This window comes from Diadema antillarum, unplaced genomic scaffold, assembly GCF_040938485.1.
Source record: "Diadema antillarum isolate AM-2024a unplaced genomic scaffold, OU_Dant_1.0 seq00000993_RagTag, whole genome shotgun sequence".
NCBI lineage: Eukaryota > Metazoa > Echinodermata > Echinoidea > Diadematoida > Diadematidae > Diadema > Diadema antillarum.
In genome coordinates this window covers 206,902-270,646 of record NW_027271831.1, presented here as the reverse complement: position 1 = coordinate 270,646, position 63,745 = coordinate 206,902, and the positions used below count along the sequence as shown (strand labels likewise).

At 39.2% G+C, this 63,745-nt stretch overlaps 3 protein-coding genes across 3 annotated transcripts; 2 read left to right on the top strand and 1 right to left on the bottom strand.

Moving 5' to 3' along the window:
* Positions 1-3,222: 3,222 nt before the first annotated feature.
* LOC139742276 (ribitol-5-phosphate transferase FKTN-like) lies at positions 3,223-12,384 on the bottom strand. The gene is made up of 9 exons (XM_071652855.1): positions 12,261-12,384; positions 10,509-10,646; positions 9,733-9,771; positions 9,202-9,393; positions 8,248-8,558; positions 7,362-7,621; positions 6,121-6,254; positions 4,812-4,936; positions 3,223-3,842 (listed from the first exon to the last, which is right to left on the bottom strand). The coding sequence occupies exons 2-9, from the start codon at positions 10,638-10,640 to the stop codon at positions 3,620-3,622; spliced, it is 1,416 nt and encodes a 471-aa protein (XP_071508956.1). The 5' UTR covers positions 10,641-10,646; positions 12,261-12,384; the 3' UTR covers positions 3,223-3,619.
* A 3,386-nt stretch (positions 12,385-15,770) lies between these two features.
* LOC139742275 (solute carrier family 35 member E1-like) lies at positions 15,771-36,573 on the top strand. Its single transcript, XM_071652854.1, has 6 exons — positions 15,771-16,114; positions 21,399-21,469; positions 26,399-26,536; positions 33,361-33,486; positions 34,068-34,313; positions 34,899-36,573. The coding sequence occupies exons 1-6, from the start codon at positions 15,778-15,780 to the stop codon at positions 35,025-35,027; spliced, it is 1,047 nt and encodes a 348-aa protein (XP_071508955.1). The 5' UTR covers positions 15,771-15,777; the 3' UTR covers positions 35,028-36,573.
* Positions 36,574-53,579: 17,006 nt separating this feature from the next.
* LOC139742264 (uncharacterized) lies at positions 53,580-55,067 on the top strand. Its single transcript, XM_071652843.1, has one exon. The coding sequence runs from the start codon at positions 53,580-53,582 to the stop codon at positions 55,065-55,067; it is 1,488 nt and encodes a 495-aa protein (XP_071508944.1).
* The last annotated feature ends 8,678 nt before the right edge of the window (positions 55,068-63,745 follow it).

The window sequence follows — 63,745 nt, the reverse complement described above, 5'->3', positions numbered from 1 at the left end:
ATTGATTTCAACCCGGCAAGTAAAGAATTTTTGTCATTATCCTCCACCAAAAAAAAACCCCAAGGCAATCGCCAAATTGTGTCTCGCCCATTCGCGTACAAGGAATTAATATTCTTTATAACTCCCAGAAGTTAATTGACCTGCTTATGACCTTTGACCTTGTGGTGACCTTCAATACCCTGAGGGACATTTACCATCCAAGTTTGGTCACAAACGGACAAAGGGATCAAAAGTAATGAGCCATAATCGAAACGCGCCATAAAAACTTAACATTGGGCCCTAAAAATTTGTTGACCCCTTTCTGTGACCTTTGACCTTGTGATGACCTTTAACTACCCAAGGGACATCTACCGTCCAAGTTTGGTCACAAACGGACTTAGGGATCAAAAGTTATGAGCCACAATCAAAACGCACCCTAAAAACATAACATTGGGCCCTAAAAGTTTGTTGACCCCTGTCTGTGACCTTTGACCTTGTGACGACCTTCACCTCCCCAAGGGACATGTTCCATCCAAGTTTGGTCACAAATGGACAAAGGGATCAAAAGTTATGAGCCATAAACGAAATGCACCCTAAAAACTTAACATTGGGCCCTAACAGTTTGTTGACCCCTGTCTGTAACCTTTGACCTTGTGGTTACCTTCAACTTCCCAAGAGACATCTACCATCACCCAAGTTTGATTGCCATTGTAGCAACATGTGCTGAGTTATGTGTGATAAGAGAGTCTTGCAAGTAAACTTTAACGTATGACCTCAAATGACCTTTGACCTTATCATGTGACCTCTTACGGCACCATAAACATGAAGGTACCCCCAGTGCATCCATCACCCAAGTTTGATTGCTATTGTAGCAACATGTGTCGAGTTACGAGTGATAAGAGAGTCTTGCAAGTAAACTTTAACGTATGACCTCAAATGACCTTTGACCTTATCCTGTGACCTCCAATGGCACCATAACATGAAGGTACCCCCAGTGCATCTATGACCCAAGTTAGGTTGTAATCCAAGCAACTTATGTGAAGTTATTTGTCAAAAGAGAGTCTTGCAGGTAAACTTTATCATAGAAAAGAGGGTCTTGCACATACCCTTTAATATATGACCTCAAATGACCTTTGACCTCATCACATGACCTCTGACAACACCATAACATGAAGATACCCCTAGTGCTTCTATCACCCAAGTGTGGCTGCCATTGCTGTAACAGTTGCCAAGTTATGCATCATAAGAGAGTCTTGCAGGTAACCTTTAACATTTGTGACGGACGACGGACGACGGACGACGGACGGACGACGGACGGACGACGGACGGACGCCATTTGGATCCCTTAGTCTCGCCTTCACCTCCGGTGGGCGAGGCAAAAAGGGAAATAAAAATACATTCAATTGTACATCTTATTTCATAATCATGTATAACGGAATAAAATACACAATACAATGAAGTAAAATGCAAGTTCACTTCTGACAACCTTATTTATCAGAGTGAAAGATGATGATGTGACATTGTTTGGGAAAAAGTCCACATTGTAAAGTCATTTTCTAAGCCTACTTGCTTGTCTTTTAGATACCTACGTGCAAAATACCACTGTAAAATATTGCTTGTTTCCTGGCCAAAGTCTTATACATATCAATCATCTTCTTTTTGGCACAGACTTGTGTGTTTGTTTCGATGCAGCATGCTCATATTTCTATGGGTTTTGGAATGAATTGGGAGTCTATGGAAGATGTAACTCAATTCCGAAACCAACAGTGCTGAAGATTTCATTGCACATACTCGGGAACGCATCTAGATGCTACATGTACGACATAAAGTGTGCCAATCCAACATCATGTCTAATTTGACTTGGATAAACAGAATGGGGGAATTTACAACCCCCATCCCCCCCCCCCCAAAAAAAAAAATGGGAATAGGAGTTGTAATTGCCAAATTATACCTATTTACCAACAAACATCATTTTAATGACAGATTTGTTTAAAAGGCCAATGCAGCTTTGCAGCTAAGAGTGGCTAAAATTAAGCACATTCTCCACATTCTATAGCAACATGAATGCACATGAAAGCTATGCAAACTGTCAATTATGGCAGAAGGTTTAACAATCCATTTGACGCAAAGTCTTCTAACATTTCAAATGGCAACACCTCATACACTCCACTACATTTATCAAGTAGTTCAAGGTTTAAAGGTCTGAATTTATAAAGACAATATGATGTCACTTTATGAATGATAAATCAATAAAGTGTGACCAATCATACCAATCATAGATTTCAGTGACTGTGTGAGACATTTAAAAATTAAGCATATGAATCATAATTCAAGCATTTTAAAGGCCAGCTGTTGGTAACACCTCACACATCAATCAATTCTCAGCATCAAATGTGACATATTTTTTCACCAGCTGTATTTAGGATTAGAATTTCTTTGACTTTTACCCAACTGCTAACTTGGCACAACAGAAGGCAACTCTTCTCCATACCAGTATGACTGCGTAAAAAATAACATTCAAAGGTAGCATGCTTAAAATAAAAAATGGCTGGATGGAATCAATCTAATCAAGAGACCCAATTGTAAGATGAAAATTGACTTATACAAGTATAAGTGTGAATAAATTTAATGTAACATCAGTCTGTCTTATCTCTACTGTTGCCATCATACTGACGGCAAATTTTCTGACATTGCTGCTACAAAACTATTTGACGACTAGTGTCAGTAAAACTCCTTAGTAATATATGCCTAGCAAATGATCAAATTGACATTGGCGATGTCTGCACAAAATGGACGCATCCCAGTTTTGTTTTGTTTTGTTTTGTTTTTCTCAATGCTTATGCCATCTTTAATCAAGAAGTGACTTGATTAGTGGTCACTTTAACCCTCTGCATGCTTCGAGTGCCGATTGGCACAGTAAACCTCCTTGGCTCGAATTCAAGAAGGTGGTACATATGAAACGAAGGTTTAAAACATGGACAAAAACCATGGAGCGCCAAGTTTCGCACGGAATATTTCGTTATGAAATCAGTCTTTTTGTCGATGAAATGATTATTTTGTAACGAAATGACATTTTGTAACTAAATGAACATTTCATCCACAAAATGATAATTTTGTTAACGAAACGGTCATTTTGTCGACGAAATGTCCAATTTTGTAACTAAATATTCCGTGCGACACTTGGCGCTCTATGGTTTTTGTCGATGGTTTAAACCATGGTTTCATTTGTACCACCTTCGTGAATTCTGGCCATAGAGTTGTACACTGTCCAAAGTCCCTGGCACAGAATGGGTTAATACAAATATTTACCCTCCATCAAGACTGACTAACTTTATCTTTTTAGTGAAACATAAATTTGGTCCTTGTTTGACATTTACTGAGTTTGAAGATAGTACAGATTGACAGATGTGCATCTTGTATGATAAAGAGTTGCAAATAATTTCGTTTGATATTTCATTAGCCATTACATTATGCCCACCATGAGTCTTGGGATCCATTCCAGCTCTTCATATGTGGCAATATAGCTCAATCAATCACAATGTTATTGTCATAGCACCAATTGTTTGTTTGTTGTTGTTTTTTTATGAAATTCATTTTCATACCATTGAGAGTGGCAAAAGTTGGTGAGGACGCCCTCGCTCTACATGATCGGAAAAGTCTGCATCACCTTTGGCCACTCTGCCGCGGGCCACCTGCCGTTGGGTCGCACATTGGGCGGGCTCTCCTTCCAGTTCCACTTGGTGACCTTGCGGTTCCACTCACGGCCGTAGTTGGCCTCGATGTAGGGCAGGGTGGGGCACGGGACTCGCACCCTGAGGCCCACCAGCTCCGTCCAGCACAGATCAAACTTGGGGAATATGTACCTTGAGGGGGTATCCAGAGAGTGACAAGATAACATCATAGGTTATCATCAAACCAGAAATTTTCTTGTGCGTGAAACTTTAACGAATTTTGCGATGAGGAAAGATTCGTGAAAGCAAAATGCACACAAAAGGTTTTGTCTACACATTGCATTGAATGCTAGTGGCAATTTGCAAAAGTTTCATGCCATGAAAAAGGCTCTCAGCTCCAATTTACAACAGTTAAGTGCTGCAAATGTTTCTGGTTTTACAGCGTAGTATGTACTTGGATGATAACTATGGTCAACTAAATACTCTTTCTCTGGAACTGATCTGCAGTATTGCCCACCTTCCTTTTCTTCCGAATATGAGTATCTATGAGATTGCTTTATCATTATGAATTCAACCATCTTCATGGTAAGTATGGACATTCCCTCTACTCTTGCCCGTGAAGAGAATCATGACTTTCACTTCGGAATATCGTCCTACCTTTATGCATATTAAGAGGAACTATGGTAGAGTGGAACAAATTTTGACCATTTAATTGTGGTTAAGGCTCTTGACTTTGAAACAGGACCTAAATTCCAGTCCAACCAACTTTTTCCTTAGATGCAATGTATTTGTTGTTATCACCGTGAGAAGCTTACTAACATACTTCTTTTAGGGTTGGAAGAAAATGTCATGCTCGGAAAAGCAGCATGAAAAGACATGCGGGAATTATCTAAAGGAAAGTTTACAGTCATCATGATGCAAAAAAAAAATCATTTAATTGTGCTTTTTAATGCAAAAGGCATGTAACTTCTTGACATTTTCAATATATTTCAAAAATACTATTCCTGGAGAGGCATGTGCTCTTTCCTCCTGAAAGTACCGGTAAAACTGTTGTTGCAGAAAAGAACTTAAAAACAAATGCACACACAATGAAACAACTAAAACCAACCAAATGCTACATACACGGAAGTGATGAGTTAATAAACTATTTTATACACTCACTTGAATTTGTCCCCTGTCTTGTCATCAGTACCTCCATTCCAGATGTAGTCTTCTTCTTCGTAGAAGAAGAAGATGTCCAGCTTGATGCTGTCCCTGGCAAACGACAGCTCAAAACTATCTCCCTCCTGGAAAGGAGACAAGAGACAGTATGGTATGTGAAGGCGCTGCATTGCAAACATCCTTAAGTTTTCCTTTGATCAACATTTACAATTGCATGGTGCCATCAGCTCTCAAGGATAACTGCGTAACCCAAAACACATGAAAAGTTAAAGGGATGGTACAGTATTGGTGGAGATGAGAATTGGGCTTTTAACTTTATGCGAGATACCAAGAAAACACTTATGATATAGTACAGAGCATACCATTTTAAAAGGAATTCAAAGTTTATTCGATGAAAATCGGGTTTGGAATTACTGAAACATCCAAAAACAGAGTAAAACAAAGCGATCGTAATAAAGTGTGGGTCCCATACTTTATTAGAATCGCTCTTTTTTGGATATCTCAGCCATTTCAAACCCAATTTTCATCAAATAAACGTTGAATTCCTCATAGAATTACATGCTCTTTCATATTTCATAAAAAAATTTCTCATTATCTCACCCAAAAAAATGTTAGAAACCTGAAATTAGGTCTCAACCAAAACAGTACTATCCCTTTAACATCTTGCCATTTTACAAATAATGGTAGTGATGAAAAAGGAGACAACAATGATACTATTGCTAGGGATAAAACTGGGTGGACAAATAGCAGTACCTGTCATTAAATATATTAGGGGCAGTCTCAAGAATTGTTGGAGCAGTTTTATAAGTATTGGTGGTGGTAGTAGTGTAGTAGTGGCAGTAACAGTGATCATGTTAATTATGATGCCATTTGTATTATTTTTAATATCATCATTACCAATGATACCTATAGACCAATCAGACTTGGCAGCAAATCTGTAATTACTGTGGTGTCCTATGAGTGCACGCTAATGTGAGTGCATAATTTATTAGCAGCGGGTGCAAGCTGGTCGGCATATATATCATGCATTCATGTTAGCATGCGCACATGGAACACTACAATAATGGCAAATATACTTCCAGGTCGGATTGGCATAGATGCATCATTCATTTCTTTCTCAGCTTGACTGCCCAGTTGCTATGAGTATGAGAAATGTAACAATCTTTTGGTCCAATAATTACAAACCCTTCAATGAGATGGGGCCAATTTTTATGTAATTTCCTCCTCTTTTTTTTTTGAACGTGTGGGGGTCAATGTCAGGGGTTCTATCATAAAACTCATGAGAAAAATATCTGCAAACTGAACTCACTTTTCCAAAAAGATGTAGTAACTGCAGTCCTTGGCTCTCCATGGCAGGTACGACATGATTGTTATAATCCCTGATCCTCATCCCAAAATCCACGTCCATGCTGTGGGCAATAATATTGCACTCTCGAAACCAACCTGCCAACAAAAACAAAAATATCCGAATAAAATGCGTGAACAAATAAATTCTTACCCTAAAATGCTATTGTATACAAATGATGCACAGGATAACGCCACGAAATAATCCTGTGCATCATTTGTTTTATAAAATGGGTCAAAAACTAACAGCATTTTTCACATACCTTTGTGGGTCAATGCCAGTCAGCTACCTGTAGCACTCGTCAATGTTCGTCCCAAACATTTACGCACGTCGCACTCGGAAATCCTGCACATATAAGTACTGTACGTATAAGAGTATACGTACGCCACACATGTTATGCACACAAGAAAGGCCGGCCGGCAGCCCGAACTAGAAGTTGTTTACAGGATTGACAGCGCGTATAGTAGCGCGCAACGCACTTGTAACAACTGATTGAGTGCGCACTGCTAGTGTAAATATTGTGACGTCGGGCTGAGCATGTTAGTGAGAAATTGATGCACGCACACGTGACTCATTTCAGCGCTTCTAATTAGCTACATTCTTGAACCCATTTTATAATATATCATAATATATCTACTATCCTGGTGACTGGAAATGAATGTACATCTCATTAGTGAATTCAGTACGCTCTGCTACTTGAGGAATCTTCAAACCATGCAACTACTGTCTCCTGCAAACATATCTCGATCATGAATATGAAATGTTTTCATAAAATGAAACTAATTCTAAACTTTTAACTCACAATATGTTTGCGACATACCAGTATTGTGTCTGCAGACTTTTTAAAGCACTGAAACAGAAGATTTGCTCATGAAAACAACAAACAAATAAAAACACAGTATGATCCATTCATGCCAGCCTAAACAGAATTTCATAGCATTCATTTCTCTTGAAAATTTCTTCATGAACCATGTTTACTCATAAAATTAGTGGTGAAACGTAAGCATATAATGCACTACAGTATACAAATCATATGACACCATCAACAAAGTACAATGGTTTGAAAATGCAATGCAATGGCTTATCCTCATAGTAAAACTTGGAATAGAACTCTCTAGCAAGTGTGAATAAACCCATCTATCCACTGACTCCTGTGGCATAGAACACAGGGGCTGTTCTTGTGGCACAAAAGAGGTTTGACTTACCCAAGCATGTTCCGCTACTGATCCAGAATGGAACCCCCAGCTTGTCCAGGGCTCTTGCGCCCCGCTCCAGGATGTCACGGGCCCTTGCACGAAAATCAGCTGCCTCAGCGGTATCGTCCATGCCATACTCTGACAAGAATTCCCTAGCCTGCTGGATATTGCACTCGAGGTGGGGTGATGGCAGCTGCTGCAGGAACTGCATGGGGTACTTTGGCACAGTGAGCGAGACCTCGTCAATCCTGATGTCTGCAAACTCCATCCTGGAAGACATTTTTTTTTTAAGACAATCACTTCAGCATTTTTTCTTTCAGTATACAATCAGTTAGCCATGGTTTTACACCAACTACATTTTGAATTATATATGCCTAATATAATGGTATCAAAGAGAATGTGCAGATCTTGCAATACACTCCCATTTGGACAATCCCCATATTGGAAGTTTACAGTTCAATGGTTTACTTCTACTGTATTCGAAACCTTCTTTAAACTTTTGCATAATTTGAAGACAGGTAATTTTCTGCTCAGAATAATTTTGACATTTTTTTCCTCTTTGATCAACTAATAAACCTCAAATAGAAACATATTCTTTGAGACATACACCTAAACAACAAACTGTTGGAAACTTTTGTTACATTTTTCTTGACTGCAGCAAAACTGTCAAGACAAATCACAGTAAAGTAGAACAAGTGGAGCTTGAATAACCACTACACATCACACCTGAAAATATGATGAACACAAAGATACGGAGCTCGCCTCTTGCATATATTATAGCAGACATACAGAATATTTCCATAGCAAGTGAAATACTAGTTACGATTCTCCTCATAAATGTTTCCTCAATCGTATTCGATTAGATTTGATTGAATGTCATTCCAACATTTCTTACAGGCGATACGATCCTGAGTGTTTGCCGCCAAACGGCAGATCTCTGAATTTGTAATCCCGGAGAATCCTGAAATCTCCTTTATTGCCATCACCATGATTGGCTTCTACTGGTGGTGAGATGCTACCGTGCCACAGATAGGAGCCCGCCCTCACGTAGAAACAGACAAGGTGCACCATGTGACCGTGAAGCACAAAGAAGTGGTGCTGCTGGATTGCTGGAGGCGAGGGATCGTCCAGCGATGCCAGCCTCGGATCTGGGCCCTGGAGGGACACCGACCTAAAGCCTTCTTGATGGAGGGCATTTAAAAAACTCTACCAGGGGGAAGAAAAAAAAAAGAGGAAAACAATAAGCCCTAGCTGCAATGATTCTTTATTGATACTGTGACAATTTTGGCTTCATTCATAATTTGTGGATTTTTGAGGCACTGAAGTGATTAGTGTTCTTAGTCATAAATTCAGAATTTGGCCAACAAAGCACGTGGCCTTATTTGCTGTCTCAGTCAAGAGATGCTACACATCCATCATACACACGCAGGTTACATAAAAGTGTGTAATATGCTACCTAGACCATGTCAACAATCAAGTTAGCAACTTGCTATGCTACAAACATCCGTAATATGTAGACACTGAAATCATACATTGGCATACACAACAGTTTTAGAACATGTTCCTAACATTTTACACAGAGGCTCATATAAAAGTACTACAAATTTTAAACTTGCAGGTCAAAGAGCATGACATGCAAACCTCCCCTGGTTCGTAAAGAGATCTGAAATTATTATTCAAAGTTAAATTGGTTGTAGTTCCAACAAGAACGAGCAAAGTGCTCACAGCTGATAAGCTGTTGCACTGCTGAAGGCATAGTCATTGCAGGCACTACTAGTTACAATTGCTGCAGAATAGGTGATAAATCATTCTGTTGCAAAGCACACAATTTCTGTGCTGCGCACCATACCTTGGTGATCCAATGCGATGAAATGATCCCAAACGTTGTTGTGTTGGCTCTCTGGCAGAGGAATCGGCACTGGCCCTGAGCAGTTCTTTTGCCTGTCCTGTGGTCCCACACAGATTCCAAGATGTCGGGATCTACGAGGAACACTGGGACATGGTGGTCTGATGCCACATCGGCAAAGACTTGGATTGCAATCTGCAGAGCATGCACACACACACAGATTTATCTTAGTCATCAATCAATGAACTGCACTGCTTGTACATCATGTTTAAAATCTTCCTACTAAATGTACACATACCTTGATATCAACTTCTAATCACATATTCTCCTTTTTTGCATCTTATTCCACTTTGAGTGTTAGTAATAGAGTTTTACAATGAATCAAAGATAGTATTTTATCAATGTCTACTGATGAAACATGAAAATCAAGGAATCATGTGCTTTTCAAAGAGAATGAGACATACAACACATTAACTTTCATGCATATCATTTTTTTTCAGCATCACTCAGTCTTTACAATATGAATATACTTACATATTGTGAGGGTGGGTTCCAGTCATCAAATTTTCTCTTCTGCAAAGAATATAAGAGAAAACAATTGACATGAAATACAAAATGGAAGTAAAAAAAACACAAAAAAACAAGAAGAAGGTGAAAATGAAGAAAGAATCAGGCATGACTGCTGTTTGGCATATTAATCTATCTATCCGGTCTTCATTGGCACATGCAATTCTACCCTGAATCATTTCCACCACCATTGTGATCATCTCATCGAATGCATTATGATGCAACAACTTTTAGTGTTGCATGATCGTGCTGCAAAGAGAAGCATGCAGTGCTGTATGTGGCAGACCAATGTCCACTATGTATTTTAGATTCATAACAAGGATATATAGATTCAGTTGTGAACATGACAAGAAGCAAGGTACTAAAAAGCAATAGAAATGCAGTGTCACACTGCCCAAAATATTGCAATAATTTCTTACCCACTAGCAGAAATCATCTCACTTTCTGCATTGTGACACCATAAACTGCATGATCTTTATCACCATCCAAATCTTACAGCTGAGGAAGATTTTTTAATTGCATTGATGAGACTTGCTGGTAGATGTTCACAAATATGGCAGCGACATGGCAAGAACATAGCTAGTGTGCTAGATACTACGAGTATCATCCTGATTTTGGCAGACTGAACTTGACCAAATTAGATAAATTCTAGCATGATCTGAATCATGTTATTTTGGCAGTGAATGCAAACAGCTGGTAAAGGAGACAGAGATGCATGTAAAAGAAAAGTAAATAAATTCTACCTTTTTATTTTTCCCTCTTTCCACATCATCTAGCTGCATCCACGTTGCCTTGAGTATGTAGATCTGGAAGAGGATGAAGACTGCCCCAAATGCTAGGAGAGACAGGAGCAGTGTGAACTGCACTCTTCCCATAATTCGCTGATTATGGTAAAAAACCAAAAAGGAACAAATGATAATAATAATAATAATAACAATACTAATACTACTACTACTACTTCTACTACTACTACTACTACTACTACTAATAACAATAATAATAATAATAATAACAACAACAACAATAATGATAATAATAACAACAATAATAATAACACTAGTAATAATAAAACTATTACTAGGACTACTACTACTACTACTTCTACAGTTGTACTACTACTACTACTACTACTACTTCTACAGTTGTACTACCGTACTACTACTAATAATAATAAAAAAAATTATAATAATATTACTTGGACTTGGTCTGACTGGAAATAAGTAATAAGTAAATTACTTCATAAAATATGGAACACAGCCTCACAGGTCCCATCAATGTTTGCTATTAGTAACTAAACTAGGTCTACATCAATATCATAATCAAACAACCACCAAGCAAAAAGACCGATACTTTTTAAATGTGTGTGATACTATCAGCATCAGAGGCATCATATGGTTCTATGATTCTCAGAATAAAGAAAAATCTGGAAGTGTAGTGGGTTCTGTGCTGATGCTCATGCCAGCAAAGACACAAAGGCACATGACAAGATGAGTCACTCAGCTCAAGTACAAATCACAACAAATATCTTCAACATTGGGTTATTGGTCTCATCCGTGCAGGCAACATGCCTAAATCTAGCGGTATTTATGACACTATCAATACAATCATGTTTTTATGTGATGGTATGTTGACAGGAAAGGGAAATTATGGGAAATTGATGGCTTGGAGAGCTCTAGTAAGATAGATAATGAGTTTGGAGCTGGCATGGGCTGACATCACAACAGAAGCACACCATTCACATGAAGATAGACATGAATGAAGTTTGTCATTCAAAATGGTCATTTTGTGCCTTTTTTAATGGATAATCTTAAATCTTGTGATCAGAGCTCAAGCCTAGCCTCTACACAGTTTTATCATCTGTCATAAACTGTAAAACAAGCTAGACCCCAGACTAGGTTCTAGACCACTTACATATCTTCAATATTTTTTCATCTTTTAATATTATCATATTAATAAATTTAAGTACCGGTAATTTAAATTGTTGTTGTTGTTGTTTTTGTATTTGAGGCGCGTCATTCAAATATGAATATTTACGCCTTTATCTTTATAATATGATAATTTTACATATAATAAATAAATAAAAAATAATAACTTTTTACTATCATTTTTATGTAAATTTTTAAGTAAATTTTTAAGTATCATTTTTAAGTAAATTTAAATTTACTTAGATGGTCTTAGTAGAGGGCTGAGGGCGAATACTTTTCTCAACGAAAGTAACTTCAACCATAAGCAAAATCATATCAAGATTTTAGACGTCCACCATCTGAACTCATCTCAAACATCTCAACATCTTGTCACTTTCACAGTTCATGACATGATTGATGAGTCACAAGAAAACAAAAATATTCAAAAATCAGCATTGCACGTACACGTCAACAAACACAAATTAGAAGATGTGGGACTACAATGAATTCTCCGAACATTGCTTTCCACCAACAAACTATGCACCTAAAATAAGTAAACCATCGAAAGATTGAAGGAAATGAAAACGTTACCTTGATCACACTGTCTTATCAACAATATCTCCGTAAAGATGCCATTGTAAAATTTTCAGCCATTTCGTCTAGAACTGTCTTACTCTACCGCACTCTAGCTCTATACACCACATTTGCTACAGGGCAACACCCGCAGAGCAAACCTGCCGCGGGTCGTTGACCTAGCTAATTACAGGACAGCCGGACCACAGACGATTGTCGATCAGTGAGGATCGGAGGACGAAGAGGAGAGGAAGGTATCATGGAGGAGGGGGAGGAGGAGGAGGAGGAGGAGGAGGAGGAGGAGGAGGGTGAGGATCGGAGGACGAAGAGGAGAGGAAGGTATGGAGGAGATGGAGGAGGAGGAGGAGGAGGAGGAGGAGGAGGAGGAGGAGGAGGAGGAGGAGGAGGAGGATCAGGAGGGGAGGGGGAAGAGGGGAAGGATGAGGGGAGGAAGAAAAGGAGAGGAGATTTAGAAGGGAGGACGAGGAGGAGGGCTGGAGGGGCCGCAGATGTCTTGTTTTAAATGTCTCTGCTTTCGGGGTTTTTTTTGTCAATATAAGGTCCTTTATTTTATTACTGTAACTATAACTTGCAGTGAAGAAAGTGAGTTTAGAATATATTGCCATCACGCCCGCTTTCATAATAGCATGCGTATCCCTATGGTTATAGATTGGATATACTAGTAATTCATCATGGCGGATTAGGAGGTGAAACTTTAATAGGTGATCATTCATATTTGTTACATCACTGAAGGATTTCATTACGAGATTTTTCAATAAGATTTAAGACGTAATATACATGATTATCTGTGGAGCTGTATAATGATTAGATTGTGGGCGAGGGCGGCTCATTAATCAGTATCTCTTTCAGATATACCTCTTTCTGTCACATATGTTGAAACCTGCTGATGGAGAGTGCCTATCATAAGTAGCTTTCATTTTGTTATATCTTTCCCCAACTGATGGAAAGGTTCTGTGACGGATAGATATGGCTACATTTTGAGATGCGCTAATTGCTAACTTCCCACGCGATTGAAAAGGGGATTGATACCACGATGATATAGGGCCCGTAGTGATGCTAGCAAGATTTAAAGTGAACTTACGACTTCAATTAGTGAAGTTGACTTCAGTTGATGAATAACTAATATCTAGCAAACATAAATTACAATTGAAATTTCGATGAAACTGGCATGGCATCAAAACTGAAAAAAAAAAACAACTATCGAATTTAGACATTTCACTTGTAAAAGAGATACGGGGCCTAGGGCATATAAGTTGCTGATGCGACGCCTGAGGTCTTCGTAATGACCGATGTTCAGTCTCAAGTCTGGAACAAAGTACCCGAAGCATCTCATGAATCTGTAAAAAATACCCTAACACATACTTATTTTAAGATTCCAATTGTAATTATTCAATAAATCCACTGAATCTTTAAAAGACGCCTTTAAAATGTAGAACATTTCTTTCATCTATTGTTCATCATAAGCCTATATACTTTTATGCTGGCTTATTAATCGTTAATAGCTTCGCAATGCCTTCTGTGTGTGGAGAAAGTTCTTTAAAAGTCCTCATACAACATCACTAAGAGCGATTCTCTTTTATTGAAATTTTCATAAACTGGCTTGTATCTCTGTAACGGTCATTCTAATCTCATTTATGACGAGATTTTCACCAATGACAACTTTTCCACTGGGCTTGAAAAGATTCTTCTTAAACCTATAAACAATAAGTATTCCTTGGCAACTAAATTCTGTGTGCAAAACATAAACATTACATTTTTTCTGTTGTTTTCTGGTAGGATTTATTCTGAACCCTTTCAGGTCCACGTTTTCGGATGTACAATCACAATATTTTATCTGTAATATGTTTCTCTTGTCTTCGCATCACACGGTCGGCACCCTGAAGGAAGAATCGGAGATCCGAATCGGATCGGATCGACGGAGATGTTGCGTATATGGCGCGCCATTTGTCCAATAATTTCGATAAACTGAGTTTATCTCCCCTGCCTTCCCCCCCCCCCCCCCCAAAGAAAAGTTCATCAGTCGATTAAACGATCTTTTTTTTTCCCCTCCGAGAGAGAGAGAAACTGTGTTTATCGAGTGATAAACAGAGCCGACGGACTGGGGGAGGGGAGCGGGAGGTTAAAGGGTCTCGATAATACATAGCAATACACAGAGTTATTCTAACCACTTAGGGCCCCCAATTTTTTTTTTTTTAAATCCGGAAAAGTAGCAACAAAAAAGCTTTTCTTTGTTGTTTTTCGTTTTTTGTTTTGGTTTTGTTTTTCCCGGAATTGGCACCAGAAATATAAAATGTCCCCTCCATTTTTGAAAATGTAGCGCCAGCCGTGAAAAAGTTTGCTTATCAACTGAAAAACACAGTTGCCAAGAAAAAAACCTAAGATTATCATGATAAACATAGTTTTTCACTCGATATATAGTGTTTTTCTCAAAAATCTCTCAAAAGCTGAAATGACCATGATTATCGTTAGGTTAGGGAAAATTCTGTTTATGGAGCAAAAAAAAAAACTTAGTTTATCAAGTAACTCTGTTTATAAAGCGATAAACTCATTAGTTTATCTAGCACACTACTAGGTTTATCAAGAAACTATGTCCATATTAAGTGCAAAACTACGCTTGTCAAGTGAAAAGCTATATCTATTGTGATAAACTTTGTTTTTCACTTGATAAACAGAGTATCTCTCGAAAAACTGAGTTTATCGACTGATAGGCCTATTCAAACACATTTTACTGGCAATAAACTCAGTATCGGAATTCTGTTTATAAAGCTATAACTTCATTAGTTTATCTAACACAAAAGTAGGTTTATCAAGAAACTCCGTTCATATCAAGCGGAAAAAAAAAATCTGCTTATCACGTGAAAAGCTATGTTTATCGTGATAAACTTTGTTTTTCATTCAATAAACAGAGTTTCTCTCGAAAACTGAGTTTATCGACTGATAGGCCTATTCAAACACATTGAAATCGGCTATAAACTCAGTTTCGGAATTATTAGGCAAATGGCGCTCCATATGCGTGTCGCTAGTTGATTTTCCGCATTCTACAGTCATCTCCATGGCCCATACATCGTGTATACTCGTATCAAGCGTCCGGTGCGTATGCGGGGGAGGGGAACACGTTTTATCTTTATTGCTTTGCCACGTACGATACCTGACTGACCTGCCAAGTGCCAACTCAACAACAAGATGCGGGATGAACGGGAAAATGGATTCACGGTCGGATCCGCATTTGCGCAGTTGTCCACCGGTTACGGCAAATATCGTGGTAGTTGTTAATAAGCAGGGTGAACCATATGTCGTCAACAAATCCTGGAGTGGAGACATTCCAACCGGCGTACGACATCGTTGATGATAACGAGCGAGAGCGTCGTTCTTCTTTTCTTCAGGCTTCGTATGACAGTGCGAAGTGCAGTGCAGTGGCCAGTGCGGAGTCTGAACCACCTCCCTGTCTGAACCGAGTGCGGCGCATCTGTAGTGCATACCGGTAGTTGTAGTTGTGCTGTCGACATCCACGAGCATGGCGCCGGCGGCTTTTGGAAAGGATGCTTACAGGGAAGGGGCCCGGCTGTGTTTCCTTTGCCTGATGTGGTATTTCAGCAGCCTCGGCCAAAATGTGATTAACAAGCATTTATTCAAGGAATTCCCTTACCCAACGACTGTTTCTATGACGCACATGCTTGCCGTGGCCATACTTTTGGAGCCCATTCTAAGACTGTGGAACGTTCCAGCACTAGAAATCATAGACAGAAGACAATTTTACGTATTGGTGCTGCCCCTTGCATTTGGGAAGTTCTTTTCTTCGGTTTCTGCAGAGTTTAGTATATTAAAAGTGTCTGTGTCATTCGCACACACAGGTGAGTTTGTGCATGTTCAGGCAGACATAACAACAGCCAAGCAAGTGTCACCATTTTCCATAAATCGTTAGTGATTAAAAACTCACACCAAGTCAAGGTTCAACCTTTGACTGCTTGCAAAAGCATTAAGGTTTTTAACCAAGAGTCTATGATCTACTGCAGCAGGCAGTTGAATTTTGGATGGCACTATGGTCAAATTATGGACAGTAGTAGTTGGGTTAACATTAAACTACTCATGTAGGAGACTAACTGCGACCAGCAGCCCCAACGTACAACGTACAGTGTTGGGGCTGCGCCGTTTTGGCATCGATATTTTAATGTTGTACCAAACGGGTGCCGTTCCGGCGCTGTATTTCCTTAATTTTTCAACAAAAACTACTGGGAATACTTACATGGGTCGACTAAACCTAAATGATTCACATCGGCGACTGTTTGATGCATTTCATTGCTTATGATGCAGAAAATGCTGTCTTATAAGGCAAATATCTTCAGCTCACCGATGCTCACTAAAACTCACAATCACTTGCACATGCGCACACAATGCATTCAGTGCAGTGCATTGACAGCTGTATTACTCGCTACATGATGCATATTCACCGTGCGATGATGCATTATTCATATCCTTCTGCGTCCGTAACGTTGACGTCATTGTTTACGCATGCGTAGATGCGTACTGATGGATATACACGTTCAAAATAGCAGCAAAGCTCTCCACTAGGGCAGACCGCCTACTCCTAAAAAATGTGGAAAATTATGCAGTTTCCAGATAAATTGGTGAGAAGGACCAAGGCAATGGGGTAGTGTATATTTCATTTTATATTGTCACTGTGTTTATGATGAACATTTAGCCATGGTTTATTTGTGAAGTTGCCGTATATGTGGCAATAGGGAGTTGTTCGTGATTCTCACTTGAACGAAACTGCGGGGTAGCCGCCAGGACCCCGCCGCAGAGCGGCGGGTCTCCGGGGCTAGTAGGAGACTAGACGTGCTCGTGTAGATTAGGTTACAGGCCGGCCGCAGCTCGTTATTCCAAAGATTCGTTATTCCGAAGGTTCATTGTTCCGAATTTCATTTTCGGATTAACCAATCTTCGGAATAACGAACCTTCGGAATAACGACACAAATTTTCGGATTAACGAACCCTATTTTATTTTCGGATTAACGAACCTGTAGGTATAGGGAATTTGCGTGTTTCAGATTAACGACCCTTCGGAATAACGAACCTTCGGAATAGCGAACCTTCGGAATAACGAACAGCACCCGTAGATTAGACAGAAAAATCTGATTGTCCGGAGGAGTTTTTTTTTCAATCATTTTTTTACTTTTACGGCCCTCCTCCATAGGCATAAACATATGACAACTTGTCCTACAACAATGTAGGAGGGAATTCCGGACGGCAGACCTAGTCTCCATTTGATATACATTGTATCTCTGACAACAAGATACAGTGGTCGATGCAAGGGGGGCGCACCGGGCGCACACCCCCTTCGATTTTGTTTTCTTTATTTCTAAATAAAAGAAGTACATTGTAAAAAGAAAAAGAAATCAAAGGGGGTTGCACCGGGTTCGTGTGCGCCCCCCTTTTTTTTCTTAAAAAAAAATAAATTATGCCTGAAATTGCAAGATGACCAATATAATAAAAAATCTCCCTACATTGGGAGAGGGGACACATCCTTTGTCAGCCAACTGTAGTAGCACCAGAAAATTGCACATGTGACATGGTGTAAGAAAAGCCTTTTTTTTTTGCTTGCTTTTACACTGTAAATCAGCTGATGATGCCCAGAAGTGGCACAAGAAAATTCTTGTTATGGCCTTTTTTTCGTTTTGCTTGTCAACTGATTAAACCTGGAAGTAACACCAGAAAAACATTATGTCGCTGGGGTGACAAAACCTCGTATCTGAAATTTTTGTGAAAATGACCAGATAATCAGTTTAAGTGATCGTCCTGTCCAAATCCTAGCAGTCTTACCCAAAAAATGAAGCCACCACAGCATGTAAAAGGAAAGGCTTTCCCATTTGATACAGTGCTTTGGCTGCCATGTTTTTTTGCTCTCCTGAACATTTGACATTTTGTAGATACATTGTACAAGGTCTTGTTGCCCCAGCGACAATAAACTGCTTTGCACTCCCCACCCCTTTACGGAATTCCTGGGTCCGCCCCTGAGATACAGACTAATCTTTCAGTCAAAGTTTAATGATGTGGATATTAATACAAGTTCATGTACCATCACGCCTTACCAGTAAGCTATTGAACGTATCAGGGGTCTTTCTCACAGTCGCATGCCTGACAAGCTTTTTCTCACACCTTACTCAAAGCAACCACCCAAAACATGGATTTCCAAGGTCCCACAAAAAAGTCATATTTTGAGTTTGTTTTTGTTTTCATTTTTGTTCTCTCTTTTTTTTTAATAGTTAAGATGAGAATAGACAGCTAAACTGGCATAAAAGTAAATACACGTGTACATACTGTAGTAAGTGTGCTTGAGATTGCACAATTTATATTATGTATGTAGCTTGAAAAGGCTAAAGCTCCTATGGACCTTGATACTTGTATGTCCATGGGAGGGGACATCCCATCCAGTGCTTTCCCTCTGCTTGGTCGCTTTGCTCCCTCGGGCACTACTGATGTGATGTGCTAATAAATCTCATGGTAGCTGCTCTGCTCTGTGTGACCTTGGCATCTAGAGCTGAGTTTAACATGACATGACTGGTACAGTGGGACATGGTACAATTTGTAGTGGCAATGGCGTGGCATGGCAATATTGTAGCAATATTGCTACAATGTATGTTAGCAACCCTAAAGAACTTGAGGCTGTTTCTTTTGCCTTTGAGAGGTGGTTCCCTCAATTTCTTCTTTTTTTTCTTTTTTTCTTTTTGATAGCGACTGTGCCGTATGTTTGGCCATTTCCAAACTTTGTGACTTGGTGCGATTACACAAATTTTGTATTGATTACACTGTACGTTACATAGATACATTGTACGGTATGTTTAGTAACTCCAGGGGGGTGGCTTTCCACCTCCCTGGTAACTCAGACCCACATCATGTACATGTACGCTGTACAGTACTACTGTAAATGTAATTTTGGTGATTTTTGCTTTGTTTATTTTTTATCTATTTTGACTTATATGTACAATTTACAACTTGCACTTCCCCCCCCCAAAAAAAAAAACCAAACAAACACAACAACAACAACAACAACAACCAAAAACTATGATCTATTGCTTCATCCGCACACTGTAATTCTTGTTTCTCCACTTGGTAAAGGCAGAAGTTACCCGGATGGTAATCATTGTGCACTTTAAAAGGTCACACAGCCATGCGGCGATACACTCAAGCAGCACATGCATGTAAATGAATGCTGTAGCAGACGACAAGAATTGTGCAACGCCTTCTATGCACATGCCGCACTTGCTACAAAGCACTTCCCCAGTTTTTGTGATTTTTGCAGCGATGCACAGGTTTTGCAGTTAACGTTGCATATTTTGCCCCATGGACATTGCCTTATGACTCGCTATAGATGATAATGCCAAATTTGAGTCTGAACAAGCAATCAATTTCATGTGAGTAAAACATATTAGATCTGAGATGGAACATTGAATTTTTAGATATTTTGTAGCTGTTATGAGGGTTGTCTCAATAAAAGTGTGTGAGTCCATGTCAGACGTCTGTTCTGACTAGATCCGCTCATAAATCTCACTCAACAAGGCCTATGATGAGAGGTTCATGGAACCACACTTAACATTGGAACATCCCCAGAAGAACGGACCTTTATAACACACTGATGCTGTGTAGCTAGTGCCACAACGTGGCACTGCCACAACGTGGCAATTAATGGCAGCCTCTGAATGTAGAATGCTATTTTAGATACGTGTATACACAGCATGCATGGCATGGGGTCCTTACTGTTGGCCAGGACTTTTATCATTTGATGAAAGTCCTGTTCTGTACTTTATAATTAGGAAATTGCAAACCACATTTCACAAAACCTGTGTTATTTGCATTGTGGGTTATACCTTGTGCAAGTTTGCATGCTATCAAAACTGTCAGGTTTTGTGGTTAAGTACTGCACATAATGCCTTTGTCAGTATGACCAGCAGATCCCCAAACAGGTGCAGGAAATAAATGACAGTAACCAGTTACATAATCCACAGGGTGCTTCACTTTTACATAACATCTTTTCTTTTTATCATTTGCCTCTCCGGACAAGCAGGTTTTCAAATTGTTGTAGAACACTTGCCCGAACATGAATTTTACTTGCCCAAAAAGGAAGTCCACATTAAGATCACGTGGAAGTCAAGTCAAACATTATAGTGTAATCATTTGAATAAACAGCATGTTTTTTGTTGGTTTGTACGCTCAACCACATTGGAGTATTAAACAAACTTGGTTCAATTGAGTCTTAGTGTTGCATTGCATTGTGACTTCTTCATGTACAGTGCAAGTATTACAATGTATCGGTACATGTATGTGCTAAATGAAATTAAGTGTGTTGCATTTCTTAACAGTCATTATCTTTGGGCTTCACAGTAGTTGCCTTTATGAGTGTGAAGGGGGAAAGAGGGAAAAAAGTTTGCTTCAAAACTTGTTGCTTGCCCAATTTGAGCAAACATTTTTTTTTTTTTTTTGTCTTTGTTCCAAAACAATTGCCTGACTTTGATTTTCGCTTGCTCCTGGCAATCGGGTGGCATACGGGTGTATGTTCATCAAATTGTGTTTTGTCAAGGTTGTTGTTTAAGCTATAATACCCGGTATGCTTACAATCTAAATCTCCCCACCCCATGCAGCATGTAATGTAGCAGGTTTATCTGGATGCACGCAGGTATTATAGAAGGTGCTAAACTAGGGTACTCAATACTAGAGTTATACTTTCAACATAGAGTAGTTTGATGTCATACAAATGTGAGCAAAATGTTTTGGTATGTCATGCAAAAGTGATGTTCAGGCAGTGATATCTAACATAAATTAAGCTAATTTCGAGGATAAGCTCTTGCCCCCCTGAACTGCGACGTGCGTCCACACGGCAAAGCGGGATATCCATGAAGGTGTACGAACTAGCTCATCATCGATTTACACTATAACTGTACCTGCATTGGACACGGCAATAATGGTGAATTTTGCTGCTAGGTTGTATCTGTCTATGGAATTACCCAACTACCCACCCCCGTGCCCCCATCCTACGTTGTATACCCAGTGTGTACTGTAACCCTAGACAATTACAAGATACAATGTATGGCTTGCTGTGTTAAAATTGTATTTTTGTTTCCTTTTCTTTTCTTTATGCAGTCAAAGCAACAATGCCTATATTCACAGTCGTATTATCAAGAATTGTGCTTGGGGAGAAGCAAACCAGAAAGGTGAGAGCTATGTCTTTGATTATCACAATGCTAATTTTGGACATTCTGGCCCATATTCACAAAGGTGTTTGAATTTAGTCCATGGTTTCCATTTCTGTAAATTTCTTCTGCATAAATGCAAGGGACACCAATAGACATCCAATGATAACTCACGCATTGATACTAGCGTGTGTAAGATGTTGATACGCCTTTTTCACACATGTTTTAGTCCATGGACAAAATTTAGACCGTGGCTTTGACTTTAAAGGGATTGTATATAGTTTTGATTGAGACCTACAACATGTCCATGTAACTTCAGGTTTCTAACATTTTTTTGGTGAGATAATGAGAAACCTCTTATGAAATATGAAAGAGCATGTAATTCTATGAGGAATTCAACGTTTATTTGATGAAAATTGGTTTTGAAATGGCTAAGATATCCAAAAAAGAGCGATTTTAATAAAGTGTGGGACCCACACTTTATTACGATCGTTTTGTTTTACTTTTACTTGTTTTTTGATGTTTCAGTCATTTTGTTTTTTGATGTTTCTTGATGTTTCTTTTACTTGTTTTTTGATGTTTCAGTCATTCCAAACCCGATTTTCATCAAATAAACTTTGAACTCCTCTTAAAATGGTATGCTCTGTACTATATCAGAAGTGTTTTCTTGGTATCTCGCTAAAAGTTAAAAGCCCAATTCTCATCTCCACCAATACTGTACCATCCCTTTAAACCACCTTCGTGAATATTGACCGATTCTGTGACACGCTATGTGTATTTTTGGCATGGGCGCAGCCATAGTGGGTGTCTTAGCCGACCCCCCCCCCCTTCCCATTCCCCACCCCTCTCCCTACATTAGCACGCGCGCAGAATGAAAAACTGCTTTAGCCAATGGGCGTCTCTTACTGAGTGCGCGAATGCTTGCTTAGTGCGCGAACCTTTGTTACAAGTGCGTGATAAACATGTTGCCCGTGGTGGGGGAGAGCAGGGGGGGTCGGCTCAGACACCCACTATGGCTGCGCCCAGTGCCATGAAATGTCTGCTGCCCTCAACGAACCCGAATCGGTCAATAGGCCAAAGTGTTTTCTCTCTCTTTATACTCGCAGGGCTGACATATTCATTGCTCACTCATCAGTTGTGCCACTTCTACATTGGATTTGGCTTGGGTGCAATGTACTGTGTACAAATCTTATCTGGGTATACATGTAAGTGCACGTCTGCCCAAGATGCATGATAAGTTTGTAGGTTTCCTCTTCCTGGCACGATAAAACAAGCCAAGTATACAATACTGTATAAGAATGATGTGCTGTACTTTATGCTTTATAAAAAGCCATTAAGATAAGAGTTGAGATTAATTAAAAAAAAAAAAAAACTTTCATGGAGAGCTGCACATTACACTTTTATAATGATGACAGAAGAAGTAGGAGTAGGAAAGAAAGGGCTTGAGTAGGAAGGAAGCACTTTAGACGAAGGGAAATTTAGAAAGAATGCTGGTGATCTTGAGACCGTGGTACTAGACTGAAATAGAGAGTTTGTAAAGTATAATCAGTTGTTGAATCTTCTGGTGCTAATGTTGCAGTCACAGCGGACGGGTGCAAGTAACTCACTGTTTTCATTTTGACCTGACCTGGCTTTCCTCTTGAATGAACACGTTTCGCACGAAAACCGCTAGGAAAGTGTCGCAGCAAAACTGCTGTAACTTAACTATTTATTCATATTTTTTGATAATCCAAACGGTCATAAAAAGTAAAAAACCTCATTTTAACCTGCCATTATGTTACCTTTTTTAAATAACGACGATAAAATATTCCAAAATGGAGCATAACTTCACTCTCAAAACGGAAAATAATTGTCAGAAATCGTTGCTAAAATTTCACATTTTGACTTCGTGAACAACAAAAAACTTTCAAGTATGTTACTAAGTAGAGATGTATTTCTTTCCGGAACTCTAAAATATCACATTCGAGAAGTCATGCGTCCGGATATGTCTGGAAATAATCAAAAGTGGTGCACTTTCTACCTTCGTTCCGAGCACGAAATTTCATAGTCATTCGCACTTGGGAAGACAGGGTACAGTCCCACGTACCCACATCTTTTTCGCTCTCACGTCACCTGTACTTCAGTGCCATACGGCACTGCTGTGCTCTGATCGTAACTCGTACCGCGACCGGGAATTGAATTCGTAGTTGTAATGTCACTTGTAAAATCTGCGTAAAGTCCGAATAATCCAATGTCATGAATTTGCAACTGGTATCATAGCTGATAGATATTCACATTTTTGCTACATTCTTTTTAATAGGCCAGTTCTGATAACGTAAGTGCTTGTTTTTGAGGTGGCGAAGTCCCCTGCAGCACACTGCTACATTGTACTTATCGACACCCCGCGTCCCACTCTCATAGCATGCGTGTGCAGTGTACTAGGCATCCGCAGCAGCCACCTCGCATCGCACAGTAACAGTACGCTGCATTGCATCGACCAATCAGCTCACTGGATCGAAGCAGCATGGGAAAGTCGATTCATTGTGCAAGTGCGAATCAGTTTTTCTTAGAATATGACGTCATTATTCTCGTTTGCTGCTCCGAGATTTCTGACAAGATACCTCATTTATTTTCACTTGTAACTTCAAAAATAGGTCTTCGGCAAAGCGAACAGGGCTACATTAACATCCGCACATGTCTTATGAATATGTATGTCAAGTTTCATGAATATTAAGTGGTGGGTTTCAGGGGAGTTAATTATAGTCGTCCGCTGCGACTGGTTGTTGATGGATGATTTGTGAAGGGAATACAAGAACATAGGTTGAGGAAGAGATCAAGTGGGGGGGGGGGGTTAATTTCATGCATTTTGACAGATTTGTCTACAGCTATTGGATACATTCAACTGTATTGCAGATAATTGATGCAAAGTGGCAAAACGTGCAGGCACAAGTAGTCAGTACACAAATGACGCACAGGTCTGAGTGCATCGATCGGAATTGTGTGCATAAGGTAACTATGGAGTGCTTAACCCACGAGGCGAAGCCAAGTGATTTTAGGCTAAATTCCATAGTTACCGCAGTAACACTATTCCAACTGATGCACGAAAAGACATGTGCGTCATCTGTGTTATAGAATGGGGACAATTTTTTGCCAAAAAACAATTTTTCGGTCATGTTACCCAATGGCAAATTTACTAGATGTGATGTCCTTTTGGCTTGCCATAGAGAGCCCGAAATCATGCATCCAGTAATTACTGGATGCATGGCAAAAGTACTGGATGCATGATTTTTCAGGCAATAGGCATCTCGTACCGAGTGCGCAAACACTTGCTTAGTGCGCAAACCTTTGTTTCAAGTGCACATACTCTTGCTACAAGTGTGCGATAGCATCTTTACCACTGTGAGGCAGCGTGTGGCCAGTAGAAAATCCTCACATAGTACTCAACCAATGAGATTACAGGATTCTCGCTACCCATTTTATAACACATACTGGTCAAATATGAGTACAATTCATATTTATTGTATGATTTGATACAGGTAGGTTTCAACATGAAGGTGTGTAACATGATACCATTTGTTATATTCAAAGTGTAAGGTTTAGAATTAAAGATACATAGTTCAGCATATTTTAATGACTTGATAGTTACCTGAGAAATTTTGAGAAGTACCACGGTACGGTACATGTATATCTGACAGGTACATTGCAGGTTGCAGTGTTTTTGTTTGTTAAGGGTGTGTCTGCTGAAAATTCCAATGGCCTATTTTATCTGAGTGGATATGATGTCATTAGTCACTTGGATTTTTTTTCTTTTTGAGGATGCTTGCATATTATTTCCAGATCACACATTGGATTAATAGTTTTCCATGGTTCCATTTGACCGAAGTAGCACATAAAAAGTTTTGAGTACACTTCTGTTCCAATACAGAGCAAATAGCATTTAAAAAGTTCAAAATCAGTTGTGTGTGAATTCCATCTCACAGAAAATCAGTTGTGTGTGAATTCCTTCTCACAGAAAATTAGCAAACCATGGAAGTTTGAATATGAGCTAATGTAAACTAAAATCTTGTATTGCAATCACATAAAGCACTCACATTCTAAAATAGTCCAGCTATTGTGCACTTACAGTGTCAAAGGAAAGGACAAAGTGCAGTCAACAAAATTTTGTACAGTAATGTACATCTGTATCTTCAGTGTATTTTATGTGCTTGTATACAGGGAATAATTTTCCTGGTATGACATCACAATTTGCTGTGCATGTATTTCATACCCCTGCTTCAGAAACTATCTTTTGTGTAGGAAGTTTTCTTCTGCAGAAGTGTACAGGATACCATTTGAAATGTTATTCATTAGCTGAACTTGGTAAACAAATATAAGTTGTAAATTTATTCGTGCTGGAACATAATGATTTGTGGTGGTAATTGTAATTGTACAGCAAGAGGGCCTTTGACAAATATCAACTGTAGGTAGACTGGCTACAATATGATGTACACATGTGACTAGCTATTGTTAAGGGTCTACATTTAGTACCCCTTTCAGTTGAAAAAGTTGAAAGCCTCTTTCTGACATTCTGTGGACATTCCCCCCCCCCTTCATTCTGTATCTTATACTGTATACGCCAAATATTTCGCGAGGTTTTTATTTTCGCAAATTTCTTCGAGTCAGGTGCTAGTCGCGAAATTAAAGACACGCGAAAATATTGACTCTGATCGCGATGTGACTGTGACATATGCGTGTACACTTCTCCGTTTAGTACAGGACTCCACGATCGCGAATTTAACCACAAGCTAAATCGTCGGGAAGTCCCGATTCGCGAAAATTTAGACTCGCGAAATATATGGCGTATACAGTAATTTCATTTGATGAAGAAGTGTATATGATTGTTATAGTTTTTGGTTTCATTCATTACCAGAAATGTTACCATGTTTTGTTTTTGTTTGTTTGTTTTTGTTACCCACCCTGTGTTGGTCTCAGATCTACCTGTCGTTATTCCCCATCATCCTTGGTGTGATGATTGCCACTCTGACAGAGCTCTCCTTCGACACGTTCGGTCTCATGGCAGCCTTAGCGTCTACGATAACTTTTGCCCTGCAGAATGTGTATTCCAAGAAGGTGAGTATTATAATGTATTATAAAATGGGTTCTAGAATGTAGCCAATTGGAAGCGCTGAAATGAGTCACGTGTGCGTGCATTATTTTCTTCAGGTAAGCACTAAGAAGAGTCTCTCTTCCACCTCCCTGGCCTGACGTACGTCACAATGTTTTACACTAGCAGTGCGCACTCAATCAGTTGTTACAAGTGCGTCACGCGCTACTATACGCGCTGTCAATCCTGTAAACAACTTCTAGTTTGGGCCGCGGGCTGCCACAACAGCCGGCGGCCTTTCTTGTGCATAACAGTACGTGGCGTACGTATACTCTTATACGTACGTACAGTACTAGGTGAGTGTGCGGGATTTCCGAGTGCGACGTGCGTAAATGTTTGGGACGAACGTCTTCGGACATCTTGACTTTTGAGCGAGTGCTACATGTAGCTGACTGGTATTGACCCACAAAGGTACGTGAATAATGCTGTTAGTTTTCGACCCATCCTATACTATAATACTCGAAGTTGTTGTTGTTGTCGCGGCCTTATGTATTTCCTGTTTTATTTCGGCGTTGCTGGTTTGTCTATCTCCTCCCGAGCCGTCGGCTCCGGGCAGCTGCGACCGGTGCCGTCGGCCGCAGGAGAGTATCCTTCATCGAATGGCGCGGGTTTCGTCCCCTCTCCGCCTCCGTGTCGACGTCGAGGGCGAAAAAGAAAAATTAATTAGCAACATGCATAATGCATTTTTGTGCGTGACGAAAGAGCCGAGCGTTTCAATATTCACGGAACCTGCGCTGGCCTCCTGCTTTCTCGATCTTCCATCTTTTAGCTTGCAGAGACACTGGGGGATACTAAAGATGATGGTGCAGCGAAATCTCTGACATCTTCCGGCGGACGGGCACGCACACACACAATGTACCTCGCAGAACTCTACACACTCTACACTGTGTGTATAGTTCTGTGATGTACCTTTGCCTCCGCCTGTTACGTGTACTGAATGTATTGATGATGGTTACACGAATCTGTGTGTGCGTGATATGGACTACAAGGGCATTTACGTACAGTTCGCCATTATTGGCGTCCCCAAATGAAAACAACGAACGTTGTTATGTAATTGTATTTTGCACAACTGCAGAATACTATATGCAGCTCAGGTACGTCATTTAGTTTGCTCGCCGTTTGCTCTCAAGTCCGATGTCATTTGTACGCAGACTGTTTAGGACGCGGCTAAATATATTTGCCCTTCCATATCAGATTACACGCGCAGCTGTGTCCATTCGTTTACTGCAGAGCTGCTGTAATCATACATATTCATAAGATGAGCGGACGTAGAGGAAAACCTCGCTTTGCCGACCGCCTATTTTTAAAATTGCAAGTGGAAATAGAATGTGTGGTTCTATGGTCTATCAAACCAAGTTTTGGTGACACAAAAAAAAGAGGGAGCAAATGAAGACGAATGCAGTGATGTATATATGTTCTTCTTTCTTCCATAACATGGGAAAAATATTAAATACGAGGTCGTGAGACCCTACTCCCACGGGTGCCTATTAAACCTGATGACTATGATCTCCCCCTCCCCAAATAATAACAATGATAATAATAATAATAATAATAATAATAAGGATAATGATAATAATAATATAATAATAACTATAATAGGAGCAATAATTGTAGGCCTAATATTGATTATGATAATGTACTGTCTGAAGCAGATGTAGTTCTATATGATATATCAAGCTAAGTTTTGGTGATTAAAAACAAAAAGGAGGGAGCAAAATTATGAAGACGAAAATATCTTATTTTTCTCTCATAACGTGGGGAAAAGAAACATGAAAAAAAAAAAACACAAAACAAACCGAGGCCTTGAAACCAGCCGTGGATTCCCGCGGGTGCCCGCGTGGATGCAAGAGCAGGGGGTAATCAAAGTCATAGTGTTAATATCTTCCCGTTTTGACGGGAACAACCTGTGGGCAGAACTTTCGGGGAATCTCATTTGCGTTTTTGGTAATTTTTCCCTGAATGTTTTTGTTTTTTGCCCTGCGGAGGTGGAAATGTGTGAGTGCGTGAGGGCCGGGGGGGGGGGGGGGGGGGGGGGGGGGGGGGGGGGGGGGGGGAGGGGTGAGGGGCAACAAGACAACTGTTGGACTTCAACGGGTGCAAATAACCCCTCGAAACTGAGTTCTATAATAAAAGCAAGTAGTGGCAGGAATGATCCCTACCAATGGACCGGATCGCCGGGCATATACTACAAAAATGTATTATAAAATTTCTGGGAAGGGTGGTCATTTAGAAGACAGCACAATTAATGAAAGAATGAGAAGACTTTTCTTTTTATTTCTTCAATAAAAATGTGCAAAATCGTATTATGAGAAAAAAAAAAATAAAACCCTCAGACCCGTGGATTTCCACGGGTGCTGCTAGTTTTATAAAACTAATGATGCACAGGATTATTTCGTGGCGTTAGTGAAGGTGCGGCTCACTCTCGAGTATTGACAACGGTTGCAAACATGCACTCGGCTGCGCCTCGTGCATGTCGCACCATTGTCAATACTCTCGAGCGCGCCGCACCTTCACTAACACACTCTATCCTGTGCATCATTAGTATATTACTACATACAGTCATACAGTACAAGGAGGAAAGGGGTGAAAGGTCAACCTGTAGTGTAGTCAGGAAAAATGATTTCATGGATTGACTGATATTCACGATATTATCAATATTTAAATGTGTTCATTGGATCCAAGTTTAGCCAAGTTCTCTCCTTTGTTAAAAGAGTTAAAGGGATGGTATATAGTATTGGTTGAGGTGAGCATTCAGCTTTTAATGTTTGGTGAGATGTTTAGAAACCACTCTGTAAAATGTTTAAGAGCATAGGGGATTTGAAAGTTTATTTGATGAAAATTGGTTTTGAAATGACTGAGATATCCAAAAACAAGGTAAAACAAAGAGATCCTAATAAAATTTGTGGCATGGCACATTTCATTAGGGTAGCTTTTTTTGATATCAGCCATTTCAGGACCAACTTTATCATTCAAATAATAATGATTCAAATAAAGTGTGATTTCCTCGTAAGAATTCTATGTTCTTTTATATTTCATTGAGGTTTCTCATTATCTCACAAACACACACACACACACACACACACACACACATAAAGTTGAAAACCTGCAGCTCCAATTAAACCACAGTTGTACCATCCCTTTAATACTTCCTGCCAATTTTATTGCAGTGGTCCTGATTGCAATTTTTAACCATAATTTGCAGATTGTGTTACGAGTCGTGATATGCCAATGAATCATGCATGATTCTTTTGCATATCACTGTACAGCTGTGACATGTATGTATATGGTATATGGTATATATATGGTATGGTATATGTGCCATATACAGTTTCTGAATATGGCATATATACAGTAACTGATTGAATGGGCTGAATTGATCAGGGAGTGGGGATGATGGACATTTGATTCTGCACACCACTTCTGATGAAGATCTAGGGCTCTTTTTGTTACAGCTCCACCAGGAACCTGGCCCTTGAAGTAGAGAGAGTGTGTGGTTTAAACGTTCTCAGAGGTAATGATCTACCTCTTGTGGAATTGTGCAGGTATGGATAGTGCCACCAGTGTACAAATCCATAGCTAGCCCCAAAGTTACTGTACGTTATGATGCAGAGTGAAGGTAGACAGAGGCATACTACAAAAGTGTACATTTTGTATTGTAATCTGGCTTTAATGCTAGTGGTGTACAATGCTTTAATCTTCATTGTAATCGACATCCAATTCATTCAGGAATAAAACTGAAATGCTGCTTTCTGCGACCACACCCTACAAATAGATCCTGTGTTCACTCAACAGTTGTAATGATTGTTCTCTGACCTTGCAGTGTTCAGGCTAAAAGGGCTACTATTGTTATAAAAACGAAACAAAACAAAAAACGCAAGTATTTGCCATACTCTTACTGTAGGCATCTGGCTTGTATCTTTAACAGCATGTGTCCTTATTATAATCCAGGATTGTGCAGTCTTTACATGTCAGAAGGTAATTCACAAGATGTAAACTACATGGTTACAAAGAGTTCCATTTCCCAGATCTGAATCAGTCAGGACACAATAGTTGCGAAATGTTGGGTTGGAGTCATCTCCTACGACCATGATTCAACTTAATCAGACCTTCTCACCTGCCAGTATTTACAAGTGATGTCTATTACCTACAACAGGGCTCAACGTTCAACTTTTTTCACTGGTGGCCCTTTACAGAGGCACTAAAATCTTTGCATTTAAGATTTGGGTGGCCCAAAGAAGAAATAAAGAATATATAGTAACAGGACTTGAGGAAGTGAGGTATCACTGGAAAGGTCTATTTTGCATTTAAAATGATAATGTACTTCAAATGTTTAAAGATGATATTTAACCCATTTTGCGATCAAACTCTTTCAAGTGTTTAACAGCTTATGGCCATGCAAATTGATATTAAAATTGATAAATATCACTTGCACAAAACTCTAGAAGATATTAAAGAGAGTTTCATTTTGCAATCAATTGATTATGTAACCACAGTGGTCATTCCAATGACTCTGTCAAATGGTGTGTTAGGTAATTGTACGTGCACGAAGTGTGATAATTTGTTACTCCGCCAAGGGCGGAGGTTATGTTTTCATTGCCGTTGGTTTGTTGCGTGGTTTATTTGTCTTTGTACAAAATAACTCAGAAAATTGTGAACAGATTTGGATGAAACTTACAGGAAAGGTTAAAGAATGACACAAGGAACAGATAATAACATATTTTTAGTGATGCTGGAATTTTTGTGGATTTTATGAAGGATTTTTGATATTTTGGCAGGTGGGGTCAATGAAATTTGGAGTTCAATTTTTAGGTTTTCATATACACACTAAAGTGTGTGCTCTAGTTTCTGCTAGGGCGAGGCACACCACACAGCTAGAAGTTGATGACGTAACAAAAGGCTTCTACTGTAAACATCACTATTTTCGCATGATTAATTTTTCAAGCTAAGAGGCACAAAAACGTAATCGCTGGTTGTTGGATTTGCATTGCGCAATAATCAACCCATTCACAATGTGCAGAGAAAGTTGTGAAGATGTTTTTGCAGGTTTTAGAATTCGTGCTAGCCAGACACACATTAGAAAATCCAGTGACTTCAGCAAGCATGCGTATGGGTGAAAATCACTGATCTCTATGGAAGAACAAGATCAGTGGTGGAAATCAGAGACTCCAACCCAAAGTATCTTCTGATCTGGAGATTCTCCCATCTGAAACCCCTAGCAAACGGGAGACTCAAAGTTGATGTGTGCGAAGCGCAAAATTCCCAGGGTTCTAGATGCTCTCTGGTGCTATCTAAGGCTTATTTTTTCAACATACGATAGAAATATGTAAGAAATCCTTTCCAACGGGAGACAAAGAGCCAGGGCGGGAGAACGGGAGATTTTGCCAAAATGGGTTTTTCGGCGGGAGATCTTCCGTTGAAAACGGGAGAGTTGGAGTCTCTGGGAAATGAGTTGCGTGGCAGGGGTCTGCGCTCTCAAAGTGCTTCTCTAGCTTACAATCGTACAACATAAGTCTGATTTTGCTGAAGCGCAGTTGATTTACAGCTGTATTTTCATCAGGGAGGTGGAAAGCAATTTATGTGTCACTGTGTTCGGGTGTGTGTGGGTGCATGTGTTTACATAGTATGGGATATGCTGTCTTTATTGAGAGCAATTCATCTCTCTTTATTGCAGTTGTAATCAAATAATCACCATGAAGGCTTAGTGTACTATTGGCAATTACTGCAATTTGCCAATATGTAGTGTTGTTTGTCAAGTAAACTCTGAGTTTGCCACACCTGTTACCGAATCAATAACTTGTAATATGCTGTTACAGGCTATTAAATACTTTGTGATTTTGATTAGTTTAGGGTGAAACGTGACACGTGCCATTGTGTTTGCATGCACATCTGGGGAGAAAATACTTACATTGTATGCTGGTGGTTTTATGGGAAATTTGAAAGAACAAGATTGCATCTATCCCCCCCCCCCCCCCCCCCCCATGCCTCCAATGTCGGCTGACTATTAAACTCTCTAGTGACTGTTAGAAATGGGTTTTTTGTGCCACGTCTCATGTCTCACTTCTCAAGTCTCACATGTGCATACCATGTCTGTGTGTGTTGTGTGTGCTAGAAATGTGTTTTTGTATCAAGTCTCTCATGTGTTTGTTTGTTCGTTTGTCTGTTTGCGCATGTTTGTGTGTGTGTGTGTGAGTGAGTATTTTACAGTTAAAATTGCCGTGCTGAAGCTTGCACATGATGATAACTCTCATAATCATTATTAGTAAGGCAAATCTTTAGATGCATTGCATTTTGATTTGTTGAGACTCTAGGGTTACAAGATATGGCCTCTCTCTTTTTTAGAGCCACCTAGGCAATCAATTTTTGTCTTCACCAAAGAAGGTGCTCAGCATTTACATTGAGAAAGTGCACTTGGTAGTATGTTATGCCTAGCAGGGTTATGAGAATATGTTTTCAAAGTATGATGGCAAGAAACATTGTTCTAGTCTGATATATAAGTACCCCACCTTCCAATTAAATGTCTTTATTCATGACTTAACCTTTATTTGTAATTATTAATTCATATGTACAACTGTAGATTTACTCTGTATTTATTCATTTTGTCAACCGTAATAATCTATTGATTGTTTATTTGTACATCTATTTACTATCGACATAATCCAGTCATTGGTGGCAGGATATCTTAACACTTAATCCATCATCTAGACTGTAGACTTCTGTAAAAAATATGGGTTATAAATGCTCACTTTTATTCCTCCCCCCCCCCCCCCCCCCTTTGCTGTACATCCAACAGGCCCTAGCTGACCTAAAGATCCACCATCTACGGCTGCTGCTGATGCTAGGACAGCTTGGTTCACTCATGCTGCTACCCATTTGGGTCTTCCTCGACTTCCGCAGGATCATCGTGGATAGAAAAATGGTGAGGACTGGACCAGCCTAGGACCGGCATGGAGTACACAATTATTGGGCACCGTCATAGCTAGGCAGCTAAAGAAGTGGACTAAGGGGAGGGAGGGGGGGGGGGGGGGAGGGGGGGGGGGGAAGGAAAGGAAATGGACTGTTCTAACACATGGGCTAAGATGTAGAGGTCTGGGCTAGCCTAATTTCATGCAGACTTTGCCAGCATAGTGCGCATAACAATAGGTCAGTCCTTTAACTTACTATAAGCAAGTCGACACAAAGTCAATTTGTTGTGAGTAAAGTGCAATAAATCAAAACATAACAAATCAAGTATGAATTTGGTACAGTCAGAAAAGGAAAGGCCATGCAGAAAAAAAGATATGATAATAAACAGTTCAGCTCTTGGTGTTAAGAGCATTATCTACTGGAACAAATAAAAGGAAGAGACGATTTTTCCATTATGTACAACCTAGGTAATGTATGGTGTTATAGGTCTTGCAAAGTGAGAAGCGGTTTTCTGGTCATTCCCTTTGTTCATGCTACATTATAGGATATTGCCTCATAGTATTCTCTTGCCATTAATACTATTCCTAATCACAGCTCCAGACGGTCAGCTGGCCTTACACGTTGACCCTGCTCTCCTCGAGTGGCTTCCTCAACTTCTCGCAGAACATCTTTGCGTTCAGCGTCCTCAACCTGGTCACGCCGCTCAGCTACTCCATCGCCAACGCCTCCAAGCGCATCTTCGTCGTCCTCATCTCACTGGTGATGCTACGCAATCCGGTCACTCCCCTCAACGTCATCGGCATGATGACAGCACTGCTCGGGGTCACATGCTACAATTTGGTAGGTGACCTCTTCAACTAAAATGCATGCTCTGATACCTCCTTAGTGTGCTGCCGCCATCCCTTCCTTCGACGCGAAGGCCAGATGCGTGTCCTGTAGGTGCACGCACAATTCCTGTGTATGCTCGGGCAGGTGTCTATGGGAAATGCGTATTGTAGCAAAATCAGTCCGTCTTCAATGGGTTAAGATGACTAGCGCTGTGTAAGACACAGTCTGTGCCCAGTAGCTACAGTTATTATATTAACGATATTAAGGGATGGGAGAATATTAATGTATGGTTTTCAGTAATACTAGTGATGCTGATTGTAAAAGTGCTGACAGTGAAAATAACAGTTATGATAACAGTGGTGAGGGAAATAGCATTATTAGTAGCAGCTGTGAGATTATTGGAAATGATAGTGGAATAACAGAGAGAAGGACAGAGGCAGAGTGACACTGAGAGTGATAATGATAATCCTTCTGTTGCTTTCTTTCAAAGAATTATAAAAAAGGGGTATTTGGGAGATTATGCAGAGTAGAGAAATTGATGTAAGCTCAATTTTGTGAATCTCACCCCCATTCATGTTGTATGATTTCCTGTTGCAGGCCAAGTATGAGCACAACAAGGTGAGCAAGAAAGACTTGCTGCCGATGGTTGCTTCCGACCTCGTTGACGGGCAGATCATGTCGGAGCACGAGAAAATGAACGGGCATGCCAAGGCGTATGATGTATGACGGCAACTGAGAAGGGGTATCAGCATCACCCCGCGGCTTGGACGGAACAGAGACTCGCAGATAATTGATGTGTAGATAACAGTTTTTGTATTTCTTTTCTTTTCTTTTCTTCATTTTTTTTTTTTTTTTTTTGGATAGAGTCATAAGCCTAGCATGCTCCATTGGAGGCTACATGTTTTTCTTCCCAAAAATGATAACAATTTGTTTACATTCATATCCAGATCTGCATAGTTTTAGTAGGTGAGAGGGTTAAATCATTGAGTTTATTAGGATTGACAAATTATTTTAGATCCATGCAGAGCTCAGGATCACAAAGTAATGTTTGCAACAGTATTGGACATCTTTTCTAGTGGAGGTTGAAATTTAAGTCCATATCTGTGGCAGAGTTTGTAGCTTTATTCAGCTATTTTTACTTACCTGGGCATGATTTATTCTTGACATGATTTATACAGAAAACTTGTTTTTTAATGGGAAATCATTTGGTAGTTTGGACATCGAAAGTTTAACAGTTTGAGGGTTTTGAGGTCTTGGGGTTATTTCAAGTTGTTATGAATTGTGATGAATAAAACAGTTCTTTTTGGTTAATTTTTGTGATAGGATTTTTATCTGGACCATATTGGGCATCAAGTGGGGGATATGTCATTTACATTTCAGGATTTTTTTTTTTCTTCTTAATTTCTGTTTTTTCAGTGATTAATGCATTACTGAATTTTTATATTTGTCTAGATACTTTTGTTCAATCCCCTTATTGCAGTGCTGCTTTCGATTAAGCACAGCACAATCAGAATAGTTTTGATGCAAATAAGTCCTTTTTGCATTTTTTTTTTCAAATTTTCTCTTTGGGCCAGAAAGTTGTTGTTTTTGTTGAGCTCTCTTATTGCAATGACTGACAGATGAGTAAGAATTTAACTTTGATGCCATTGTAGGATCAAATAGCAACAATGACTGACTGAAGTTGTAGAGACAGAGTAGTGGCATATGTGTTTGACTGTAATCATATGCTGCAGAAACTCTTACTATGCAAAGCATGGAAACGCACTCCGATAGAGCAGGGCAGTATCTTCTCTCATCAAAGCAATAGACCTGAGAAATACATAACAGTGATGGTACCATGACCCACAAAAAAGGAAGAATTTCTTATCAATTTATGAAATATGAGCAGATGTAAACAATTAGTTTTTCTTTGAGAAAAGAGGAAAGAAGACAAAAACACAAAGTACGCATCAATTTAGTGGTCTCTGTTTTGCAGCCTTGCTGATATTCCTTCGATGACCGCCATGTAAATATATGTACACTAGAGTCAGTTTTTATTTATGTTTTTAGTTTGGTAAATGATGACCTATGTTCCTGTACCTGGTTGTATAAGAAAGGGTATAAAGTGTAGCACAAGGCACTACAGGAGTTCATGTGAGTATTACCAGTGATGGCACGTCTATGTAACTCGTAAGTTAAAAAGAGCCAGATTCAGTTACACAGCTATGCCTAAGATTGTGCGTTTGAATGTGTGTATGTTTGTGTGTGTCTGTGTGTGTGTGTGAGTGTGTGAGTGTGTGTGTCAGAGAGAAAATGAGACAGAGAAAAGCTTATGAATAGTGCCCTCAAAGTTGGGTGCGAGTAGTGTTCACGTGGAGGTGGAGATACAACATGGATGAATTGTACTTTTTACAGGGTACATTGATACAAACTCTATGGAGATGTTCAAATGACGGGACGGGTCAGCTAGTCATAATGTCCAATTACTGGTCATGTCCTCACAAAGCAATCATTTTGTAGTCTGCTTATATATATTTATATCTGTCAAAATGTTCCATGTGGTATATCCCGAAGATCAAACTTTTTTCAGGATAGAAGCACCCATGTGCAAAGCTTTGAGATGGTTTTAATCAGGAAGAAAAAAAACACAGGGATCTGTGTAGCTTGAGAATTGCGACTTGTTGTTAATACTTCATAGCATTCATTTTTTCTTCTTCTTCTTCTTCCTCTTCTTTTTTTTTTTTTGTGGGGGCGGGGGGGGGGGGGGGGGGTGGGGATGGGCATTGTTAAGTATTTACACCAGAAATTAATTCAAACAAAATAAAACGGTGAATGAAACATGCCTTGGTTAAGTATTTTGGAAGAAAAGAACAAAAACAAGTATTTTCATGAAGAGATACAAATGTACCCTAGAAAAGCATCACATTTCTTGTTATTTAGCAACAGGGTAGTCTTTAGCTAAATTTTACAAATTCCTTTCAGATGTGCAAATGTGCTTGCAAAAGAGGGCAATTACTAGTAACCTCTATCAAATGGCCAAATTTAATTGAACAAGGCTATATTTATTTATAAATGCTGCAAGAATACACTTGTGAGTAACATGTTCAATTCAGATGTGGTGGTATTCTAAAGCTTTGCACCATCCTTGCACAAGTACACACAGGTACAGGGTAACTCATCCTGCCCATCCATGGGGTGCTGTGTGATTTTGCAGCCTGTGGATGTGAGTGAACATGAGAGGTGGCTAGTGTGAGCTTTAATTCATTTAATACACAGGTCAACAAATGCCAGACGTCAATATACATGTAATAAGCAAAACTTTGAAATATGTGGCACCATGAAATTTGTACTTCGTAACTTGCAGGCAGTGTCTTTGGAAGTTGTCAGCAATCATGGAATAGGTGGTCAGTTTTTGTTTTAAATGTGAAAGACCCTGCCTTTTATGGGTTCGAGGAAAAGACGGTGGCAGTTGACAGGGACGTCACATGCATCATCATCAGTGACACCAAACAGAAAACTGTATCACCACCAGACTTTGAGAAACAGCGATTAACATTTTATAGCTCCCCCTCGAGTCTGTCTCTGAAACCTCGCTAAGATTTCGACCCCATGTGGGCTTAGAATACCACGCTCATTTGCATGAATACATATTCATGATACTGCATTCTATGAGTAGAATCATTTATGCCTTTTGGCGTATGAGAAAGTTGAGTATGCCAGGTGTAGTTCAGCATACGGCAAGAAATTTCTGAATGCATCAATGTAGATCAGAGATAAAAGCTGGTTTGATATGAAGGAATCAAAATGTTGCCAGTGCTTCTTGACATTAGGGTTTATTTTGCATTGGATTGGAAGAGAAAAGAGATTATTTTGGTACTTGATATTAAAGAAAAGGGGTGAAAGGTGCCTATGACATCACCTTCCTACATTGTGCTTGAAGCTGCAGTGAGGTAGATAATGTAACTTGTCTCCCTCACCATGTTGTTGTCATTTTGGCAGATCGTAAAGATGCACACATGATAAATGATGGAATGATAAGTGAACAAATCAAAGGCCTTTAATAATGGTAGTATGTCATTTATATCTATAGATACAGCCTTGAATTCTCTTTGAAATGCTTGACTGCATCTTTGTGAGGTTGTCGTAATCCTGGTGAACAGCAGAAAACAACCAGAAAATTTGATACAGCCATTAAATGGTTCAATAATGTATCAAGTCAGTTACCAAGTAGGGCCTATGTTGGACTGTGGCTATTATTGGTAGTTTGCCAGTATGGCAAAATATCATTATTTTGTGTCAGACATTCTGTGATGTCTTTTTGCTGATCATGAAAAGAGAGCCATATGAACAAATTACTGTATTGTCATTAGTATTGACGGTTCAGCTTTGATCAGCATTGCATCACAATGGGAGTTTTCTTGTGCATACATTTGCATACCTCTGTATTTAAGTCTGATATTACATTCCTCTTGGGTTATGGTATGTTTAGCCTTTTGCAAAGGAATCTCGCAATGGACTCGCACGCACACAGCGATCGGATCAACTCTCGCAGCTCGCCCGTCGCGCGCTGTGTGTGCGAGTCCATTGCTCTCTGTGTGCGTGTGCTGAAATTATAGCGAGCTGCCTTTGCAAAAGGCTATGGTATGTTGATGACGGGTGTTGTTGTTTGTTTGTTTTTTGTAGAGAAAAAAATTGTATTTCTTTTTTTTTTTTTTATTAGTGGCAGCTTTTACCATGTTAACATTTCTTTGTTCTAGGATAGTGAAGAGTTGGCGCTTGTTGGAGCAGCTATGCATATTTATGAGGCAGACAGACCTTATGCATATTCATTGCAGTATGTAGCGTGCCCTATGGGTTCAAATTTTCCATGGTGTATGCAAAGCATGACTGCTTCTTATGATGTGGAAAAGGGTGTGCAAGCATGTAGCAACAGATAAGAAAGTCAGTACACTATTTTTGCTCAAATATGTTTCCACACAAACACGCTCACCATGATGCATTGTGATGGAAGTGTGGTGAAATCATGCAATATACCCAAATATAATATCTTGATGCATATTTCATGCATATGCATGAAGTTGCGTGAAGTGATACATTGGTCATAGGCACAAAAGACACCCAATATCAACGTACAGTACAGTTGAATTATCAGATGGATAGGAAGATAGAGAACGTGCTGACACAGATGCCTGCAGTGTACATAGGCAGGAATTTATGTTGTTCTGTTTTGATATCAAGAGAAGTGTGAATATGAATGGTACAGATCTACTTTGCATGTTATTTATTTTGAATAGTCTTTTTTTTTTCCTGTCATTTTTTTTGTTATTTTTGGTGCAAGTACTACAAGTATTATTCCTTATTCTTTCGATTTTTTTTTTCTAATTAATTTGGTCACTGGTCTGTAGACACACAGTCAGTGAAGTAAAACATTCACAGTGTGAGTAAGTTTTATGGACTTAGATATCTGACATCATCTCTCTTCCCCCCCCCCCCCCAGGTTACAGGAATGTGTAGCAAAAACTAGAATTTTTTTCCTTTTTTTTTTCTTCAAGATATCTTATGATAATTGTACTCATTCTCAAAGTCCTTCCAGTATTGTCATCTTAAAAGTTATCATCTGTGCACGGATCAGGTTAAAATTCCTTCGATCATCGAATAAGAGTACAGGCTTGCAGTTTTGTTGTTGCTTTTGTTTCTGTTTGTTTCTTCTTCTTTTTGCCCTTATGGTCAAAGGTTTTTTGTTTTGTTTTTGGGTGTTTTTTGTGTGTGTGTCAATTGGGTTTTGAGGGATATTTCCCCAGTATTTTTCAATGAATTTTGATTGATATTTACATGGTCAGATAATCACTTTTTTCTTTCTCATTTGTCTGTATTGATAAGAGTATCTTTGATTGTTCATTGTATACAATAACATTTCCTTTTTTAAAAGATCATTGGAGTCGACATTGACTAATCTTGTACTAAGTGCGGGAGTTTGGATATGTTGACCAAAGAGTCTGCACTGTCATCAAATTTAATTTTCACTAGTAAATATAACAGAACTTCAGTGGGCCAGGTGTATACCTTGGAATCTTCAGTAGAATACAGTTTTGATGTGTATTACATCAATGCTTCCAAATAGCTCCTGATTTTAATGCACCCTTCATTCAGAGCTTTGCGTGACTTTTTGCTGAAATTTGTGGACAAATTGCCCTCTCCTTCAATTTAGGGTAATGCATATGACATTGTGATACATTAGGCTGAAGGATGATTTATTGAATGAAAATGACTACTTTTCATATCAATTTTGTATAAAATGTACATCACTCATTTTGTTTATGCATGACTTTGCCATGATCAATGTAGATTGATATTTGTTTCATGTAAAAAAAAAAAAGATAGTATCTCTTTAATGTATTCATTAAGTTCTATGTGTTAATTGCCCCAGGGGTTTTCAATTAGATTGGGGTTACATTTAACATTTTTGTCTTATGTCAAAAACTTCAGAGGTGGCTCATTATACAGTGTATTTTTCTTTTGTCATAGTTTTTTTTTTCTTGATACATGTTTGAAGTCATATTTGTATCGTCAGCTGATTTTTGTAGCTAACATAATTATGTGATTTTTTTCTTAATCTTTTCAAAATGTGTGATTACTAAGGTGCTATAATGAATTGATTGTATGTTGTACTTTTATTTCATTGTCATTCCTATTGCTCTTGTACTGCTATATGATATTGAATGACAAAAAGGGCAGTCAGGCTCATGTAGTAAGTAGTGTTATGGATAGCATTAAGAGTCTATCTATGTCTGTGAAAGGAGCAAGTATTCCAATTGGTCAGTATAAGACCAACTGACCATCCATGCTGACAGGTGTGAATCAGGATTCCCACCATTAAGGCATCCTGTATTTGCTTCATTGTCCTGCCCTCATCCTGAACATGGGCAAGAACTGTCCACTATAGATGCTGGGCTGGGGCAGTGATGTTCTGATTAGGAAAGACAACAAACTTGCAAGCCTTTATAAATTTTATCTAGTTTGTGAGAGAGATATTAGCCCTTTCTTAGGCATTTTCCAACAAGACCTGTCACCATTATGAGGTGTTTGTTTGTTTGTTTTCATGCAGGTCCACAACTTCTGCAGAATTTCTTCTTCTTCTTCTTCTTTTTTTTTTAGGAAAAAGCATCCACTACCAAAACTTGCATATTGATCATGGCACACATTAAAGACAATGTTTATCAGTGTTTTAGCCCAGTTTTAGACAGATGAGCTTTGGTGACTGCGTTGTATGGTGACCAAAAAAACAACAAAACTCAACAAAAGCACTGCAATGTAAACTCAAGATATACAAATGTATGAATTGAATTGAAATGAATTTAATTGAACTAATATCACCATGCTAATGATTATTCTGACACATCCGTCTATGGGAAATATTGAGTTTCGTAAATGCGATCACTCACAGATTTTGACCTTTTTGAATCATTTGGCATTCATTTTCAGCTCATTTTTTTTTTTCTCCAACGTCACATTTTCCCAACATAGGAGAGATTTTGGTAAGTTGTAGAGCCATGTAGCTCAAACTTCCTCAAACTCGAAACATTGTTAAACATTGCCTTTGATTATATTGAGATTGTTCATTTACAAAGGTGGTGGTATTTGTTGGTAGCTAATGGTTACGGTTCCGTGACATTTGCTTCTGCAAGGTAAGCCAAACATAAAATCTCCCCACAAACACAACCATAACCTCAATCCTAATCCTCACATCAAACTAAACATAAAACCCTATCACAACCCTAACCCTAACCCTATAAGTCCTTGGAGAAAATAAGACCGGAGCAATTTTCACAGGAGCAAATGTTCGTGTTACCAATGGTCACACGCATAAGCAGTGAATGCACCATCGTGCTGACATTCGAATTTCGTTTGTCACGTCTTACTTCTTTTTTTTTTTCCGGCTGATTATTGTGCAAGTGCATGTACTGCCAATGTAGCGTGATGCACAAAGCAGTGTATGAAATACAGTGAATTTCTTTTTGTCCTTTTTTTAAGGTACCAGAGGTTGATTACGTAGCATTGTCCAGAAATTGATCATGTTCGTCTGCGTGTGTCTGTGTCTCATTCTCTAGTGTAACTGAAAGTTTACTAATTACTTAAAAAAAGAATCTATTTACGTCGCTGCAATATGTGCACTGGCACTGTAAAATCGTAGTCGGGCCTACCTAACATTGTGCGAGAAGTGGAACGATATATCGTGATTCTTTACAATGAAATTTTATCATGAACTTTCGTCATTGTCGGCGAAGTAAGCACCTAAAATTATATTTGCTTCCATTTATTCAAATAAAATGTCCCTTATATTTCTTGTACTCGTGGTCACTTGTTTTACATCATTGTTCTTTTTTATTTTAGTGTGTGTTTGTATGTGTGTGTGTGTGTGTGTGTTTTTCCCCTGACGATATTCTGAAATCGCCATGGAATTTTAGACATGACCGGCAGGGCTTCCCCTTGGCATTGGATGAACTCCGTATAGTTTTAAAGAAATGATTAAAAAAAAAAAAGAAAGTTAACGGAGGAGATGACGTCGTGTCTGATGATTACCACTTCTTGAACTTAACAGAGAAACAAGGACACCATAAATACAGTATCAATGATATGTGCAATTTGACCTTTAGTGAAGAAAAAATACATGTATCATCTTCTTAGTTATATTATCATATCTTGGGAAATCACGTGATCTTGAGACGATGCCTCTTGCTCCTTTTCTATACGTTGTCATAGATAACATCCAATCACTGTAGAGGATATGAAAAATGATTTGATGATCATCCTTTACACGTGTAGTGTTATATGTTGGTTTAGCATTAAGCAAAACTAATGTGGATGTATAGGTGTAACCGGATAAAAGAACACACAAACACGCACACACACACATACACACACACTAATCGCGCACATGTACGTTAAAGATGATTGTACATACAGCTGTACTGCTATTCATCTGAAATGTAATAATGATATCAATTATCAAGCGCAGAACCTATGTACGTGATTCTTCGCCGCAAGAGCTCCTGATATGCTTAACAAAAATGAACACTAACTGCAACAGTTGGGGATTTCCTAATTTCTGCGGGTAAGTTATTCCACGGTTTGGGAGCTGCACCGGCAAATGATCGGTCTCTCTCTAACATGTTTCGATGTATAAAAAAATAATGTATTTGTAGAACTTACACTCGGGTTGTGAGTGTGTTTTTAAAATTGTTTAGTAAATGTAATGCAACGAGGGGAGTGACCTGTAAGTGCCTGGAGAATAAGATTTGAAAATGTAAAGATGAACCATCGATCATTTAAGTTTCATTTACTCATGCAATGAATTCTTCAACCTATCATATCTTCAGTTGGTCATCAAAATTGAAGGCGACACATTGTTCGTTTATTTAAAAAGACATGTGTGAGTCGATGTCTTGGTATATAGTCACAAATGAAATTGAATCAACCGCAAGATCCATTAACCCCACCAACAAGCGAACATAAACAGAACAACAAACAAAACAATATTATTTTCGCTCACCTGAGCTGAAGAGGAAACATTCAATTTCATTCTAATTTATTCATACTATAACTTTATCAGAAATAACTTTGTTTTTTCCTGCTCCTCTTTTCTTCCTCTTTTTCTTCCTCTTCTTCTTTTATTTGTTTTGCGGCTTACTGATTCTAACAAACATATTTTTGGGAAACGCTTAGTGACTTGAGTCATTCAAAATAGTCTCAGAAAAACCAATCTCCACGGATGGACGCCAGTCAAGCTTCGTGTTGCTATGGTTACCACATCAGGGCCACATGCTGTATTGTTGCCAATTTGCACAATCACGCATGACTGGCGAGTATTAATGTGTCGGGGGCGCAGTCGAACCGACTTAAATCAAACAAATCGCAGGTGCGCGGAAAGTCTTTCATAGTCAAGTGAGTACCGAGCAGGGTTTTGTTTGGGGGAGTTATCCATCCCTCCGTCGAGGGCCCAGTGGTTGTCGGAAACTCTGAAGTAATGCGTGACATCCGAGGTGCTCTGTATACTAAAGCGTTTAGAATCGTTTTGCATTAAATACATTTTCCAGTGCGACGTGTAACAAATCTCTTGCACCGATGAACGATTTCACTTACTAGAGTGTCACCATCATGCCGCTATATTTGTAAGTGGAATACTTCCTAAGCTTTTTTTTTTTCTTTTTTTTCGTGATGACACTTATGCATTTCTTCGGTCGCTGGATTTAGCAATGTTTTCGTTCGCGGTTGTATAGTGTATTCTTGCCACTTGGTCATTTATTTTCTGACGTGCGTGCCATTTCCATAATCTTGTTTTATAAAAGTATGTCACTAAAATCCCAAATTCCCAGTGTGGCTCCATTTCGTTAGCCGTGTAGTCTCAACAGTCGCATGAGTGTTATTTTGTTTGCTTTGACATTCTTTATAGTTCTGTAAGACAATACAATGTTATCGTGCTCGTATATTTGCCCTGTTACAGAAGACACTGATATGGACACAAAAATGCTGGTGCAATATCTGTTTTCCTTTTTTTTCAGCCGCTTGTATTCCATAGAAACGACATCATACAAAACTTCACCTTAGCTCACCAGTCCTTCCCAAAAAGGAACTTTGAAAACAAAATTAATTTGCGAAGCCTACGAAACACTTCGCAAAATAGCTTCAAGCGAAACTGAAGCAGTTCAAATCCGAATACAGTCCCTTTCCAATGATCTGAAGCCTTCAAATTTCTCCGGTGTCGGCAGTCCTTTTAAATGCTTTGAAAACATACAGATTGAAGTGAATTAAGCTTTCTGCATTTTAGCAACTTCGGCAAGAGAGTGGTGCGTAACAATATGTATTTTCCATTATTTGGCTTGGAAATGTGTAATGCGAAAAATAACCCAAGAAATGTGACACCGTAACATGAGAATGGAATATGTGCTATATACTCAAATTGTCGGCATGTCTCGTTAAGAGATTCCTGGGTTTTGATTAAGGACTATAAAAAAGTAAGCACAGCAAACAGCTCGGATGTTCCAAATAATAGTATGTCAAATGATGCAGTGTTCAGATCATATTCAAGTTAATTCTTAATTCATGCTGGTATACAGGCTCTACATGATTGATATTCAAACTTGAATCTCTTTGGCAATGTTACTATTCATATAGCAATCATGCACAATCTGATAAATTTAGCTTCATCTTGACGATAATTATATTATCGTATAATTCCAGTAATTTCACATTCCCATTTTAATGACAAGCGGAATCCGATGTCACAATCTGTCCATCGTATGAGATGCACAATAATGATATTATTCATGTCTTTAGTTTAATCATGCTTTTGGTTTCCGTGATGTTTCATGCCGATTGACAAATGTAAAATAGAACATTAGCCGACTCCAACTATCAACGGTGTTGGATGTATTGTGTTTCATCATCGCAGGCTCGCTGACTGTGACAGTTTTTTGTGACGATATCCCATTTGCGAATTGCCAAAAATCGAATTTCGGAAATATTTGCCATTAAATTTGAAATAGCCTTCGAACAGCAAGTTTGCTCGATCCTGAAAAATTTAATTCCATGCCGTTCAGAATGAATACCGGTATGTCACATTTTTGATAGGCCGCAGAAGAAAAGCGTCGGAAAGGTTTTCTCTTTTTTTTATTCGTTTCATTTCTGTTTTTCTGCCAACTTTGATAGAAATCAAGAGTTTTCAAAATCCCTTCATCATGTTCATCTCATGTTCAAGTTGACTATAACAACTTAAGTCGAATCTAAAATACCTAATGGTAGATTTCATACTTTTTTTCTTGAAAATCAAAGAAAAAATGTGTCATCCTTTGCACCATATTATATATATATATATATATATATATATATATATATATATATATATATATGTATATATATATATGTATATATATATATATATATACACATATAAGAAGAAGAAGAAGAAGAAGGAGTCTCGAGTACGCCATATGTAGTTCCAACACGGTTTTTATTAACATTTTTAGTTAATCAAAACCTTGTTGGAACTACAAATGGCATACTCGAGACTACTTCTTCTTCTCATTCGAAGTCAAACCCGTAGAAAATTCCAAGATGAACATATTATATATATATATATATATATATATGGGGGGCGGTTGGCAGTAACCAAACAACGATGGACTAACTGAACTGGCGATAAACCGCTCCGCATGCTTGCATACTAAATAATTCACATGAAAAAGCAATGGGATGTTTGCTAAGTGATTGACATCAACACCTCATCCCATTTGCATCATTATTCGGCGAAAACATGGAATAGTAAAATTCCGTTAATGTATAGTTAAGTTCATAGATTAAACTTCTGCCATCCAGTTCGTCTGAGTTAAACTAAAGTCGCCTTGAACGTTGTGTGAAATCATATTTTTCAGTTGTATTCTTGTAAACATTCTATGTTTATATTAGGATATATACTGAGTAACTAACTGTGGAATCATATTTTTGTAAGCACCTGTACCCATCCACCTGTACCAGGCGCCGATATGAAGCCTTCGAAAACGCCGTGTCCTGTTACTATTCAGAGCTACTGTTCCAGAATACAGTCCCGTTCACCTAATCCAAAGACTCCATTCTTATTCTTTCAATTCATTGACTCTTCACTCGGATGGGGAATTTTTTTTCAGGTCTCAGTTTGATGCCGCATATCAACTTAAGAAAGAATCATGTGTGAGAGAGGGGGGGGGGGTGGAGATAGAGAGGGGCGCAGAAAGACGACACTTGTAGAGCGTCTCTTGGATATAAGCCCGTTTAAGGTCCCTTTCTGAACGGAGACCAATATTCTAGCATTGTCTCGTAATTGCGTTTATTTGCTCGAGTGTTCTTTGATTCTGTTGGTAGCGAAAATTTCACGAGTATTCTTATCTTATTTAGCTTTCTTTTTCTTTGCATCAAACTGTCTGACTTGTCCGTGTCATAACATTTAATGAGCGCCGATTAGATGTGCTATTTTGAAGTAAATCTGTAGGGTGCCTATGCATGGACCTACACTAGGTCCATGATGATGTATGTGAGTGCTCATGGCAATTCTTGCTTTGATTCAGACATGATAGCCTTATAGTTTTGGCTGATGCAACCAAAGGTTCGCCTGAGTGATGAACAAAATGACACGGTCATATATACTTAAAAGATTTTCATTCAAAAAAAGAAAATGACTCGGTGCCTCGCTTGTGATCAAGCATACACAGTAACAATTGAAAACAAAGAGTAATTTTTCTTGTACATTGTTATTGAACAACAAAAAAAGTCAAATCAAAACAATAACGCTGAATGTAACGGAGACTTATAGATAAATGCTTTAAAAGTGAAAAGAAAATACTAGGCCTAGTATGCGACGGTGCTTTTGTGAATGTTTGGTAGTTTAATATATGCGCTATTGCTACATCTCTTCAAATGAAGCTTTACATTTCGAAATGAAAAAGAAGATAATAAAAAAAATATAAACACTTGATTGTTATACGACATACAGGAATATAATATTTTGAACTGATTGTATTAACCATTATCTGAAAAGATATGATTTCTTCAAACTTCCTTGAGAAAAAAAAGAGTCCCTTCACCACAAATATTGAATCTCTTTCTAAACCTGAAATGAAGAATAAACAAATACTTCAGCCATTGCTACTATAGTATCTAATTATTGACGAATGGATCGTGTCAAACTTCCATCGAGTCGTTATTCTAGCGTGACAACTATAGTTCTGTCTTTCTAAATATTGCCCCAAACCGGAGCTAAGGACGTTATGTAAGATAGCAAACATCGTTTGTCGCCGGTATTGTATCATTGACTCGAGTTTGTTTGCCTTGGACGGGATTTTTTCCCCTTCTTCTTCTCCTTCTTCTCGAATTAACCGTCGAGCAGAAGTTGCATGCCGTTGCTTGGTGATTTATCCATTAGGTAAAGCTACCGTGCGCTGTTGTGAATGCAATGAAGGTTTATGGCGCCTAGAAGATCCCCAGTCGTTTGGTACATTTCTAATTTTGATGAAGCAAGTTCCAATGAATTGCCGAACAAACGTTCAATGAGGTTTTGCAGGATTTATTGCTTGTCTTTGAGCAACAGATTGTTATTTGCGAAGTTATGAACGAATGTCGACGATTTCTTTTTCTATAAGTCCGTTGCGGTTAAAAAAAGGAACAATTTCCTCGTAGCAATCCCCAACTTCACTCGGATTCATGCATGATACACATTATTGTGTGACTGTATGACCATTAAAGTCATTATGCTCTTGGTGGAGGTTTCCGTTCTCCAAGTGCTTCTTATAGACCCTAGTTTTAGTTGTGGATGGAATGTTTCCCAAGTTTTGTGTGGTTTGATCTCTTCCGAGCAAGATCGCAGTAGTGCTTTGGTGTGTCCGATAATGAAATTCAATGAAAAAGTGGTGAATATTGAATGGAAAATGCGTGGGAATGTATGATCAGATTCTAACTATAAGTATGCTTTGCTATTGCTTAAGAGCTCAAAGTTACAGATATGTTGTCACATGTATAGGAGTTGTTGATTTTTTTTTTCAGGATTAATGATATGATTGCAAGGCACGAATTCATGATAAACGTAGCGGCCCACGCCGAGAAAGAACTGTGTCCAAATATTTGATCGTAAAGCCACCCCTTTCGTCATAATTACTATGATACTTTATAGCTTATTTTACTTTAAGTAATTTGATTCGATTTCTGATTGTTATATTTTGGACAAACAAAGAGATAGTATACTAGTACATGAATTGGTACATACCGGGAAACGGAATGATGAAAAACATAATCTGACATAATTCTAGCAGATTAGATCGTTAAATTTGTAAAATATATACCTATCAATTTGATCTTTAAAAAGTAGGTTTTGTGAAATAATGTGTAATTGACAGAGAATACAGGAGACCTCCATCGGAAGTTCGAGACCTTTTTAACATAAATTACAAATTGTATGAGTGTCTAAACACAGGCATAGAAACAGCTGGGAAGAGAGGGGAAAGTAATTTCTTATGAAAAGTAGACATTAGATATTAGGCAATGAAAAAAAAAAATGTTCAGTTTTGCTCTCCATAGCTGAAGCATCACAAAGCCAAATATCTCCCAAGTGATTCGAAACTTTGGCGTCCTTCTTGCAGGAATGATTCATAATGCCGTGTAACTATCATTTTTCGACAAAAGCAAGAAAATGTTTAAGACATGCGCTTTGGCAACATTGTTTATTGTTTATTTATTTGTTTAAACGAAAGAAACAAATAACTAGGGAAAATGAACAACTAACATTAAAGCTACGCAAGAAAATGACTAGGAAAAATGATCCACTATACATTAAAGCCAACATAGGATCAAAACTCCTGTCTCGTTAAGACTACTTCTCGCTTTTTGACTTGCCATAAACAGGGAGCTAAGTGAGAAGAGACAGTGCTTTAAGTATATGAAGGACGATGCCGGGAAAGGTACTTAGAATTAATTCGCCTCAAGACGCCACCAGCTCATGCATACAACTGTCTTGTCTTCGCCGTATTGTAACAAGGCTGAATACTTTAAAGTGACAAAATGTACCAGCGTTTAACCGTGACTGCAAGCGAAAACGTGTACGCGAAGCAATTGTAGAGATTAAGCAAAAACACTGATGGAGCAACACTCGTACTTTGGAACGCTGAGTCAACGAACACATCAGAATAAGGATATAGAATACCAGCAGACGATTTCAGGCTTTTCTTCTGTCTGTGTTGGTTAGTTCCGCGCGCTGGTGAAGCTGGTCTATCAAACGAACAACAAGGCCAAAGCTCCTTCTAAATCCTTACTAATCCTTGGACTTTCCGTGTAGAGATTTTCTTCGGCTTCTTCTGTCTTGATACCGGGTGACCATGGACAATGACTTGGTTGTTGCTCAGTAACGGTGAGTGAGCAAGAAGTATATATCCAGAACTTGTTCGGATTCCACTCTTACGTTGCAACAAGACAGCATGTATCCTGCTATACGTTTTGCCCCTTTATACTTCAGATTACTAGTTCTAGTGGTTTTCTTCAACAGTCATGCCCACTCTATGAAAACAGTATACAGTTATCTGAGAAATAGCTTGATAGTGTGGGAATATTGCACCGCAAATTTACCACTTTCGTGTATATATTGGAAAGACAGCGCGGGACAGATGAAAAATTTGCTGATTAATCTAAAAATGCATATTAACGTTCTTAAAAGAACAGTCTTGAAACAACTAGGCCCTACAGTCGAAATTAAGTTATACTGAAAATACACAGTATATTCATGTGCTGACGTACATGTAATAAATAGGAGTCAGAATGACTTAGAAAAGGCGATTGTATAGATGTGTAGGCTATGAGTATAAGTAACTCAAGAAAAATCTACAAAGTTTGTTTAACAACAAAACACCCCGAACTGTATAACTATACCTGTCGCTATGCACACGTAAAAGAGAGATAAAGAACGAACCACAACGGTCAAAGTACCTAGCGTGCCGTTGTCTGGCTAATTGGCTTTACATGATATTTGTTCAATTATAATGTGTGTATTGCGGAAATTATACAGTCTGGTCGGGTTCTTGTGACTGTTAGCCTAGTTACACGTATTAGGTGTTCTCTGTTGGCCTTTGGGTCCATTTTCAATTGACTTAGAAAGGAACGTGATATGAAATGACCCTTGGACGAACGAACGAGATGGCGTCAAGTGTATTGTCACCAATGTTGCCTTTTGGATCTCAAGAGCTTTGGATATCGAATTGATCAATGCCACTGCCATATCGTGGTACATGACTGTATACGGTCAGAATATAACGTCTTATTTGCGTATAGAACGACCTATAAGTACAAGCTGGCCTCAAACTGTTGTAAGTGGTCCAATGCTGACAAAACAACCACATGGTTATGGAGTTCCTCTATGCATAGCGTGCGCACAGTATCATCATCAGATGTGTATGAAAAAAAGTCACATCGTCAACATTTTGTATCAGTATAATTGCAGTCGTCACGTTATAAGCGACCATGAGCCATCCGTGATTAATATTGTATTGCGCTTTGACTTTGCTTTTTTTATCTATAATCTTTCACTGCGCTTTGAATGGTGAAAAAATGTGATTTTTCATTCTAATGCACTTTTTTTTAATAATTATGTAGGCCTACGTTAAATTCAATCGGCTAGGAAAAAGACAATCGGTTAAAGCATAACTGGTGTTAATATTGGTATATTTCTATTCTTTTGACTATAGCATTCGTACATTGTTTCGCATTCTTTTTTCTTTTCTTTTTTTTTTTTGGGGGGGGGGTTCGTCCATCTGCTTAATTATTTTTTCGTTTTGTTTTACAGTTTCATCCCTGCTTATAGCGCACCCCCTTCAATATCTTTTAGGTCGTTCAATTTATGTCTTTGTTATGTAATTATGAGAAGAAAACGACGAATGAGACAAGTTTTGCGAACTACACCGAGGCACATTTCTTTCAATGTTGTGACCATCTGGGCCCCATTTCATAAAGACAGCAACTCTTGCATGAATGGCAACTTCCCATAGCAGCAGCCAATCATGAAGCTGGGTTCTTGACGTCACCATGACAATTGTCATTACAGAAAGAGTTGCTACTATGTCGCCAGAGTTGGCATTATTGTGCTTTCTGGCATAATTTTTGACGTTTCAGCATCCAGCATTATGATAGGCATAATTTTGGTGTATTAGCATAATTCTAGTATAATTACTACAGAAAGGAAATCTCCAGGAATTTTGTTTACTGTGGTACCTCTTTTTGGTCGGTTTGTTAGTTTGTGAGCTGATTTGTGGACGAAATTGACAATAAAAAGTCGTGAAGACGTGTGTTTTTTTTGCGGTTTTTGTTTTGTTTTGGCGATTGAGCGCCACAGTTCAATTGGGAGCATAGAATTTGAAGACTTTTTTTTTTGCTTGTCAGCTTATCGGGCACCACAATTGTACCAAAAAATGGGAGGACGATTGGGCACCACAATGCGATTGGGAACCACAATTCAATTTGATTTTCAGTGTTTTTTTGCTTGTCGGCCGATCGGGCACCATAATTCGTAGCAAAAAAAAAAAGTGTGAGGACCCTTTTTTTCTTGCCGTCAGCTGATGAAGCACCATAATTGGTTGACATAATGTGACATAATTTCATGGCAATTAAGCATACTTTTAGGCCGCTTCAAGCATAATCCCATGTTTTTCACCTCAACTTTTTATGAAATGGGGCCCTGGACAGGCGTTCTTAGATACAATATTGTTGAGTATGTATTTGACAATCTACGAGAGAGTTTTGTTTTGTTTTGTTTTGTTTTGTTTTGTTTTGTTTTGTTTTGTTTTGGTGTTTTTTTTTTTGGGGGGGTGTGTTTTTATCGTGACAATATCCAACAGTAATAATAGATTACAGACACTTTAGGTTATTGTGACATACCATGCCATGTGACTTTATCCTGTCGACTAAAACTTGATTATAATTGACTACAGGCTGACGTTATATTGTTGGCAGTAAACATCGACTTTGGTCTGCCAAATAATTGTCTTCACGATATGTGAGGCAATATAGATAGTCTCTGGAAATGTCTGTAAATTCGTCGAGGTCACTCGAAACATTAATGACGAGACTGCTGCTACAATACTACCTGAGTAATGTTGGTTCGTCTCCAGTAGCAAGAAACAGATGTGATGAATACAAGTTTAAGTACTGGAGCTCGCTAATAAATAGTGATGAAAAGCGATAACAGACCAGCCAAAAGGAAAGGAAAAAGAGAAGGGGAAGATAATGACCAACGTGTCATTCAGAGAACAGAGAGAACGGACTGACAGTTACCCGGGCCTTTATTACTTTGTATGCTCTGATATGGCGATATTTGCAAACTACCGTTTGATCGTTGCATGAAGGAGAAGACAAGGAGTAAGGTAATCTAGAAGAACATTGCATATAATCGAGTTGTCATGGAATATGATTGACATCTAACAAATGACTGGGTTGAAAGAAAATAACTGACTTCACGTTTTGGTGACCAGTTCCAGAGAATTGGACTGAAAGAGAATCTCAAGTTTCTCATGTTATGCAGACAAAACATGTGCAGATTATATAACTATATTGACGATATCAAATAAGTGTATTTTAGTGTACTGTTTGATATCTAAAAAGGTATAGTTTTGTAAGATCGCTACATTGTAAGATTGGTTAGGTCGGTATATCGATGTATTTCGGTTGTCGTTTTTTTCGCAAGTTGGTGTACGTTTCATTTGCAAATTATCTGTATTTACTCTGCATTTCAGGTACAGCATGAATCCGAAGGGAGGTTTACAGGCCGTGCCTGATCTTCACCTGGCCATACGCAAGGGCTTCTTCCAGGACATTCGGTACCTGGTGTCCGCCGGTGAAGATGTCGACATCAAGGACCCCGCCGATCACCGAACTCCCCTCATGCTCTGCGCCATGATCGAGCAGGAGGCGTGGGGAGTCGGCATCGCTCGTCTCCTCCTCGAGCGCGGTGCCATGGTCGGGTACGCCGACCGACGTGGGCAGAATGCTCTCATGTATGCCTGCGTGTTCGGGCGCGTAGAGCTGACGAAAGTATTCCTCAAGGCCGTGGACTACGACCCCAATCAGAGGGATCGGTGGGGAAACACGGCTCTGTTTTACGCGGCTTCCAACGGGAACATAGAAGTCGTCCAGGCGATGATCGACTGCCTGCTGCATTTCAGGCTCCCGTTAGAGAAGGCCAACAAGTGGGGAATGACGCCGCTGCTGGAGGCGTGCCGATGTGGGCACTTTGCCGTGGCAGAGATGCTGGAAAAACACGGCGCGCCGACGGATGCAAGAGATAACATACTCCACTGGGGAACTGCCGAATGGAAACATGACTACGAACAGCGTATGATCGACGAAGCGCCCAAGTCCCGTTCGTATGAGAAGCCCTGGCTGAGAAGACGAGAGCCGACGTCCCGAAACGTGAAGCGATCAAACAGCATCACTTCTCGAGACAGCAGCGAAGGGTTGCCATCCATATCGAAGGGGAGGAGCAACACCTCCAGCGAGTGCGACGACGAAGTCTTCTTACCAACACAAATCATCGTGACGCGGACAAAGAGCGAACCTGCGATCACCGACCAGGTGCGTAGCGATTCACGAACGCTGAAAAAGAAGTTGACATCGACATCGACGAAGTGCCGCATGCTGCTCAAACCATGGATACTAGACTTAACGAAAGGGAAAACGATCACGGCGGTGTTTCTACCGGCACCTGCAACCTCGATATGCCCGTCGATAGCAACGTCGCCAACTGTATCATCCACTAACAGTCTTATCAAGCAGCGCGCTGCAAACAGTCATGATGGGCAGCCTCAATGGGACGCCAATCATCAGTACCAGCATAACTTCAAGCAAATTTTCCAGCGCTACGAGATCCAATCGTCGGGCTCCTTTCGGCGTCGCGCAAAAACGCCCGAGGGAATGAAAGTACCCGAAATCCAAGGTGACGTCGAGCAGCTATCACTTCGACTCAGCCAGACGAGTCGGTTGGCGCGGAAGCAGTCGCGTATGGACATGACGACAAACAACCGCCTTCCGAGCACCGGAAGTAGTCTCGAGATGAACTCCAGCCGGAAGTTCAAGACTGGAGATGCGCGCACCCGCGGCGGATCAGAGCGAAGCAAGCTGGATGATTCCACGTCATCCGTTAGTTCAGAGGACAGCGCCGCCGCGCGCCTTATGAACGCGTACCGAAGACGGAAAACGAGTACGGCGCAGCCTCCAAGCAGTGACAAGTAGATCTTGGATTACCCAATCATTGAATAGCTTGAAAGAACTGCAATCTCAAGGCAGGTGTATTTGACGATACGCATGATGCTTTAATGCGAATGAAATGCGAAGAAAATATTAATAACTATACCATATCTGATACTCCTACCTACATTTCATGAATAAGAAAGAAGTCGTTATCTTACATCAATATAACATGTAACCTGTTGCTATGACAGCAATGGTAAAATGACTCATCATCGAGTTCCAAATTGTTTGTGATCTTGAATTTGCCAGACTCTAGCTTTCCAACGATGTGCAGTTTCTCTCGGAGCCCATCAAAAGAGCACAAAGAGAAATATCTGATTGACGTTTAGACTAGTCAAGTGTACAGAGGGTTACGTGTGATAAGCACAATGTAGGCCATTTCGGAACACTGATATTACATCCGGAGGGAAATGTATTTTCATGAAAACTAGAGTTTCGAATCCGTAAACATTCTCAAAGTGTTATTGACTAGTTGGAGTTAAAGTATCAACGTTTATAGAATTTACGAAGAAACATCATACTGTACTTTTCGGTAAGATCACCTCATTTTGCAGCTTTATCAGCTCTAATGGTCACGACTCCTGCAAGATATGGTGACGTGTCATTTTGTGTATAGAATAATAAGTCTAATCTTAAGTGCAAGATATGTATTCCGCATCTGCGTTTAGTTTTCCATAGAGGTCTTGTCCTCTTAATGTTTGCGACTATATCTCAAGGAATCTATCATTCGTCCAACTGCCTCTTCTGCCTTCCGTCCAAGTTTCTATTTACATGTATTTCTACTCAAATTCTTTTCGTCCAAACCGCCCTGGAGCTGAAAAAAAAAATCACAAGCAGAGACTCCAACGCTCCCCCTTTGAGAATATTAATTTTTCTCTAAATCTCCTGCAGCTATCACGCTTGAGTTGCTGTGTGTCTCCCGCTTAGAATTCAGGTTTTTCTCCCACCCAAGTTTAGTTTTGTCGCACATTTGTATATGTTAAAAAATAGGCTGGGATAGCAATGGAGAGCACCTATAACCCTAAAGCTTCCAGGGCCCTTGAGCACGTTGAGCGGGCCCTGGACCCCAGTCGAAAGTTTCATCGCGCTTGAAGCTTATGACGTGGGCTCCAAGTCTCCAGTTTGCTAGGGGATACAGGCGAGAGAATGTCCGCTTAAGGGTTGGATTCTCTGCATCAATGCAATATTTTGTGAAGTATTTGCCTGTCATGCATGTATAATGTCGCGTTTTACCACAATAAGAGATTGTAGGTTTTAAAAGCACTCTAGAAGTGTATCAGGTTATCCGTTCCATTTTTAACTTTGAAGTTCAACTTCCATTCATGTCTTGTATTGTATCGTGTTTATGTAAAATATCATATTTTGTATGTTTTGTTTCCTTTCATCTAAAGTACAGCTAACAGGCTGGTTTGATGTAAGGGGAAAAAAACACGCAATCGTTGGTAAGTTACTGTCATTGGGTGTAGGCCCTATAGTGGCAAGACCGAATGCCATTTGTTCATCTGGCCAATGTCGATGCTTGTATGACACTGTCTTGTCTTGCATCAGGGCACGTTTGATTCTGTACCTATCACATTTAATGTAATAGCATATTCACATGTCCGTCCATTTTTCTCAAATCCAGCACTGCATACCATACGAAAATGCACACTTAAAATTATGAATGAGATTAGGCATACTATAGTATAATCTGAGGGCACGTTTCACCAGAATACATAACTTGAGTGTCAACGAAGTGAATACATCCCTCTGTCGTCCGTGTTGGTCATAGATGACATCGTCATACCTCATCTCCACTTGTTTAGCACACTGATATAGACCTTTATCATGAAAGTAATAGCAGCGAGCAAGCAATGCCTTTCACAGGTTTATGGTATGGCGTAACAATATGAAAATATATTTCGCCAGAAGAACTTGTTGGGTTCGACTGCGTAGTTCACAGTAATCAAGCGAAAACAATTAGGTGGGGTGTGCTACAAGGCAAACCCCACCTGAGGGCGCTATCCCAAAGCCTTATGATAACTATTACGTCCACAGCAAACAACACGCTGGCTTCCTAAGCCTGTCCCCAGCCAGACGATACCTTCACTTATCGATTTTTCCCACTGAATGATAATTTCTAGAGTAGACAGTGGTCATGGCAATCAAAAATCTTACGCATTGCGAGAAGACAATACCTGATATTGATTAGATCTTCGCCCCCCCCCCCCCTCCTAAAAAAAAGGGAGTCGAGATGAAATCTTACCAGGAAGATATATGCATCCTGCTTAGTGAAACTTACAAGGTATCTTCTATGATAAGTCGATAGGAAAGTGTGCTATCGATACTATGCTCTTTGATTACTGAACGACTTTTACTGTTTGATGTTTACGAATTTAGTCATATCTTTTTCAAACGCCGACTCTCCACGGTAATCAAAAAGCAAAGCGAGAAGGGAGTCTAGCTACTATGTGAGAGGCAAGCGTCACTCGACACGCTCGGTCTCGGCTCGCTTCGTTCGCGATTGTTCGCGCTAACAACAGCAAGAATGCATACGAAAAACACTGGTATAAGCATTGTTATGTATATTGGAAGACAAGTATTGTTCTGTGTAACGGTGGTGTGATGTAGAAGGATCTTCTCAAATGCAATACTTTTACTCATGGAGATTTGTAAGAATTCGTGTTATTTTGTTTGCTGTGTGTAAATCTGTTGTAAATGTTATCTCTTAAAGACAATTCAATCAATTTCACGTGAGCAAAAGGTGCATTTCGAACTGATACCTGCTAGGAATCAATGTAAGAGGCGATAAGAAAATGGAAATGCAGCCTATTTAGTCACGCTACTAACGAGGAAATACGACCATGATAAAGAAAGCTAAAAACTGCTAACTGGCTTTTGAGTTGTTCATGTTATGAGACTTTGTACTTTCCCACTCGCTAAGTGCTACTTCGGTTTGATAACATATATACAGGGAATTAGGTAATGGTTGTTATAGTATGTTTCGCTGTTGCTCTTTGTTCGTTGTACCGGATGTTTGTTTACTCGTCTGAATTGGTATCTCCAGTAAGTCGTTCATAATACAAAATGTATATATAACGAAGTATATGACGCACGATCACGCTATGAATAAATGTTTCACTAATCAAGATAAAAGACACACTGCTTGAAAATGAATGATGGTACTGATCTGATATTGTTGAGTGAGTGACGAGAGTATGATTATATCATATGTTTATGATACAAAGTATTTGCACCTTCCGATCAAATGAAATTTACGTAAGAAATACAGCTTGCTAAAATCCACTTCTAAGTATATTATTGTAATTAAACAACGAGGGAATCATCATTACAAAGAAGGTGATATTGTCTCATTCTATGTACGATGAAAAGATAAGTAAATCATTAACAGGCATCATCAAAAAGAAAGGTTTATAGCCGGGTTCACACGTACACCAATTAGCGGGATACAAATCTCGAGATTTGCATCGCGATCGTCATCCCGAGTTTTTTGCACGTGTGGACAGAAAAAACCCGAAAATTAGCGGGATAAGCATCGCGATGCTAATCCCAAGAAATCTTGCGCTGGTTCATCAATTAGCGGGATAATTGGCCCCGCGCTGGTACGTGTGAACGGTCGGGATTAGAATCTCCAGTTTTTACATCCCATCATGCAATGCGCACATCACAACGGCGAGGCCTCTGTGAAGAGGTCCTTCACCTCTTTGGGGCACAACAACAACAGCGCGCGAACCACACCACTGACGCGTAAAAGACAATGGACAAAGGTAAGTGCGCGCAGGCAGTGATAGAGAAGGGCGCTGTGTGACCCAGTTTGCAGGCTTTGCTGTTATCTCTATCGGCAATTAGCGGGATAATTCGGTACGTGTGGACGCTCGCCAAATTAGCGGGATACCGATCGCGATCGCTATCCCGCTAATTTGGTACGTGTGGACGCTCGCAAAAAAACTCGGGATGAGCATCGCGATCGTCATCCCGCTAATTTGTACGTGTGAACCCGGCTTATAAGACAATATTGATTTTATGGTAATAATCAATAAAATGTAACCCAAGGTGGGAGTCATCGAAACCATTGCCTATAACGTCTAACAATAGAACAGCACCGATTTACATTACAACATGTAAACCTACAATGGTAATAGACCTCTGTGCGTAACAATACAGAAGGCCTATACTTAGTATGACAGTTTGTGTCCAAATGCTAACGGATGAATTTCAACTCGTGATGGATATAAGGTAAGCGAGGATTGTAAACAGTGGCTTTGTGTTCATTTGAAAGATCAAGAAGCCGAAGGGCACAAGGTATCAAACTTACAACCAATTTTAACCATCACATTACAAGTTGATTTCAGATATCCCAGAATATGTTGATAATAATTCATATTTAAACAAATAAAATAGGCTTACAATGTGCACCTGTCGAGATTAACGAAAACAGGACAAAACAAACATACGAACAAAATAATCCACGTGCAGGTTATTGAATGTTCTTAAAATTAGATAGCTCACTTCAAGCACAACTCCCTAGAGATCAATGACCTCGTCTCCATTTTGATTGTCACCAATCACAGTTTCATTCAAGTCTGTAGCAAGAATAGCGTAATTGGCAATAAGCATCTTTGGTGTGATGTATGCATGTGTGAGTGCTTGTGTGTGTGTGTGTGTGTGTGTGTGTGTGTGTGTGTGTGTGTGTGTGTGTGTGTGTGTGTGTGTGTGTGTGTGTGTGAGGGGGGAGGGGTTTAATTCACAGAACTCTTACATATAGAAGAATCACTCGCCACCCGTTTTGTCGCCGTCGCTCGACTCATTGTCACGTGACGTCCGCCATTTTGCTTAGCGGAACTTTTTTGCGTGCAAATCCCAGCAGACGCTATCCACGTACAGTGACTGCATGTTGTACCGTGTTTTTCTGACGTTCCGAGACCCTGAGCGAGGCATTAGAATGCCATATTGTGCGGCTGTAAACTGCACAAATCACTTGACAAAAGGATTTGGAAACAGGTAAGTTTGACACCAAGCCATGATGAGAATAAGAAGTAAATTAATTCCCCAAGTAACGTTTAATTAGGCGGATCGGTCGTATGTTGGCTTTCTTGTGAGCGCAGTAGCAAAGGTAGTCCCAGACACTGGATTTTGTGTTTGCCGTCGACATATCTGTTTACCACCAACTACTATGCAAAATAAAAAAGATCAAGTAGGCCTAATTTAGGCCCTGGGGCTATATTACACTCTATACGTTGTGTGTTGGGGCAAACAGCTTTGTAAATGAAAAAAAGTGTAAATTTATGTAAATTTGAGCTTATGGGTGTAAACTTTACACGTAGATTTATTCTTGTCTAGCTAGTTAGAGTCACAGTACCAGTGCAGTGGTGGGCCAGTGTCAGTGTCAGTGACAACACTACAGTCGTTTAGATACTAGATTGTCTAGACTGACTGTGTACTCTAGTATTAAAATAACCCCGGGACATTGCTTTCGCAATATGCAATATTTGTCATACATGTATTTGCGAGACTTGTCTTGCCTACATATTGTTGCCACGTTAACATTTCGTACTATACCATATAGTATGTTTTCACACTCATAAGGATTTCATTTTGAATTGTGCTTGAAGCGAACAAGTGCAAGTGAAATCTTGGATTACTGTATACAGTATTGCCTTTGATATTTTTTTTAAGATTCTTGCCAGTGTCCATTATTCATGGTTTTATTTTGCTGCCATATTGTATGCTAAGTGATTGTACATGCATTTGCTTTCATGATATACAATACATGTAGTTGTCTTATTTGTGACACTTGTTTTGCCTACATGCACATACTTTGAGATACAGTGTAGTATGTTTTCACACTCTTTAGATTTCACTTTGAATTTCGTTTGAAGCAAACGGGTGCGTGTGAAATCTTGCATTATACAGATGTTCATGTATTGCCTTTAGTTGATATTGTTATGCCAAGAATGCATTTGATATTCTTGCCCGACAGTGTTCATTGTTTATGGATTTTATGTTGTTGCTATATTGCATGATAGTTGATTATACAGGCATTTGCTTTCGTGATATACAACATTTGTTGTATATCTGTGATACTTTTTTTTGCTTACATGTTGTTACCAAATTATGTTTTCATACTACACAGTGTATGGGATAGTGTTTGTTAAACTCATTACTAAGGATTTAATTTTGAATCATGCTGAGCTAAGTACAAGTGAAATCTTACATTTACAAATGTATTGCCTTTAATACTGTTGCCAGGAATGCCTTTGGTGTTCTTTTCAGTGTTCATAATTCGTAGATTTATATTGCCATAGTGCATGCGGATCAACACAATATGTTTTCATACTATACCATAGTGCGTTTTTACACTCATTAGGATTTTCTTTTTGAATCACGCTTGAAGCTATCAAGGGCAAGTGAAATTGTGCACTATATTGATGTATTGCCTTAGATAATCTTGCCAGACAATGTTCATTATTCATGAATTTTATGTTGTCGCCCTATTGCATGTCCATTATAGATGTATATGCATTTGATTTTGTGATTACAATAGTTGTCACAAATTTGTGACACTGGTGGTCTTGCCTATCATTTGCATAATATGTTCCTGACGCATGTACTGCCTGTGATTATAGCCGCCGTATTAGGTTTGATAATGGTACGTGTACTTCAAGCAAATGGTATATCACTGTACTGTGGTTGATTCTCAGCAATCAACTTTGACCTTGAGAAATGTCAAATAAATTGTAAAAAATCAGGAAAATTAACTCTGTCCAACTTAACTTTGTTTTTTGTGGGAAGACAATCTTGAAAGGAGTTCATGCTTGTAATGTGTGTGTGTGTGAGTGTGTGAATACATATATATATATATATATATATATATATACATAGAAAATTATATATATATATATATACATAGATAATTATATATATATATATATATATATATATATATATATATATATATATATATATATATATAATATTGATTGAGTACCAGGTAGTCTACATGTTGGTGCAGCAATATCATGATATCGAAAGTGAAACAGAAACCAATTTCATGTTGATCACCAACAATTTATTTACAGCACACAAATATTTGAGCGATTCGCTCCTTCTCAAGTGTTGTTGCAAATCGCTCAAAAATTGGTGTGGTGAAATAAATTGTCGGTGATTAGCATGAACTCGATTTCTGTTTTATTTCATGTATACAGATATACAGTGTATACATGCCTATAGGCATATTGCTTTATGTGCAATAGTGGTAACTACATTGTACTACACACTACTAATGATAATGATAACAGCAGGAATATAGATAATTAAGGTGGTGTTGTCTTCCAAATTTCTAAGATGTTGAACGAGTGTCAGATGGGGAAGATGTATTACATGATCATATCCACAAATCATTGATTTTTACAACTGGACTGACTGGAAATGTAATTTGACCTGTTTAATGGGAGAAAAATCAAAAGCACGAACACACATCTTCTTAAAATATCACTGGAGGGGGGAAAATGCAAGACATAGGGTTGAGAGGGGTATCAGAAAAATGGCAGGACACAGACAAGGACAGGCGCGCGTCTTAGATTATTTTATACCAAAGCAGATCACGTCTCCGAAGTCAAATAGATCTACCCGAAAGGGGAAAAAACACCTGTTTCAATACAGACAACTTTCAGGGAAGAGTGTGAAATAAATAACATAAATGAGTACGTGAATCTGTGGTCAACGCTGGATTGAGAAGTACCAGTTTGACAGTTTACAAGTTCAAGTAAATATCAAGGGCTATAGCGGCTGTCATACTGTCCGATCAGTGAGTTGACCGTACCGTACTCGCGAGGAGCTGCGGAGGTACCGCTAAGCAACATGGCGGCGTGTGCACTGAGGCGTCACATCCGGGGTGCGCGGTGGCGACACCGAGCTCAGCGGGTTGTGAATGGGTGTGATTCTTCTATGTGTAAGAGTTCTGTGGTTTAATTCGCCAACCGCCAAAGATTGCGTGATCTGTGGATGCATAAAGAGGAATGAGGTGCACTAACTTGGTTGGTCATGACTTGTGTGTACGCCGCTGCAGTCTGTCATTTTTTCTGGAAGAGCGCCATCTATAGCCGATCTACACGTGCATATTAAACTCCCAAATAATTTCCAGATTATGGCTGCTACATCCCCCATAACTTTAATTCCCTTTCTTTGAGCAAAGTAATTACAACGGAGATTCTGTAACTTTTCTGATCTTCTTTTGCACTTATTTCTCTTTCGAAACCTCTTTGATTTATCACTGATTTATACATTCCCGTTTTCTGGATATAATTAGTTGGAAGGACAAAACATCTACGTGCTTGGACATGCTAAAAAACACTGGCTGGACATGGAGCGCAACCTTTCATCAAGTAATATACCCATTGGCTTCAAATTCTCCGCCTTCTCCTCATCTGCGAGATGGTCTCTCCACATTCTAGGCAGCAGTGGGATAGCCACGATTTTATAGCTTAACGGCGACGAGAAGTTAAACGGTTTCGATCAGTGTTTGAAAAGAATCTATCAGCTGTTTTCCGGATTTGGTAATTGACGCACATTCCTTTTGATATCGTGTATCCAAGAAGTATGACACGATAGAAAAAGAGCTATAAATCATCGTTATCATTACACATGAAAATTATCTGCAG

Bases quoted from the DNA above. Each gene is read 5' to 3' on its own strand.
- LOC139742276 (XM_071652855.1), bottom strand. From the start codon at position 10,640: ATGGGAAGAGTGCAGTTCACACTGCTCCTGTCTCTCCTAGCATTTGGG. The intron at 8,559-9,201 runs GTATGGTGCGCA...TCCCCCTGGTAG, and splicing joins CATCGCATTGGATCACCAAG to AGTTTTTTAAATGCCCTCCA. The intron at 7,622-8,247 runs GTAAGAAATGTT...AATGTCTTCCAG, and splicing joins CACTCAGGATCGTATCGCCT to GATGGAGTTTGCAGACATCA.
- LOC139742275 (XM_071652854.1), top strand. From the start codon at position 15,778: ATGGCGCCGGCGGCTTTTGGAAAGGATGCTTACAGGGAAGGGGCCCGG. The intron at 21,470-26,398 runs GTGAGAGCTATG...TGTTGGTCTCAG, and splicing joins GGGAGAAGCAAACCAGAAAG to ATCTACCTGTCGTTATTCCC. The intron at 34,314-34,898 runs GTAGGTGACCTC...TTCCTGTTGCAG, and splicing joins GGGTCACATGCTACAATTTG to GCCAAGTATGAGCACAACAA.
- LOC139742264 (XM_071652843.1), top strand. From the start codon at position 53,580: ATGAATCCGAAGGGAGGTTTACAGGCCGTGCCTGATCTTCACCTGGCC.